The following is a 60948-nucleotide window of genomic DNA, read 5'->3' as shown; positions in this document are numbered from 1 at the left end:
TTCTTTTACTGTGTGTTATAATTGGAGAAAAGGTACAAACACCTCTAGTTATGTTTTTCACATCTCAGCATTTCCATTATTAAAGTAGCTAGGAGTGAAAATTAATTAACATGAGGTCAAATGTGGATGATTTGTAGCCACCAGAGAGAGCTGTTCTATCTAGCCAGACAGAGTGACACCTGCAGAGTCTTAGCTCATTCTTAGACATCCTTGAGCTGCTCCTTTGAGGCATGTTTGGGACAGGAGGATGGGTCTAATTGCTGGTTGTGGGTCAGGATGTCTCCATTGTTATGGGAATGGTGCTTAAATGTAGGTCTATCATGATGAGCAAACCTTAGCCTTCTAGCATCCTAAATGTTGCTGGTGTCTAACAGGCCTGGGTGGTGCACTACTTACCTTTGGAGGTAGCGCTCCTTAGCTGAAATCTCCTTTGTGTTATTCAATGCTCCCTGAGCAAATCTATTAGTAAATCCATTCTAGCATCAGTTTTATCACTCCAGGCCTCTTCTATATCAATATAAGTGTTCTATCCCTTAATTTAGACATCTGTCAGTAAATCTGATAAATTAATATGTACTTACAGTTACATCTAAATTATAAGATTAAGTTTATAGAAAATGGAGACTGGAAAATAGTACAGTGATCTCAGCATAAGTATTTATTTTTGCAGAAAATAAAACGTCATTATCAATAGTCATATAGATTATGAGCAATACAATTATTATTTATAATGGATTAACAGAGAACTATCAAAAGCACTTTAAGTTAAAGTTTAAGAAATTGCTAAAATTTTTCAGTATTACTTAGGTTTTGACTTTTTCCAGAAGTAACCTTTCAGATAGTGTTGGCATTGATTAGCTGAGAGAAAATAAACAAACAATGGCTTGGTTCATCCCTTCATTTGTCAGAGACAATGTCTAAAACCTTTCACTGGAGAACATAAAGATATATATTTCAGTGAACAGCAGGAGAATAGACAGACCATCATAATTTTAAGATGCTAACAGTTTTATTTACTTTTCCTATTGTACAGTGCTGTCACAATTCTGAGTTCATCATTTAATGTCCATGACATCAGAGAATCACAAAAGCTGATCGTTATTTAAAAAGAAAAAGATGAATCTTCTCACAGTACACTAATCCCTGTAGTAATGTGACCCTAGTGATCCTTAAATAAAATTCAATATACTCTGTGTGCCTTACCATGGATTCAAAATGCTATCAGTAATCACCTTGTTTATATTTTTTAATGACATCCTGAAAAGAACATATTTAAATCAATAGTGCTAGGACTGTCACTGAAATATCAAGGGAGAGATGATGCACTTTCAGGAGAATGATTGGATTGCATACTAGAATTTACCTGCAGGTTAGGTTAGGAGATGCTTGAAAATGGGATGGGGATGGGTGATGGGCAGCTCCAGGTGCCTCTAAGTACTAGGACTACTCCATTCAGTTCTTTAGCAAACTCGGAGACCTTTGTTGTCTTTACCTTGATCTAGTCCCTTTTTTTCTTTTTTCCCATCTTAACAAACTTTTGAAATACAAACAAAAAAGATTTTGCAACCAAGAATATAGCAGATGCCACACAAGCCAACAGGAACCCAATCACATCCAGCGAGTGGTACTGAAACCAACTGAGGTCGTGTGCTGCCACACGCAGGTGTTTGGCTCCTTTGTGGCGCATGACAAACTCAATCCAGAAGACGGCTCGGTCCAGGGGCTTCACTGGCTGATCATGGTGAATTCTTGATAGTCTCATGGCATTTTCTTTATAACTTGAAGAAATGCACAAACGGACATTTTTAAAAAAGTGATACATGTTTAACTAATAGATTTTTTTATTGTAAGAACAGTTTCTAGAGACGTAACAGTTTTAACTTTTCTCCAGAGCCAGGCGGGCCAGCCAGGGATATGTATGTATGCATGTATGTATGTATATATGTATTATCTAAAAACAACAAATAACTCCCCCTTAAAAAAATAGAATATCAAGTAGAGAACTAATTATATGGAACACAACATACTTTTTCTCATGGAGTTTCTCAGTAATGAGTCAAGAATTAATAAATTTCACTTATGTTTGATCATAGCATGAACTTCCAGAGTATGTTCATGGAGATGAGGAAAGTAATGTGGTTTGGAAAGGGATGTCCTGTCGCTTCGAAGACATCCATTGTGCTTGGGAAATGTGAGTGGAGTTGGGTGTCCAAGAGCCCCTGTAAGGGCTTATTCACATACGTTCTTTGTGCTCAATAGTGGAGGAGCTGTGAGCAGATGTTGGCTGGTAGGCAAGGACAGATCAGTTCTCTTTAAAGGTTTGGCTCCTCGAGTGTTAACAATGATCCAGTGGGTAAACCCAAACACAGGAGTATGTGCACAGTGCAAATTGAACTCAGTAGGTTATTAAAAAAAATCAGATAAGAATTGGGAAGGGGTGGATCTGGGAAGAGTTTGGGTAGGAATACGAGATGGGTATCATCAAAATATAAAATTCTCAAGGAATAAAAATATGATATTAAAATATTGACTCGTTTTATATTGCATTGAACTACAGTCACTTAAATATAGTAGTTTACATGTTTATTCCAACGGATTTTAAGTAAATGTTTTTTTATTCATAAATCAAATTTTTGGATAATATTTTCAATAGACACTTTAAGTATAAAAATTGCATATGTTTGAGTAAAAACATTTTTATTAATTCCAAAAAACTGTAATTTTTATTATAAATAAGGCAGAATAGTTAAAGACCATATTCACATACTATTTCACATTGTAGTAGCAATGTAGTACGACTGTCAAAATATTCTAAATAATTAACATCACTATCATTCAAACATTAATATATAATCTTTCATACTTTAAAAAAAATTGAAATTAGAGAGTAGGATGTAATCCACAGTGCTTGTGATTTTAGGTAATGTAAGTAGTGGCATTAGGCTTAGAGTTCATGTGATGTTTCAAATAACATGTATTTTAGTATTTAGGTAGATTTTTCTGACAGTAGTTGTGATTCTATTTTCTTGTATAAGTGGCTTTATTATTTGTTCATTAATTTTTATTTATTATTTTCTTATTTTACATATTGATCCAAGTTCTCTCTCCCTCCCATTCTCCCATGACCCCTCCCCCTCCCATTCCCTACCTACTCCCCAGGGAGGGTGAGGCCTTCCAGGAGGGATCATCAAAATCTATCAAGTCATTTTGGGTAGGTTCTAGGCCCTCCCTCGTGTTTCTAGGCTAAGGGAGTATCTCTCCATGGGGCATGTGCTCCCAAAGTCCTTTCCTGCACAGGGGGTACATCCTGGTTCCGCTGTTGGAAGTCTGATAGAGTACCCAGGCCTTTTAACTGAGACCCACCTTCATGGGGTCTGGGTGGGTCCTATGCTGGTTTCCCAGCTATCAGACTGGGGTCCCCTTGTTCAGATAAGCTGCCTTTGTGGATTTCTGCAGCCTGGTCTTGATCCCCCCCCTTTTTTTTTTTAAATCACTCCTCCCTCTCTGCAACAGGATTTCAGGAGTTTGGCTCAGTGATTAGCTGGCATAAGTGGTTTTTAAAATCCAGCATAAAGTATAGTGACCATTCTGTGCAGTTGAGCTGAAAAGAATCATAGACTTTCCCACTTTAACATTTAATAAAATGAGCCAAGTTACCAGCAATTAAAATGGTGTAGTTGAATAGACTGGAAGGTCAACATTTATGAAAGATAAAAGCTCTTACTAAGAATTACTGATATTTCTAACCCAAATTCTGTTCCTGAATTAAGAGTTTTATAGTGTTTAGGCAATTACAAAATACTCAGAAGTAAATGTTAATATTAATGATTGGTCATACTGTGTTAATTGTTATGCTTGCATGATTAATACTGAGCACATTATCACTTCCATTTTATATATGCTGAATGGTTTATAATGCACAACATCTTATTTATACCTATAAGATAAATATTACATAGAAATACATGCTAATAATATTATATTTGGAAGAGATAGTGACTAAATATTTAAAGCAGATTTATTTTCAACTTTTAGGATAGTTGAAAATTAAAGAAGCTGTGTTTACATTTGTCTCTGGTTACTTGAGGTTAAATCAAATTTAAAAGTCTGAAATTTTGGACATATTCCAAAATCATGGACATTGTGACCATGACAGACAGTGCTTTCCAACCTTCAACACTTACGATGGGTCGTTGATGACTGTTCTCAGAGCATTGAGGAGATCTTCACTTGCCATTGTGTTCAGGTTCACTTCCAGGGCAGCTCCCTTGGCCTTCATGTGAGCGATGTTGTCAGGCTGATCGGCAAACATGGGGAGTCCCACCATAGGGATCCCGTGGTAAATGGCTTCATAGATACCATTTGTTCCACCATGAGTGATAAAGGCTCTGGTTTTGGGATGTCCTATTTTGAGGACAAAGGAAGGAATGAGTATAGATTTCAGGCTAATTAGTTGACAGAAATTCAGAAGTAGAAGGGACAAAGTGTTAGAGTATAAACCAATATTTTGTATAAATATTGAGCGTATGAGACATTGCTACTCCAGAAAACTATACTCCCAGAGAAAGGGGAAATTAACTCTCCTTCACTGTCTGTGAAAGTGTTACTGAGGTGGTAATGTCTTGCATCTGATGCAAACTTGAGGACTGATGAGATTCTTTAGATTTAGATTCTTTAGAAACTGTGGATCCATACAATTTAATTACACCTGTCTTACATCTGGAGATGAAGGGCTGCACCGTGTAGCCCAGCAGTGGAGTATTTGCTTTGTATGTATTCTGTCCTAAGAGTCAATACTCAGTACTACCACAAAGAAAAAATTGAAGTGATATTTGAAAGTTTAAAATTATCAGATACTTTCAACTGACTCGATGCTAAGCAATTGCTTAATTTGTTTCTTGTCTACAAGGACTTAATCTGGTCCCAGAATCTTACCAAGAAGATCATTTTGGGGAATCCAGTCAAATAGCCTTGTATTGGATCCTAATGTGGCTGGTGTCTTCCCCTTGTATCGCCACAAAACCTGTGAAAGACAATGTGTGGTAGAACATTATTTTAACGTGTGTTGCTTTTGTTTATGTTATGAAACATTTGTTTAATGATACAAAGATATGTGACTCTTGTTTCTGTTGCATTTGTTTAACTCTGTGAAGCTGTGTTACTGTGCCTGTCTTAAACACCTGGTGGTCCTAATAAAAAGTTGAACAACCGGCCAATAGTAAGGCAGGGGCAAGGATAGGCAGGGTTAGCAGGTAGGTGCTTCCCAATGACCGATCTTAGCTTCTGGTTTGGAGGCCAGCGTTTGTTTACCATCATCACTTCTTTCTTTCCCTTCATAGTTTTTCATTTTTTTCCTTCTTCTCTTCTTCTATGTTTTCTTTTTACCATTTTATATCTATCTCAATGCCTATACCATTCTTTCACTTTTTGTTTGATTTGATCTGATATTTTTGAGAGAGAGCTAGATAGGTCTTGCCTATAAATCACTTTTTAAAAACCTGTATTTGGAGTAATGAGACAAGTTTTTAATTTCAAAATGAGAAAGACTGAAAGAGACAAGTATACACACAAAAGTCACAAACTTTGAGATGCCTATCATCATAATACCTTTATACAATCATATGGATACTAATCAGTACATGACTTGTTCTAGATTATTCTCTGAATAGGAATGAATAGCAACTTGATTTGAAGAATTAAAATTATAAATTATAAAGTTAACTGAGTACCATAAAGTATAAAAAGCATCATATTTTAAAATAATATTTGAATTTGGTTTTACAACTATAGAATATTTGATTTAGAAAGAACAATGGACTTTAGACTTATAGTTGTAACACCTATATTTTCATGTGGTCTTCATGAGATTCAGAAACTTGGAGTATAGTTTTTAGTACAATTTTTTCAAAGGGTGTATACGCTCTTTTCAAAATCATGCTAGTAAATCAAATTTCAAAAATTCTGTGGCAGTCATCCCAGGCCAAATGACTTTAGAAGAGGCCTAATGTTTTCTTCTCTATCATGTTAGTAGAATATGACTATATAAATCAATATTTTCACAGTAACTGGATAGTAAGGCAAATGACAAATATGTCTAAAAACATCATTTTTATGTTCCATCCCTAATTATTGAAAGCTGACATTAGCTGTGTTCAGTAGCTGACAGGTTTCAACTTCTAACTGCAAGTACCACTACCAGTTGCACTCAACAGTCAGTCAGAAGCAGTTCTGGTCTCCAGGATCGAGGGCTGTACTGACCTTCTGAGGAATCTGGGCAAGGGCTGAGGCAATGAGACAGGCCTTTTCTTCTGTCAGGTTTTTGACCATTGACCCCAGAGAAAACACCACAACACCATGTTCTCCTGAGCTCTGGACAAATTCTTCCATTTCCTGCAAATATAACATTCTATTGACAATGTGTAAAATCATTAGGTGAGATTTTGTTCACTTGCAATTCTAGGTGTAAAACATGGAACTAATGGTCAAAGAAATTTTTATGTTTGTCTGTCCCATTCTATGTGAAACCAGATAGTAACTGTATGAGGAAATATGTTTCTGAAAAAGGCATAAAGTATATACAAGAACAAATACAAGTCTAGACGAGAGCAGGAAATAGGGGCAGCACCTCTCTTTCTAAGTTAACATGTAATTTACAAAGCTTAACTTAAAGAAAATAAATGTTTATTGAATTGGATAAACATAATTAATGCCAGAGGGCCAGGATTTTAAAATTATTATCATGTATGATGAACAAAATAATCCTAATATACTGATCATATAACTATTATAATATTTGTATCTGTCTTTCTATTTTAGTATTTTTACTTGATATAGAGTCTCAATCTGTAGTGAATGCTCTTTGTTGATCAAACACAATGTTTTCTAAAAGTCATTTAAAATATCCCTTTATCTCCTTAATGAGATTATGCTAAAACCTAAAATCAACATCATCATCATTATCACCATCATCAATCATCATCATCTTTAGTTCCTGGAGTTTTCATACTTGTCACTAATATGACAGTACAAGTCACCACAAAACTAAAGCCTGAGAACCCTGTCTCATTCTGCACAACCTCCACATGTGCCTTATCTTATTGATCAAACTCTAAACAATTCATCAGGATTTCTCATGAAGGCATCTTTCTCTATTAAGCAGCTGGGAAAGGGTCCCTGTACACAGTTGTATCTGGTACACAAGGACACTTCAGTAGTCCTCTTGGTTGTCCTTCTATAGTTACACTTTCCCATTCTCCTTTACAGTATCCACACTATAGAAACAAAGACATTTTCACACACCTTTACTCTCTTTTTAATCTTTATTGAAAATAGATTCTTCTTTCATACATATGTACCACAGTTTTCCTTCCCTCTATTCCTCCCAGCTCCCCATTGACTCCCTCTCCCCAAGATACACTCTAAGATTAAATTCTCACATCCAAATGATCAGAGCAACTGTGATGAGAGCAATAAATACACCTAACAGAGAGTAAAGCTACTCAGCAATATATCCCTGTTATTAAAGTTGTTGACCTTGAAGGAAAATGCAACTGTTGTATCATGCAACACCTAAGCTCTTACCCTTCACAGACTTACCTTGGGTAAAGGTTTTGCAGGTTTGCAGTGCAGTCCTCCCACAAACTCAAAATTAGGTAAATATGGACGAGGAAATTCAAAATCCCAATATGTTCGCATCAGCCAAATCTCAGCTTTCCCCATAGTCTCACATAATGTGGTGGGTCTTCCTGGAGAGTACATATAATATTGCATGGAGGAAATTAGAACTCAAGTTTGCTAAGTAAAAAGGTATCATACATTTCCTTATAAACTATCGGGAGAAAACTTATGTCATCTAGGATGCTTATCATGGCTATATTTTAAAAGAAAAGGACAGTGTGGAAAAGAGACACCCTTTAAAATAGCCACAAACAACATAAAGTATCTTGGGGTGATGCTTACCAAACAAGTGAAAGACCTATATAACAAGAACTTTGTGTCTTTAAAGAAAGAAATTAAAGAAGATACCAGAAAATGGAAAGATCTCCCATGCTCTTGCATGGTGTGTAGAAGACTGCAGATAGACTCATGTCTATCGCCATGCACAAAACTCAAGTCTAAATGGATCAAAGACATCAATATAAATCCAGCCACACTGAACCCCTTAGAAAAGAAAGTGGGTTGTACCCTTGAACAAATTGGTACAGGAGACTGCTTCCTGAACATAACTCCAATAGCTCAGAAACTGAGATTGACAATTAATAAATGGGACCTCCTAAAACTGAGAAGTTTCTGTAAGGCAAAGGACACAGTGGACAAGACCAAATGGCAGCTCACAGACTGGGAAAAGAGCTTCACCAATTCTACGTCTGACAGAGGGCTGATCTCCAAAATATACAGATAACTCAAGAGACTAGTCACCAAAACACCAAAAACAAACAAACAAACAAACAAAACAAAACAAAACAAAAAAACCTATTTAAAAATGGGGTACAGACCTGAAGAGAGAATTCCCAACAGAGGAAATAAAAAAGACTGAAAGACACTTAAGAAAGTGCTCAACATCCTTAACTATCAGAAAAATGCAAATCAAAACAACTCTGAGATACAATCTTACTCCTACCAGAATGGCTAAAATTAGAAACACCAATGATGTTTCTATGTTGGAGAGGATGTGGAGAGAGGGGAACACTCCTCCACTGCTGGTGGGAGTGTAAACTTGTATAGCCATTTTGGAGATCAGTATGGCAGTTCCTCAGGAAAATGGGAATCAGTCTACCACAGGAGCCAGCAATCCAACTCTTAGGCATATACCCAAATGATCCACATCCATGCAACAAAGTTATGTGCTCAACCATGTTCATAGCAGCATTACTTGTTATAGCAAATACCTGGAAGCAACCTAGATGCCTCTCAACTGAAGAATGGATAAAGAACATGTGGCACATTTACACAATGGAATACTACTCAGCAGAAAAAAAACAATGGAATCTTGAAGTTTGCAGGCAAATGGATGGAATTTGAGGAAACCATCCTGAATGAGGTAACCAAGTCATAAAAAGAGGAACATGGCTTTTAAACATAAAGTCTTTAGGCATAAATCATCAGCCTATAATTTACACTGCCAGAGAAACTAGGACATAAGGAGGATTCTAAGAGATTCATATAAGCTCCCTCACAGAAGGGGAAACGGACAAGATTTCCTGAGCATATTGAGAGTTTTGGGGGGCAGTGAGTGGAGAGGGAGCTAGGAGAAAGCGAAGGGGAGGAGAGTAAAGCACATGAAACTATGAAGATTGAGTCAGGGAAGGAATAGATGGGAGAAGAGAGAGAGAGACAGAGAGACAGAGACAGAGAGAGACCATAAAAGAGGGAGCCATTATAGGTTTGAAGAGAAAACTCACTCTAGAGAAATGTCCAGAGACCTAAAAGACTGACCCCACCTAACAATTTGAGCAATACTGGAAAGGCAACCATAAATGCCCTTCCCTGATAATGAGACTAACTTATCCACCATCATTGAGCCCTCATCTAGTAGCAGATGGGAACAGAAGCAAACACCTACAACTAAACACTGAGCTTAACTGGAATACAGATGTAGAGAGGGAGGACTTCAGAAACACAAGAGACTGCTGATCTGAACATGGAGGAGCCAATGGGCCCCCAGACTGATAGCTGGGAATCCAGCATTGGACCGACTTAGAACCCCTGAACATGGGTCTCAGCTAGAAGGCCTGGGCAGTCTAAGGAACTTCTGACAGTGGAACCAGGATGTATCCCTGGTGCACAAAAGGACTTTGGGGGCACATTCCCCATGGAGGGATACTCCCTTAACCTAGAGGCAGGAGGGAGGGCCTAGTCCCTACTTTAAATGACTTGACAGATTTAGATGCCCCTTCCTGGAAGGCATTACCCTACATGTGGAGTGTGGGTGTTGGTGGTGTGGGAGGAATGGAGGGAGGGAGGGAGAGGGAACTGGGATCGATATGTAAAATAAGAAAAATAAATAATATAAAAGAAAAATTAAATAAAAAAGAAAGGTAATACACAAGTGCCATTTCCTAACAATAAAGTAATAAAAATGTAAGTGTAGCTGCAACTGCAGATAAAATCCACAATGATTTCTTCTCCCTAATTAGTAACAAATGGTAAATTATTTATATTCTGTTAAGTACTTGTTACCTATCAGTTGTTCTCTAATCTCTATTATGCGCAATGTTATAATCTCATTTTCAGCATGATGTTAGAAGACTCTCATTCTGCAAATGATTTGTCACTGCTTTCTCAGTCTGAATGCCCTGATTAATTCTCTTTCAATATAATACACTTTGAAACATGAAATACAAATATAGGGATCACCAATATTTCTTTTTACACTTACTGTTTAGAAAAGTAGAGGAAATAAAAAAATATTAAATACTACTCTCAAGAGCTGTTTAGAGATGACTATGTTAAAATCTTAATAATAGGCAATTCTACACAAAGAAATCATTGCTGCAAGTGAGAAAAGAAACACTCAATGAAATTTTTTTTATATAAACCCACTGATCTTGTGCAGGAAGGGTAGGTATAATTTTAATGGTCATACTTTAATATTGTTTGGACACATGCAAGAATTCACACAGTCTGATGGCATTGTTAGGTAGCAAAGAATTAGTGGTCAAGGGTACTGAAATTAGAGTTTGCAGGCAGTGCATGAAAACTACCTCACACTTCCCACCAAAGTGTTTATATCCCTTTCTTACTTTATGCTATGTGTGCTTCTCCCAGCCCTCAGGACAAATTCAGTAGGTAACTTTCTTGTGCCTAGATTTAACAAGCAATTACAATAGTTGCTGAATTCTAAGTTAAATCAGCCATACATTGATCTTGGAGATGATACAGTTGGCAATGTATTTGTCTGTCAACAAGAGGCCCTGAACTTGTATTCTTTTTCTTTTCTTTTCTTTTTTAATTATTTATTTCTTTTTAATTTAAATTAGAAATAAACTTGTTTTACATGTCAATCCCAGTTCCTTCTCCCTCCATCCCTCCCTTGCTCTCCACTGGCACCCAACTCCATCCCCTTTCTGCTCCCCCAGGGAGGGTGTGGCTTTCCATGGGGGATCTTCAAAGTCTTTCACATCATTTGGAGCAGGATCTAGGTACTCCCCCAAGTGTCTAGGCTGAGGGAGTATCTCTTCTATATACAATGGGTTCCCAAAGTTCATTTGTATATTAGGGATAAATACTGATTCACTACCAGAGGCTCCATAGACCTCCCAGTCTTCCTAACTGACACCCACATTCAGGGGTCTGGGTCGGTCCTATTATGGTTTCCCAGCTATCAGTCAGGGTTCCATGAGCTACCTCTTGCTGAACTTGTATTCTTAAGCATTCTATAAAAAGCTGTCAGTAGTATTTATGTATTTAGGAATATTGTGGGTACAAACATATACATATATGTATGTTGTAATTAATGAAAAATAGGTCATGATTTTAAAAGAGATTAGAAAGGCATATATGGAAGGGATTTGAGGGGAAAAGGGGAAGCATGGAAATGATATAATAATATATTATTACAAAATAAGAGAAATATATTTGTAAAAGTCATAAACTATGCTAAGGTGAATTTAACAAGATATATAAAAATAGTTTACCACATAAAATCAATAATCAAACTATACCAAATTGACAAAATGAAGAATTGAAATATTGTGATATAAAAAGCGTTTTCTATTAAATTGATATTCACTTGTAGCTTTTATGCATTTTGATGATGTCTATTATATTTTGAGGTATCACAAGCATTCTGGTGAGAACTTCATATGTCCCAGTTGCTAGGAGAATAATATGTTGCATTTGTCCTGCTGCTTGCCAAAGTGGAAATGTTGGCATTGCACTCACAGCTAGTTCTGGAAGCTCACATAGTGAATCCTCAGTGACCTTGCTCTCATAGGGCACAGGGATTCTTTTGAACTTCAGTTCAGAACATTTGATGTGCTGTGATATGTGAAGATACTCTGGTAAGTCAGATCTGTCATCATTGCCTTCTATCAGTGAGCTCCTAGAGGAGAGGCTTTTAGTTTGAGCCAATGGCTCATATCCTAAATGCATTCCAGGACCTTGTCATAGAAACCATCATCAATACTACAAAACCAGAGCAGAAGGACAGCTGAGCCACAGAGGAGCCACAGCAGAGCCACAGCAGAAGGACAGATCAGACATAGCAGAGCCATAACAGACCCACAAAAACAGAATTGTCATGGTCACTTTTGAGAAATTATGTTGTGTCTGCAGAAGTTGAGTGTTTATTCACTTGAAGTGGCAATTTAAATGTCAAGCAAGTGAAATATTAACTTTCGGAGTTATAAAACCACAAAAAGGAGAGGAATATGTTAATTATTTGTGGCACAATAAACAAATGACACAGAGACAGATACTGAGGTTCAAGCTTCAAGCTGAAGATCAGAAAAGCAAAGCATCCAGCCATTATCTTACCTCTACCTCAGCTCAGATCAAAGGTGAGATCCTCAAACAGCTCCTCAAATTCACTCAGACTAGAGACTTCAATGTCTTTGTATCCTCAATGCGACTGGAGAATGAATGCTTTCTCTGAAACCCTGTTCCTGTCTTAAATGCTTCTCATGAGTCTGGATTAAAGGCCTGTGATCCCAGTGTTGAGATCATCTTTGTGTGAGCTGTTTGTATTTAGGACTGGGTACATTTCTTTCTTTTTTTTTTTTTTTTTTTTTCATGTAATATATAATTTTGAAATAAGCTTGTTTCACATATCAATTCCAGTTCCCATACCCTCCCGTCCTCCCCTGTTCCCTCCACTATTCCCCATCCCATCCCCTTTCTGCTCCTCAGGGAGGGTGGGGCCTTCCATTGGGGATTTTCAAAGTTTGTTATATCATTTGGAGCATGGCCCAGGCCCTCCCCCATGTGTCTAGGCAGAGGGAGTATCACTATATGTGTAATGGGCTCCCAAAGTCCATTTCTATACTAAGGATAAATACTGATTCACTACCAGAGGCCCCATAGACTGCCCAGGCCTCCCAACTAACACCACATTCAGGGACTCCAGTTTGATATCTGGGGAACCAGCATAGAACCGACCCAGATTGCCTGAATGTGAGTACATTTCTTATAGCTCAGCATGTCCTTGAACTAACAGAGATCTATCAGTCTCTACCTTCAAAGTGGTGGGATCTGCCTGATCTTTATAGCTTGAGGCTGAATTCACTTTCTGAATCCTCAGGCAAGCTTTAATAAATCAAAAATAATATATCCCCCAGTTATTGTCTATGTATATAGCATTTATGTCCCTTTGCTCATAAAATTGGACCATTTAAATGTGCCTATTGGTTAAAATAGATATGAATTGGTTAGTATTAAATGCTAGTAATAATGTTTCATGCCAAATAAGTAAGGATAAATTTAATTTTGTTGTTGCTATTGTAATTATTAATGGGAATTTAGTGGAAGCTTGGTTATTCAATTATTTGTGTCTGTTTCTATTATCTCATTTTCTATTCTATTCAGTTATTACAATTATATAAATTTATATTCAACATTTTGCTTTTTCACATTATTTCCTCCTTTATTTGACATTGTTCCCCTCATTGTAAAATTCCAGATGATATTTTATCTTACCTTCTACTTTCAGAGCTTAAGCATTAAAATTGATATTTAGTCATGGACCAGCATTTCTTTTTATTAGGGGATAGAATATAAAACTAAGTATTACATACTGGGCATTTTCACTTTTTGTGGAATTTTCACATCTTTGCAGGAAAAATCAAGGATTGGGTGCACACATAAACATGTTTATCCTATTCTCATGTCTAAATAGTTTCTTCAATAGTGAGAAACTTATGTCACCACAAAGTGATGCATATTTGCTCCTTCAATCCTAGTGGACAAATGGGCCTGTAAAAATACATATTTGCTGATTAGAGTAAATTTATCATAAAATTCAAGAACATTGAAACAATGATCCAAACCTTTCACCAAGAAAGTATTACACAAATGTGCTTCCATTCATACATTTTTTTTCTAACAGAATTATAAATAATGAATCTTGTTTTTTTTTTTTTTAACCAGGCTGAATAAAAAAAGAAACATCTTGTAACAGGTGTAAAACTTTAGCTACAAATGGAGCAGTAAGCCTAACATATTTAATATTCTACATACTCAAATTCTATAATCACTTATGGATATAAATATCTATGCAAACATAAATAAATAAAACCAGAAATGTTGAATGATAAGAAGTATCTGTATATCACTGAAATCAACTCAAGATTAGAAGGAGGGCTTCATATAGAAATACTGCTTTGTAAACCAATGCTACTAAGCTTAAGGAAAGTATATCCGGCATAGCTATTATATCTCATAATGGCTAAAACCATTTGATAAAACTTACTTTAAGATTTAACACTTAGTTTTTGTGAAATGTTTTACATACAAAAAGACTTCAATGCATATCCAGTTTGAAGGGTTTGAAGCCATGCAACCATTATAGTAATCTGAGTCAGAATATAATCACTACTTCTGAAAGTTTCCTCTGCCTTTTTTATTGTTTTGTGACTATTAGCATTGTCTGTATGGAAGGAAACCTTAAGATAGATGTGTTTAGCAAAATATTATGGTGTATAATAGATTACAACAACTGACTGCTGTACAATGGTATGAACATCCCAAAGACTCATTCCCTTTTGTAATTGGACCTTTGTACTTTTCCTGATACCTTCCAATTCCTATCTGTGTCTAGCTCCCAGAAATCATTATTTTTCATTATCTACACATGGTATCCTATAAGATCATCCTTCTGTGTGAAGCCTAGTGCACAAACTGTAACAAGCTCCAATTTCACCCACTGAGTTACAATAACAGACTTTTCCTTTTCAGTGTGGTTGATATTCTACCCGGGACATAAACCATAATTTTCTTTGCCTATGATTTCCCAAAAGACATTTAAATTGCTTCTGTGTTCTGGGTGGCTCCATGGATCCAATTGTCTCTACCTCTAGAGCTCTGGTATTAGACGTGCATGCTACTGTGTTCTGCATTTTCATGTAGATCCTGAGGAGCAGTACCAATCTCTAATACTTGTAAAGGTAGCCCATCACTGACTAACCACTTTTACGAGCCCTATTGTGGTTCTTCATTTGAAGAAGTATTTGTTAAGGTAATAAGCATGTCTAAGTATTTATCTGAATAAACTAACTAGCTGTCTCAAAAAATGCAAAGACAATGCACAAAGAATTGAAAGATGGGACTTAAGGACAAGATAAATGTTTAGATAATAAAATTTAAAAGAAGACTGGATTACTTACCAAAAGCAAAATCCTTCCCTTGTAATTTGTTGCAATGGCTGAATTCATTTGGCTAAGTAATATATGAAGTCAATCAGTTTAGTTAGCTTACTTTGAGAGACTAAAATCTGATGCTGGGAAATCACAAAGTTTCTGGGGCAAGGGGTTTCTGACTATGTCAAAACACAATAGTGCCATATAAAGACTCTGGAGGATAAGAAGCAAAGGGAAACATAATGAAGAATTGCTACATTCACTCCTGGAAATGAACGATAAAGATTGTCATCATCCTGATACTCCTGTTCCATTGGCTGTTAGGTGTATGGTGGTGATTAGCTACTTCATCCATGAGATTTACAACCTTGCTGATACAGAATATAGGCCTTTGTATGATTTCACATGGATACATCCTTGTGCTCATCTCTGCCCCTTTAAAACATGTGTGGAGTTTCTAACCACAGTCCAACTTTTCTGCTCTACTTTTCCCCTAAAGAGTAAAAGGATAACAATATAATGGAAAATCTGAAGGAAACACTTTATAAAATCTCTTATGTTCATAATAGTAATGCACTTATCTATTTTAATACCAATTTATTAACACACATAATTGCTAAGAGAAGTCATTGCATAACACTACTTTTGGAGTTTGTACTCCTACTTAAAATATTTCTTGTTCAGAGATGCTTAGAGAGATAGCTCAGTGGGTAAAAAACACTTGCAGCTAAGCTTTAGGACCTGGATTCAATCCCCAGGACTCACTTGGCAAAGGTAGAGAACTGATCCCCAACCCAAACTATTGGGTTACAACCTCCACCTGAGCACCATGGCACAGGTACACACACTAAATAGAAAAGGAAGTTTGGCAACATGAGGAAAACAATGGTCTCAGGTATTTAAAAAACAATTTCTTGAATGGTAGGATTTGTAACTCTATATTGTTATCCTGTAAAATAAGAAGTTGGGAAGGAAGGAAGTAAAGTAAGAAGTTACACAGGCTTTCATGGGCATTATACCATTGCTATAGCTTACTTTAAGGGGAAAGACAGTACATACTAGAGGTCACACGTTTGCAATTTTTACTTCATTATTTTATTTTATTGCTTGCTTTTTAAGTTTAACTCTTACCACACAGCAAAAAATTTTAAAATTATTTTCAACTAATCCCATAATGTTCATCAATAAAACAACCAGTTATTCAAGAAAGGCTAGAACTTACCATTTACTGTTTATGTCTTTATCCAAAGACATAAAAGCTCACAGTTAACCTTCTTGAGCTCCACTGTGAACCTCCCCCACATCCTGTGTGTATTCTTTGAGAGTTTCATACAGTTTGGCTTGATCATTTTTATCCCTTAACCAGGTCTTCCCAGATCCCCCCTCTTCTGTACTCACCCAACTATTTGTCCTGTCTTTTAAATCCTTCAAGATAAATATGTGCTGCCTTTATGTTCTTAAATAAAGTTATTTCAGAATGCTCAAGTTCAGTTACCAGCCTCTATGCCAGGTAGTTCACACTCACATATAATTCCAAACCCAGGAACACACTACTCCTCTAGTCTTCACGGTGAAGTGCACACATGTGCACATACACAAATGCTCACACAATACTTCCATATACTCATATACAGACACACGCATACCCATAACTTAGAAAATGAAAAAAATCTAAAAAAGTGATTTTGAGACATAAACTAAAATGCCTCCAATAGAATTCTAAGTTATATTGTATAGAATATAAAAATAAATCATTTTAACTTACCAGTTTCTAGTTACCAGACCTTCAGAGAGCACATAAAATTTTAAATTAACTTTCATACTTTATCTTATTTTCATAACATGTAGAATATCTTTATGAAATTGTATGAAGAAGCTAAAAAACTTACTGTGGAAATTTGGCTAAAGAACATCCAACACACATTAAAAAGCAAAACATAAATGATTTTATCTGTGATAGAAAAAGGTAAAGTCAAATAGAAATTCATTATTCAAGGACTTGTACCATCCAGTGGCCAATAATTCCTTTTAAGCCTGAAATTCTTTTGACACAGGAAAAGCACTCAGCATCTTTGAAGACTTATTCAAATGCCACTCTTGCTTTGGATACCCTCCATGGTCTCTCTTTGTAAGTACAATTTCAATTTCAGTTCTACTCCAAAACATATGTTTTCTTATTCTACCATATATCACATATCACAGGCTAACATATACATTACATTTATATATGGTACTATATATAATACATTCCAAACTTAGAATGTAAGCTCTAAACCTACTATACTTTTTATACATAGGAAATTACTTAGCACCTATTTTATGTTCAGTAAATATTTATACACAGAAAACATGTGAGAATAAAGAGAAGAGAATAGAGAGAGGTCAAAGGAGCAAACTGTGCATGAGAGGAGAACCTTTTGTACCTAACTTCTGAAAGCAGGTGCCACATGCAGCATCCAGCATCAATCTGTGAACTAATTAATCTAACATATCTGGAGGAAATCCATTCAGGAAATCTCATGAGCATTAGAAAGAGCAGTACTATAAACAACTATCCAGAACTGGATTTTTCAGTTGACAATATTTTACTTGATTGATTCTCATAAGGATTCAGTAAGGTCAAAAGACTTTAAGCACGCAGAAGATATAGGTACATCATGATGAGAAGGGCTAACGCCTCCTGAGATGTCTGGGACAAATAGCTTATACCAGGCCAGGATGTAAACATGGGTTTTCCAATGATATTTTATGTTTCCAATGTTTTTTTTTTTTCAGATAAAGAAAGGCTGGAAAAAGAAGGGATTATATAATTATTACAATATTTTCCATTTTGTTTGTGTGGTTATGTCATAATTTACCTTATAAGGGGGATTTCATTGATATGTAATGGTTTATTTAAACATTGGAAAGCTACTGACTAAAAGCATTCTCTTTCCGGTGAATGAGAACTGCATACAAATTAATACCACCACAACGTTTTTTGAAGAATTTACTGAAACAAAAACAGCAATTAAAGACTCATAAAGACTACCAAGTACCTTCACTCGCTGTGGCTCATCTAGAGGGGTGAATAAGTTAAGAATGAAAGCATCTGGCTCATCAACAGGAGGATGTTGAGACTCACCTAGAACTCTGCTGTAGTATGCATTCCATCTTCCCCAGTAGGACTGAAATATATAGTCTTGCAGATAGTAAGACATGGTGTTTTTAACCCTTTCACCAAAGGACATCTGGTCAGTGAGCTCTGACAAAGCTGCAGGTACGTAAGAGACTGGTGCAGGGATTTTCCCACAGTGCCTCTCCACTGTAAAGGCTGGAGAGAAACGCAATGTGTACACGAATGGAATTCCCAATTTCAGAGCCACCAGATCACCACAGATCGTTACTGGGTCAACTATTAACACATCGAAGCCATGGTTCTGAAGTCTTGCCATCAGTGTAGGATTGTTTAATACACCATCACAGAGCTCAATATTAATTTGATAGAAATTCTCAAGTAGTTTTCCTAGTTCTTTGTAGAAAGTCCACATGGTGAGGGGTGTTGGCCTATGGTCCAGCCACAGGGCTATCATGTGTTCAATCATTTCATCTATGTTACTTTTCGTGAAGGAAACAGGAATCTCTTCAAAATGCACAAAGGCATCAGGACTGGGGTTGATAAAGAGAGTTTCTGATGAAGCCAATACAGTCACACTGTGATTTCTTCCGATTAACTCTTCAAGAAGGGTTTTGATATTTAACCAATGACTGCCATCTGTAGGCCAAATTAGCACATTCCCGCTGAGGACAATTTCAGTCAGAGCCAAATGAAAAACAAGCAGCTGGGAAAACTTCTTAGTCATGGTGGCATCCACTGTGGGAAACTGTCTACTGTGGCTCTTTTAAGATGAAAAGAAAAACTCAATATATATAGGTAGATTTCAGGTAAAATAATATTGAATATGATAGTTTAGTTACACCCATTCATTGGCCAAGTGTTATATAAGTTAAGAAGTATTTTTACATAATAGAATTTAGTGTGCACCCACATAATTATAGTTTGGATAGAAAAGAAATCTAGTCCAAGTGTGCTACGGAGTGCAGAATTATGCAGCGAGAGTTTAGAACATACTTCCGGTGTCATCCCATCAGAGATGCATATCTCATGGAGATGTAAACCTCCGTTAGCAGGGCTAATGAGGAATATGGTCACCAGAGATACACATTGATGGAGATACCTTATTCAGCAAGGTGATAAGGTATAATGCCTTCTGAATGTGTTAAGCTGTCCTCAGTGCAGGCTTCTCATGTGAAGAAAAGAGCTCTTTCCCTCACATTACAGATTGGGGATTCTTCCCACAGCACTCCAGTGTATTAATTGTTTACTGGGCACATAGTCTGTGGATGGTCTGGAAGATGACTTTTCATTTAGTTATATTGTTTTGATATAAAAAATATATACTGGGACATACTCCATAACTGATATATTTGTCCCACAAGGATTCTGGACTCTTAACTCTTGCTCAAACTACTACACTTTCACCTCAGAAGAGGTCAAATTTTACTAAAGGCTTTTTTTGTAAAATGAAAACTTTACAACTTGTACAAGGTCAGAGTCACAGATGTCTACCAAGATTACGGAGAAAAACATGTTAATTCTTCATTTGCCAGTCTACTAACAATGTATCTGTGCGTTAAAGTTATCATAGGACACTGTGCCTTCCCTGTCTGGCTGAGGGTTTGGGCCTATGGCCTTGGACTCTTGTGTTGCCATAGTAAACAGCTCAGCTCCTTATCTCTTCCTATAGTAATGTGCTTTTGACCAATGAGAGAAACGTCTTTATCACTTCAAAGCTCCGGAAGGAGAAGAGTCTTTATATAGAATCGTGGAGAAGTTAGAAGTAGGACAGGATTATTAGAGTAGAAACAGAACAATAAAGAGCACAGGAAATAAAAAGCATGACCCTCAGATTGTGTGTGAAGTTACTATAGAAATCTTTTACCCCTCATTTACTCCTGAGAAGCCTTTCACCTTTGGAACCCTGGGTAGGGGCTGGAATAGGTCTCTTAGTGCCTAATGAAAAGAAGTTATGAATTGTATGTCTGTATGTTCAGTGATGCCAGAGCATCATTCACACTTAGGAATAAAACCTTAAAACCTCTGTTTATTGGGTAGTTTCCTCTGACAACTATTTTTAGAAGTTTTATATTGATTGGGTGGTGGAGTACATTAGTAAAAAATGTATGGAAGATGACCCTTTTACTGAGTGATTAGTTGTTGCTCCCCACTTCCTTGTTATAGACAATTCTCTTATTCCTTCTTTTCTTAAAATTAACTTTATTTAAATTAAAAACAATCTTATTTTACATATCAATTCCAGTTCCCTCTCCCTCCTGTCCTTTCATTCCCCACACCATCCCCCTGTGCCACCCTCATCCATTCCTCAGGAAGGTGAGGCCTCCCATGGGGGTATCATCAAAGTCCATCACATTATTTGGGGCAGGACCTAGGCCCTCCCCCATGTGTCTAGGCTGAGAGAGCATCCCTCCATGGGGAACAAACTCCAAATCCCATTTGTGTAATAGGGATAAATACTGGTTTTACTGCCAGAGGCCCTATAGACTGCTCAGGCCCCCCAGCTGGCACTCACATTAGGGAGGCCTAGTTGAGTGTTATGCTCATTCCCCAACTGTTGGTCTGGGGGGGGGGGTCTGTGAGTCCCACTTGCTCTTTTTCCTTTTAAAGGTGCTATTTAACACAATACAAAACAGTTCCATGAAGGCTTTTAAAATAGCCTTACATGATCTATATAGAAGACTAAATAACAGGAAGCCCCAACCAAAAATATTATATCCTGCCAAGGTTTTGTGATATTGAATTGTCTGGACCCTCTCGGCTTAACTTTTCTTGGGTGTAAATGAAAGACAGCAGAATTAATTTGTTAGATTGCTTTGCAAGTTAGCAGTCTTTGCAGAGCTACCTTGAAGACTGCTTCCCTCAGAGGAATGACATAATATTCTTAAGAGGTCTATAAATTTTCTCACAGCAGATTAAAGAATCTGATGACTAAATTAGTAATCTAGCTTTTGACATGGGTAAGTAAGGGGTTAGAGGTACCACTTGAAATTCTGAACAACTTTGAACCAAGCATAGGCAGTTACATGGTGTTAGCATGTTAGACTCATCATAATGCCATTAAATAGAGTCATGAGAACAAATAAGATTATCGAAAGGATAAAAAGAAAAGTTGAAGAATGGACATTAAGCATCAGACTTCAGTTCATAATCAGTTACTCTTGAATCCTGAAATTCCAAGTTCTTCAGTAACTAAAGGACCAAAAGGACAGAAAAAGAAAAACTTGGGGAAGATGTGCTGTCAGAATTGTTAGTTTTATAATTTCTGAGGGGACAGATTCAATTTGGAGATTGCTGTAGTATTTTGCATCCAATTCAAATTTGAAACACAGAAGCCAAAGGATAGAGTGAAATATCTCATATTGGAGGCCATAAAGAGTGCCATTGGCAGTACCACTAAATTACTTGGGAGTTTAAAATGGGAAATTTTCAGTTTTTTTTTCTTTTAAAGGGCCCTTGCTGAGCAATAAAGTAACTTTATTACTCTGTGATAAATGATGCTTGTATTTCTTTGTTTAGAAATTATACATGGATAGTAAAAAGTTTATCTCATTAGAATTGCTTTAGGCATCTGATGTATTTTGTTCTCTAATTTCATATGCTACCTAAATATTTCATAATTGCAAATTCAAAATATGAAAGTGCATTTTATTTATGGATATTTGTAGGTATTATCTTGTGGAGTTAAATTTCCATATATAGAAAAAAGCATAACTCATATGAAATAGGTCTGATTTAAAAATGAAAGTGGCATTGCTGGATAAAATTACTTATTAATTTCTAAATCTTTATTTTACATTAATCATTTAATCCCCATGAGTAACTAGTTCAAATAAATATCTGAATATGACATTTAGTTAAAATAGTTTATTGTTATTTCAAAGTTCTGTTAAATTTCATATGTAATACTGTATTATATAGTTATATATACTATCCTAAATATGTAAAAGATGCTTCCTCAAGTCTTGCTTATTTTGTAGTGGTCAGAACATAAAACTTAAATACATAATAGATTTTTACATGTCCCATTGTTATGCAATATTTACATTATTTTCTCTTTAAAATATTACAAAATGTTGGTGGTTTGGGAAAATATTATAAAAATGAATGTAAAATTTACCTGTTTCAAGTTTAAGCAATCATATTTGAAATATGTAGACTCTTTTTCTTATTTTCAGCTACAGACTGTTTACAGCAGTGCTTTAGAGCTGGGAAATATATACCTGACTACAGATCTCAGACTTCAGAGAGCCACAGAGAATTACTCCTTAAGGAATAATGAATAGCATAGTAACAACACAGGTAATTAAACTTCATGCATCAAATTAAGAATAGATAAAAGACAGAATTACAAATTCTTAAAAAAGTAAAAGGAAAGTATCCAAGAATGTTCAAATAAAACAATGTTAAATACTTGAATGATTTCTATCTTAAATTTAAATTGGAAGAAAAAAATTGGAGACTGTTATGGTAATCCCTCAACATAGTGCTTTTTGTGTAGGATCATTTTAGCTATTCGGGGTCTTTTGTGATTTCATATGAGTTTTAGTTTAGTTTTGGTTTGGTTTGTCTTTTCTGTTTCTGAGAGAACCTCATGGGGATTTTGATTAGGATTGCACTGCTCCTGGTAGCATGGTCTTTTTCACAATATTAATTCTACTGTTCCATGGTATGGGGAATCAGCCTTTTCTTCTTCTAGTGTCTTCTTTGATCTCTTCCGTCAGATATTCACATCTTTCACCACAGAATTCTTTCATCTCCCAGGTCAAGTTTCTTTGATATATATTTGATGCTACTATGAATGGCAGGTTTTCGTGATTTCTTTCTCAGCATGCCTTTTATCAGTATATACTATATATTACATAAGACTACTGATTTTCATAAGTACTTATTTTTTATGCTGAAGCTATTTATCATTTTTATGTTTTCTGATGGAATTTTTCAGATCTCTTATAATAGCATCTGTAAATAGGAATAACTTGACTTGTTTTCCTATTTGCAGTGTTTTAATTTCCTATCTTTGTCTCATTATATATCTTAGAGCTTTAAGCACAGCATTGAAAAGACGCGGACAGATCTGTATCTATCCTGATTTTAGTGGGTTTTGTTTTGTGTTTTTCTCCATTTAGGATGATGTTGTCCATGGGTTTATTATGTTGATATAGTTCAACCTCAAGTGATACAAGTGCAATACACTCTACAGCTCAGCCTCAGTGAAAATTAAAAAAAAAAAAAAAAAAAGAGGGCATGGGAAGGTTGTAAGAGCAGGTGATCAAGGACATCTGCTGCTAGATATTGTCCCCTAGACACAAAGGAGAAACCAGCCCATGAAATCTCAACAATATGGTTGCCAAAACAAGAACAGAATAATGACATCAGTTGACATGCCAGTATAGACAGGGTGAATTCAATATGGTCTCACCCCTAGATGAATATCCACAGGTGACTAACCGCTCTCAAGAGAGGCTCCTGCCTTGCTTTGCAAATCCCAAGTAGTAAGCTCTGAAGACATGCACACATAAGCGATGCTACGTGGACTCAGTGAACTTTAGACATATGTAAATACATATATGTGCATATACATGTAACAGTGATAATTGACCAATACTATGACTGGGAAGTAGAGGGGTAAGTCAGGAGGAGTTGGAAGATAAGGGAGAGGTGGGGATGAGACAGGTGCATCAATCATGTATGAAGTTACCAAAAAAGAAAACTGCAACAAAAGTCTAAAAGTGAGAAGGCATGGGACACTTTAATTTGAACACTATTTCTTTAAGTTATTATTTTTTATTTTACTTTAACCTGCCTGGCAGCTTTAAACTTTAATTCCTTCATCTGCAACAATGGTTTTCCTTGCTCAGAATTGGAATAATACAAAGTTATGTGGCAAAACACAAACCCAGGAACACAGCACCTAGGAACTGGGTACACTAATTATTGCTATAGATGCATGAGAGTTAATGAAATAGTCATGAGTCGGAAGAAATGTGCAATTTTGATATTAGATATAATTCCTAGTAATTATCAGAGATTAAGAACCTGCTCTGTGGTTGTCATTGCATTTTTCCACAGAGAAGTAATCTCTGGGAAAATTGGCTCAAGTATTTTCTCAGCTGTGACAATTTGAGACGTGAATGTCTTTGGAGCCATTATAAAAACGTATATTAGAACGCGGGTTAGACGATAAATTAACATGACCCTTTGGAAGGAAATCCAAATCTATTGCCTGCATCATTCTCACCACTATTCTACACCAATAATAATATTGCACTAAAATGAATTACTTACTCCAGCATATCAATATTTTTTATTCTTACCTGATTTTTTATCATGTCCCTCAGATCACCAGATTACTTTGTCTTGGAAAGAAACAAACTTATATAGGCGTTCTAAGTCAGAAGAAAGTAATTCAATTAACAACATGATGCTGTTTATCAAGATAGTATGTAAGAACATTTACATAAATCCTCATTATTTTCTCAACAACAAATTGTTAAGAAAGATTAGTCTTTCCTGCCCTGAGCCTAGAATAGTGTGATTCTATAATCAGCATTAACTTAAAGGCAAAGAACAATGGGCTTTGTGATTCTGAAACTTCATCCTGGGGAAGTTTAAGTGACAAAGAATCTCACAGGTATCATACGTAGCACAGTAATCATGAGAACTATGAATATAAAGTTGATAATAGGTAAGAAGAGATAAAGGAGATTTGACCAACAATAGAGCTTCATTTTTTCATGAAATCTCTCATCTTCCTCACCTCCATCTTTTTAAAGGACTTGTTTGTTTGACTATTCATACCTTCCCATTTAGTCAACAGATCTATGTGTTGTCTCTGATGGGCAGAAGGACTAAGTTGCCATTTACATGTTAAAATAGATCATCAGTTTGTGAATCACGGAACAAGGGTTAAAATTAAAATGTAGTTCACACAGAATAAAAAGATGAAATTGGCATCCCAGATTTTACTCATATTATCTAACTATGGTATCCTCTACTTACATTCAAGCCTCATTTGTGAATATTTATTCTGATTAATAGGTATAAACTTAAAATTATTTTAGACTGGACATTTGAAAGAAGTCATGGTTCAAGGTATTATTACAAAAAAAACCTCTAGGTTTTTTTTTTTTTTTTTTCAATTCTTGTGAACCTTTCGTTTGCACTCTTCTATCATTTTTAAAGACCACTTGATGTCATTCAATATTTTCACTCATTAGCTAATGAGTATTGCTAGGTCATTCAAATACTTACTTGAAAACACTGTAATTTCTCCACAATAGTTTTCACTGATTCAAACTAAATCTGAATATCACCAGCTCTATTAATGAAGATGTTTGGAAGCACAATCTCAAATTTGATGTTTCAAAAGACATAATAAACCTCAGAACTTAGCAACAAGACATGTATTTCATCAAATGTGAGATTGATTCCTTGTTTGTCTCATTCTGAATGAGAATAGTTCAGTTGTATGAGGTCAATAAAATACAATGCTGATATTTAGCATGTACCATCATATAAAATGCATCGTTATCACTATGCATCTCAAAATATTATAAGTACATCTCCATTGATTAACTTTAAACCATTTGTTTCTTGGAATATCCAGACATATGTTAAGTAAGGAAACGAAAATAGCAAGCAACCTTTATGTGATGGTAAGCAGGAAGCATGGAAAAAGAGATAGTGTCTGAAAACAAATGCTCTCTTCATATAGATGGAATACCAACCTCCAATGAATCTATTGCCTTCTTTCTGAAATAGCATTCTATTTGACTCTTATTAGGTATTGGACCTTGCCAGATCTTCTACAAAGTAGCACCTATACAAAAATGCAGAATATTATTCACACTACTGATTTTTTTCTTTTATAATCACTACCTCAGTTAATCATGCCATTTAAAATTACTGAAATAACAAATACCGAAATTAATTGTATATGTATATGTGTGTGTGTGTGTGAGAATATATATATATATGTATATATATATATATATATATATTCTTATTTTACATATCGATCCCAGAGCCCTCTCCCTTCCTCCCTCCCATGGCCCCGCCCCTCCTCCAATCCTACCCTCCCCACTCCATAGGGAGGGTGATGCCTTCCAGGAGGGATCATCACAATCTGTCAAGTCATTTGGAGTAGGGACTAGGCCCTTCCTCTTGCCTCTAGGAGAGGGAGTTAGGAGAAAGAGAAGGGGAGGAAAGGAGAACATGTGGGACTAGGAAGATTGAGTCGGGGGACAAATACACGAGAGAAAAAAAACAAGAAAAAAAAAAAGAGAGAGATACCATAATAGAGGGAGCCATTATAGGTTTGAAGAGAAACTGACTGTAGAGCAATATTCAGAGACTTACAAGGATGACCCCAACTAACAATCTGAGCAACAGTAGAAAGGGTACCTTAAATGCCTTTCCCTAATAATGAGATTGATAACTAACTTATATGCCATCCTAGAGCCCTCATTTAGTAGCTGATGGAAACAGAAGCAGTCACCCACAGCTAAACCCTGAGCTGACCTCCTGGAATCCATTTGCAGAGATGGAGGAGTGACAAGAAAATGGGGTCAAGACCAGGCTACAGAAACCCATAGAGACAGCTGACCTGAACAAGGGGGAGATCATGGACCCCTAGACTGATAGCTGAGAAACCAGCATTGGACCGACTCAGAGCCCCTGAACATGGGTCTTAGTTAGAAGGCCTGGGCAGTCTAAGGGACCACTGACAATGGAACCATGATGTATCCCTGGTGCAAGAAAGGACTTTGGGAGCACATACTGAAACTATTTTAATCTTACATTTTTTTTAAATCAGTCTTCACAAAGAGTCCATCAGCCTTAAGTAACTGTATTTAATAAGCTAATACAAATTGGGTGTGTAGTATCTCTCAGTTTTTAATGTAACTCTACATATTCATGAATTTTGTTACTTATTTAAACATTCCTGTTAGAAATAAGATAAACCAAATGTGAGTGAAAAGATGTGCCAACAAACTGTTTAACTGGCATGAACAGGAACCCACTGTCACACATGTACATATGCCAACACATACACACACACACACACACACACACACACACACACACACACTGAATTAACAATCCTGACATCACTATCATTTTTCCTGTATCTTTCATCCCTCATACTGACCTACACTAACAGTAAACCATACTTGATACCCAAAATATGTTATGCTAAGCTTGGTTCCCCACTTGAACATAATTTCTAGCCCAACGATTGCTTTTCATGGAGACTAATATTTGATATCTCTTGTTTTCCTGATGAAATCTAAAGACTTTTCATATACCACTCACTTTTGAACATTCAAGCAAAGGCAATATCCTCTACCCTATAACTGTATTTTCCTGAACAATTAATACATAATTTGCTTCATAAACATAATGCCTCCAGCTTTACATCATTCCGATGGCAATCTCTTATCTAAGCCAGTGCCTGGTGAATATTAGGAAATCCATTGTTAGTGAAGAATAAATAACAAATCTCAGAAAAATATAAGAAAGGGGCAAGGTCTATTTGACTTTTAGAATAACTATAGACACACTGATGCCAACAATATACATGTTTTATAATATTAGATGCTATAATTATTTGCCAAATAAAACTATGTTGCATTTAAGGAACTCAATTAAAATAATTAGGTATTTTGTTTTGTGATTTTACTTGTTAGCTGGGTATAAATACAACAAATAAAGCCTCCAATTTCATTTGACCTTTATCTTAGTCTTTATTAAGCATTAGTTGGAGACTATGTGTATATAAGAAAATTTTTATAGATGATGGTCTATATAACAAAAGACTTGTTAAAAATGTAATTTCTTCCATACGTATTTACACAAAACTGAAATTTCTAGGCAAATATTATTCTTATGTAAGATCTAAATAAGGTTTATGTAATTAAAGAAGAATTTTAGGAGGTCCCATTTATTGATTGTTACTCTTAGTGCCTGTGCTGCTGGTATTATATTTAGGAAGTGGTCTCCTGTGCCAATGTGTTCAATGTTACCTCCCACTTTTCTCTTCTATCAGGTCCAGTGTACCTGGATTTATGTTAAGGTCTTTGATTTGAATGTTACCCATGGTGATAGATACAGGTATATTTGCAATCTTCTACATGTTGACATCCAGTTATGCCAGCACCATTTGTTGAAGATGCTTTTTTCCCATTGTAGTTTTGTCTTCTTTGTCAAAAATGAGGTATTCATAGGTGTGTGGGTCAATTAGATTTCATTGCTTCGTGTGTCTGTTTTTATGCCAGCACCAAGCTGTTTTTATTATGATAGCTCTAAAGTACAGCTTGAAGTCAGGGATTGTGATGCTTCCTGAAGTCCCTTGATTATACAGGATTGTTTTAGCTAGCATAGGTTTTTGTTTTTTCATTTGAAGCTGATTATTTTTCTTTCAAGGTCTGTGAAGAATTATGTTGAGATTTTGATGGCTGCATTGAATTTATAGGTTGCTTTTGGTAAGTTTGCCATTTTTGCCTCAAGACCTAGCATTACCACTCTGGGCATATACCCAAAGGATGATCAATCATAGCACAAGGACACTTGCTCAACTATATTTCTAGCAGCATTATTCATAATAGCAAGAGCTTGGAAACAACCTATATGACCAAAACTGAAGAACAGAAAAAGAAAATATGGTACATTTACACAATGGAATACCACTCAACTGGAAAAGACAATGACATCATGAATTTTGCAGGCAAATGCATAGAACTCAAAAAATTAATATTGAGTGGGGAAACAATCATGGTATGTACATTGTAGCGAGACATCTACTGCAGCAGCACCTGTTGCACTGACCATGTCCACTGTGGCATGGACACAGGTGCAAATGTGACCTGTGGGTTATGGACTCCAGCTCACTTTCTTGCTTCCTGGTCGGGTTGTAGAGAGCAGGAACCATGGCGGTCACCTGTTTCAGGTGATTTCTCCCTGAATAAACACCAATCACCCTATATTATGTCCCAGTGAATTTTATTTAACATGCAATATATGGTGTCAGTGCATACTAGATGTAAAGCAAAGGACAACCAGACCACAATCCACTGCTCCGGAGAAGCTAGGTAACAAGGAGGACCCTAAGAGGGACACATGGATCGCCCTGAGAAGGGGAAATAGATGAGAACTCCTGGGTAAAATGGGAGTGTGGGAGCAGTAAAGGTGATGAGATGGAGGATGAGAACATGAGGGAATGGAATGGTGGAATAGGGGAGGGATAGGGTGGGAGAGAAAGACATCTCCAAAGAGGGGGCCATTACCAAGCTAGGGAGAAACATGATGCTAGGGAAATTCCTAGGAATCCACAAGTATGACCCCAGCTAAGGCCCCTAGCAATAGTGGAGAAGGTGCCTAAACTGGCTTTTCTATGTAATCAGATTGGTGACTACACTAACTGTCACTATGGAACCTACATCCAGTGACTGCTGGAAGCAAATGCAAAGATCCACATCCAAACACCAGACCAAGCTATGGAAGTCCAGTTGAAGAGAGGGAGGAGGGGTTATAAGAGCAAGAGGTGAGTGTCAAGATCATGATGGAAAACCCCACAGAGATAGTTCACTCAAACTTGAGGGAGCTCACAGGCTCTAGACTGACAACTGAGGAGCCTGCATAGGCTGAACCATGCCCTCTGAATGTAGATGACAATTTTGTAGCCTGGTCTGTTTGTGGGACCAGGCAGTGGGACCAGGATTTATCCCTGGTGCATGAGCTGACTTTTTGAAGCCCATTTCGTATGGTGGGATGCCTTGCTCAGCCTTGATGGGGGTTGGGGTTGGTCCTGCCTCAAATGAATGTGCCAGGCTTTGTTGACTTCCCATGGAAGGCCTTACTCTTTCTGAGGAGTGAACCGGGTAGGTTTGGGGGACATGGGGTAGTTTGTATGTAAAATGAATGTAAAAAAAAAAAAGAAGAATGGCTACATACCTAAAGCTTCACTATAATAGGAATCCCATGGCTTCCACAGAGTTTCAAACATATAATCCTGCATTTGGTAGGAGATGAAGTTTCTCACACGGTCGGTGAAAGACATCTGGTCTGTGAGCTCTGACAAAATTGCAGGAACATAGGAAGGAGGGAATGGAACCTTTCCACAGTGCTTTTCTACTGTAGAGGCGGGAGAGAACCGTAAAGAGTACATGAACGGAATTCCCAGTTTTAAAGCTACGATGTCACCACAAGGAAATACTGGATCTGATAACAGTACTTCAAACTTTCCTTTCTCCAGCTTTGCCATCAGCTTTTCATTTTTAAGAACACCATCACAGATCCCTCTGGACACTATGTGGAACTCCTCAATGACTTTGGCCATCTCCGTATAGAACTTCCAGATAGTCGAAGGAGATGGCCTATTTTCCAGCCATGTCAGAACAAAGTCCTTGATCACACTATCTATTTTTTCCTTGTCAAAGGGCACTGGATAGATTTCGAATGTCAGAGATGGGCTAATTGACGGTGTGATGTAAAGTGCACCAGAGGCAAGGAGGACAGTCACATTGTGCTCTTTTCTTAGGAGTTCGTCTATTATTGTCTTAATATTTAACCAGTGACTGCCTTCCATTGGCCAGATGAGAACATTCCCGCCGAGACTGATCCCTAGGAGACTTATGTGAAGAGACCACAGCAAAACATTACTCAACATGATGTGGTTTGTTGAAGACTTTTGAAGATGCTGAACAAACAAATTTCTGCACTTTTCTAGAAAAAAAAAAAAGAAATACAAACATATGGCTCCATTTTAATTTAAATAATGGTTATATTTTAATGTTTCAATAATCCTCTATCATCCAAGTGATATTAGCAGGAACATTTTCTGGATTCAGGCTTTAAGTAAGGTGTCCTGGCTTTCAACGTGATTCCAACATTTTGACCCTTTCAAATTTTTTCAAATTTGATCTTTTTGGCTCTTGCTTATATATCCTGCTTGTTGATAATTTTCTCCTTAAACCCATCAACTCCATGTACTCAACTCTGCATTCAAGTCTAGATATCAGGAAAGGTCTAGAATCTACTCAGAAAGGTAAGAACACTAACATTAAGTTTTATTTATTTATTTTTGCTGTAGTACATTCGTACAATTACATTGCTGATGCTAAAACTTTCATTTTAATTGTATAATTATGTTTATGACAAAAGAATAATAATATGAAAGACAAATAAACACATCTAGTTCATCTATAAATACTTTCCCCACACATTTGAGAAAAAAATTTGTCAACTACTGGGAGAAATTTCATAAGTAGGTGAACAAAGTGTGTACTAAAAGATACATAATGAATGGTGAATGATGGTGCTCTTGGAAAAAGTTATATTTGAAGGGGTTTGCTTATTCAAGAACATCCTGAAAAAGCTATGATAACCTAGGGCAGAGATAGCTGTCATACATCACACTCAGCCTTTAATACATGCTATCACTTCAATATGAAAGACATTGGAGAGCACATCAAGTATATTAATCTCATTGTTTTCTTTTCACATTTTCAAAATATTTTACTTTATGCCCTTATTTCTGTCTGCTTTTACTAGAGGCATCCATAGTTACATACATGCAATCCTTAAAATAGCTATGATGGTTCATTAGAATGAAAAATTACTCAGGAGTTACCTTATTCATGTTATTTATTTTTAGCAAGTAATCAGTTCCAGTTTTATATAATAACTTAACGTTACCTTTTTTTTTTTCTACTGTTAACATTTTATTTATGGGTAAAATCCTTTATTAGTTGAAAAGTTAATGCAATGTAGGTTTTTCACATCTATTATGTAGTAAATAAAAAACTTAAAGTGTACATAAAATGTGTTACTACATAAAAGTATAATTATGTAATATATAATTGAACTTACACAATTATATGCATAGCACAAATGAATGCATATAAAATGTAATCATATTTATTAATCAACAAATACAGAGTCAGAATAAGTAATAGGTTTAGAATGAAATATGTTCCTCCTATGACACGTCACCCTTTTCTTACCTAGAGCAGGTGAGAAATCTGAGGTAGAATGACATGTAATCTTTTTGTACTCACTCAGGATAGGGATTGCACCCAGAATATTGTTTTCTAGGAGGGATTGTCAGAGGAGTAGAGGATAGGCATATGATGGCTTAATGAGAGACCTGATTTTCAGACTTTATTTTGTGTTCTGGAAAACTTGGATGTGTGAAATTAGCAGGGTATACAAATGAGACCAGTGTCATTCCATAACATAAACCTTGGTCTTCACATAAACATCCCAGCAATATGGTAAATATGAAAAATTTCTCAAACTATGCAGTTTGAAGTTTAGATTACTTTTTCCCAGAATTAAACTGGAGACTAAACTAGATATTGTGCTGATAAATATATAGATTGAAAGTAAATATTGCCACAAACAAGGAGAGAACCTTTTATTTTATTTTATTTATTCTGACATGAAGTACATTACAAACCCAAGTTTCTCTTTCAGGGAAAACTTTGAAAGAGGGTACAACCAAGGGAATGATTGGGGACTCTAGTGCAAGCCTACAACTAGCGCTGAGGAGATTGGGGTGGGAGGATCCTAGATCAAGGTCAGCCTTGACGCTATCTTAAATATATATATATAAAAGAATAGAAACCACAAGCATACCCCCAGAAAAACACATGGTTGCTGAGCTTATATTATCTGGCAAGTGCAAGAAGGAAGTTAACATAATTGAAAAGAAACTACATATTCAAATTTTTATCATAGGCAATGACAGTAAATAAAGCACTTGCTAACTTGTTCACAAAATGGTTACGCTTAGCATTTACTGGATTAGGTGACTCCTTTTACACATGAGATTTCTATACAGAAATTGCATTTACTTTCTCATTTTTAATTATTCTGCATGAAATGAATTCCATTTATAACTGAAAGACACAGAAATAAAATTAAGTGCATAATTTAAAAAATAAAAAGTGCCACATCATGCCTTCCAGGTTTGTGTAGGTGTCTCATAGGGACTGCAGCGGGACTTTGTGAGGCTCGCCCTTTCTTCTGCCATAACATAATGTGAATCTTACTTATGAATGACATTATGCTTCCCTAACAAAAAAACAAGTTACCATTCTACTGCACAGAGTTAGGGATCTGAGATAATTCTTCAACCAAACAAGCTAAGGAACTTACTAGCAGACCAAATTAAATCAACTTTCCTCTTATACATCTCCTTAAAGCTATAAATCAATATGAAAGCCACAGATTCAACAGACAAAACAAACAAACAAGCATGCTTCCCCCAAATTCAACTTATTTCTGAAAATATTTCCAAGAGGAAAAAAGTTATAAAACATACACATCAGTTTCAACCCAAAATCTTGTCATTGGTTTCTCTTTTTAAAAACTATGAAGCCCAAAGATGCATTCCACAGTATAATAGAATGATTTAATTTAACTTCAAAAGGAAGACCAACAAAAAATTTCAGATTACAAAACTCCTCCCCACAAGACAAATTTTTGAAAAATCTCTTTCTTTAACAGGTCATTACATATTGAGTATCTTTATGTTTATAAATCTCTTACCTGGTCTTCACAGCAGTGTCAGCATCATTCATTTGCCAATAAGAGCATGTTGAATGTAAATGAAGTATAGCTAGGCATGGTGATATAATGAGGAACATGATCTTAAGGTAGAAAGATTAAATAGATTTGCTTACACTTACCCACGCCATCCAGTACACCTTGTGTTAAAGGTATACCACTCAATTGGTTTCTTTATAACTATGAACATTGAATGCTGCCTCTGCCATCTATTATTAGTATATCTTGAATAATGACAATGATTACTAATCTTAGAATTATTATTAAGAATAACAGAATATCAACATCCTCTAATTCATGTAACATAATATCACAGTTCTTATGATTAGTTATAAGAATATTTCAATTGAAATATCCTTACTGTCTCAACTAATTAATTTTCTTAAACTTTTTAATGACAGTAAATGATCTTATTAGTCTTCCCTGTATATGAAAAAGATTAGTATTTAAATTACTAACTGTGCACTTAAGGTTACATGTTTTCAGAATACAACACATAGAGAATAAAATTCCCATTACATTTCGTTATGCTTATATTTTGATTTAGAAAAACATAACATATTTAATGTGCTGTAGGCATGGTTTTCTATTTATGTTATACTTATTAATATTAAGTGAAGTTGATAATTTCATCATTCACTGTTTTAGTTGATATGCAAAGGTTATAACAAAATTCATACAGATTTAGTTGGAGACAACTTTCTTTCTGAGACACACTCTTCTGTGATGATATGTAAAGGGAGACTAAGAAAAGCAACACACTTCAAGCTCAAGTATGCATGGCTTACACACACCTTCTGAAAAATATTGCCAAGACATGGAACAAATTCAAGCTAGAAATAGTGCACGGTTTATAGAAATGTTTCTTCACTGTTGAAATGCTAGTACACACTGCTTTTCAACCAATTAGTATAAGCCCAAGAAGACATTTCCATGAGATGTCAGACAAAAATTCCCTCACCTTACACATCTGGGAATAGAAGATGGCTTGAAGAAGAATCAATTTCTATAATCCATATCTTCTTCATGGAGACACTATTAAGGCATATTCTGCCTTCTTTTTACATTACCTGTCACTAAATATAACAGAAGTCAATACCCCACTTATTCCAAAAACGTGAGCATTTGAATTACATTATTTCTTGTGATCATTTTCCCATATATACATACATACATACATATATACATATGCATATATATATGTATATATATATGTCATTCAGTGCATATACATTCTTTTATATCAAGAAAATCAATAATTTTGATTTCAAATGTTACTCTTTTTTAAACCTTGATGATCTAGAGAATGGCTTAGCAGGTAAGAATACTTGCTTCTCTTGCAGATCATGTAGGGTGGTCACCCAGCAACATGTGGCAAAACACAACTTTCTGTAACTCCAGTTCATGAAATTCAGATGTCTACTCTGGCTTCAACACATACATGCACATACATAAACACAGCAAAACACTCATATTAATATAATAAATATTTGGTTTTTTAAAAATAGTTTGGGTATCTCCACATTAATTTTCAACTCAACAATACTTTATATATCACATGTTGTAGTATGGTTCACCAGTGTTTAATTTACTAACTACTTCATATAGACAGTTTGAATATTATTTTTATATGATTGGTTTCTTTTTTGATTATTAGTTGTCATGAAAAATTATCCCAACATTAAATGTGCTGGAGCAAAAAGAATCATTTCACCCACTTTCAATTTTGTATGTGAGGGTGCTGTGCTTGGTTGGGCAATTCTGCTCATCTCTTAGATGTAATCCTTGTGGTTTAGAGCCACCTTTGTCCCTGTCTTTCTGTGTTAGAACCCTGACTAATATCTCCAGTGAGATCGTCTGAAGTGCTCTCACCTTACCCAGTGAAGCTGCAATCCCCTTTCTCCTACTTATTGATACTATGATGTGAAGAGGAAGAGAGAGAGGCTTGGATGTACCTCAAAGAACCCTTGTCAATCAAAGTAATCAATGGCCTCTCCCTACTCAGGTGCTTCTAATTTGTGGCAAGTTGCCATTAAAACCCAACTGAGCTGTCTGACAAGAGGCATGTGGGTTCATCAGCAGAAATTTATGAAAATTCACTTCTGAATATGGTGGGAGTAAGGGGAACAGGTTATTTATTTGAGCAAGGCAACTTAGCATTGATTGTACTATTGAGGGCTATGACTCTTGCTTCCTCAGCAAGTACTAAATTCCCTTAGATCCTTAAACAGGGCAGGGGTGCATGAGTCTCTCTCACTATGATCAATCTTTGAAGGATTTATTGTAATTTACAATGACTATGTATATTGGAACTATCTGTCAGCATTTTTAGAAAGTTGTATTAATTATGGGACAAATAGTACTTTTTAGAATTAGTCATATGAATTCTATCTGAGGCTTATTTTTCTGCTACTAGATATGGTAATAAAGCATCAAGAAACTTGTTATTCTGAGTCAGACAACAAGTATCTTCTTAATTAACTCCAAAATACTAGGGAGAGCTTTGCATTTTAGTTTGCTGAAGTGGAAGTGACAGTACCAAACCATCTACAAATAGAGAAGAGCAGTCTTACTGCTGCAGGATGCAGGATGGTGCAGAACCGTGTGTCTGTCAATTCCTTCATTCAAGAAAAGGAGGAAGTGTTCTCTTTTAGATAAGCCCTATGTTGAAAACAACTGACTCCAAAGTTCTGTATACTTTCCAAGTCTACAGGTAGCAACCTTGCTTTGCCATCCTCTATTGTTACAAAGGGACATTCGATTTTATTGATAAAACTTGAATTTATCAGTAAAGCTTTAGTGTATGATTTGTTAAGCTTAGCCTCAGCATTTTCTAGAAAAAGAAATTATTTACAAAGACCCATATTTAAGATATTCAATTTTTTTCTCAAAACAAGCCATTATCAGTTATGGCAGCTAAGAGTTCTGAGCATTATGTCTGATAATTCTATCGGCAACAGAAGGTTCCTTGAGCTCAGAGGTGTCCAACCATCTTAATGCCAATGTCCTGCTTTTATACTCCATTCTTTTATTAATTTCTTCATATAAATTAGTTATAATTAAATAATACTATTTTAATAACAATGATTAAAGAGATAAGTTTGATATTTTTGTCTAACTCAGTACAACTGATGGTTTTAAAGTTGATAGTCAAGAAATTTATTTGAACATCACATGTCGAATGTATTTTCTAATTATACCTGCCTCATAATTCTCACTCATTTCTAAGCAAAATTAATACAAAAAATGTTACCTAGTACTAATGAACTCCATAAAGCGCTGTACTTGAGGTGTCCTGTGTCCCCTAAGAACAATATTTCTTTGGAATGTGAACTCAGAGTTCCAATCTATGTTCCAAGAATATTAAGAACTCCTCATGGTCACTGTACACCACGTACCATCTACTCAGGCTTATGTTAGCACACAGAGGCTAAAATAAATTAATCTTCCCATCCCTAATATCTCATCTGCCAGGAAGCAAAATTTGTAATTCACTAGGGAAATGAGGAATAAGAATGTTTTATAACATGATCTTTAAAAATATTTTTTATAAAATAAGTGGCCTACATTTGACCCACTCCTAAAAAGAACAAGTGGAAACTTTAGCTCAAAGTCCAGTCCATCCCCATTCACCACTCAAAAAATTTCTCACTTAATATTGGGATCCTTTATGGGTTACCAGCCCCTCTCTTAAGATCCCTTACAGAGTCCAGTCAAGACTCCATAATTAGTAAAGGAAAAATAGCTAAGGGGGTCTAAGGGAAAGAATTGACTCACACACAATTGCCCCTTTGCGTGTTTCTTTATTCTTCTATCTCTTCTTCCTCTTCTTCCCCAATTCTTGGGCGGTATTGGTATATATACACATTTGCAACAGTAATAACTGTAATCCTTTTTGCAATACAGTGTAAAGCTTGACTTTCTCATGGCCAGTGAGACAGATAATATTTATACATAGAGCAATAAACTAAAACTGCTAGGAGAAACTTTTAGCACCAAATGCTTAGGGCTATAGGTCAAGGAGAGGATGCAAGTTTAATTTGCACAAGAAATAGAACCTGGCATCTTTCAGTGCTCTGGCCTCAGTGGCAGCACAGGCCTTCAGGAAAGTTTACTTTTCCTTGAGGATGAGCAAATGGGCTGATTATCTTTGTTTTTATCTTCTTAGGGGAAACAGGAAGGAGTGGTAAATCTCTGAGTTAAAATCTTGAGTTAATAAATGGGAAGTTTGAGAATCTTTTAGTGTGGGGTTAGTTTAGGTTATTATTTTTTAGCTGCCAGTGAGGTAAAACCAGGGCATGCTTATTTTTTTCTATCTGTCTGGGCAGCTATAAATCAACAGCTTTGGATGTGTAGTAATTCTATGCCCTTGGATATCTGGGAATGTTTTAGAAGAAATGCTTTTTTCCTGGGCCCTAAACATTGACCAAATACCTGTCAATTATGATAATTGCAGGAAGGCAGATCTCTGCAATTACATTGAAGAGGGGAACAGGGACCTGGTAGTGGGAGGCATGTCTCACACATAGCTAAGGAATGTAATCAGTAAACTAGGATCTGGTAATGGAGAACAGGTTTCACACATAGCTAGGGAATATAATCAGTGAACTCAAGATGTACTGGGAGAAAGTTTTCCCAGTAAATAATCAGATAGTGTTGAATTGTGGGAAATAAATCCCTAGTTTGTTACAGAGAAGAACAAGATACAGGAAGACTCTATAGTAAGAAACAGCCAATTCATCCACAAGACTATAACACCAAATACAAACTTCATATTGTTTTAATCCATCAGAAGAATAGGGTTTTATTTATGAGATGATGGTTATATAATACTGCTACAATCTTGCAGCTTGTAGCAACTTAAAAAAGTCTACAAACAGATCAGTTGCTGTTATTTAGTGAATTTTAAAAGGCAAGAGCGAATATGCCTGCACACAAGCCCTGAGCCTGGGAAGATGAGAATAAAACTTTTTTTGACTCCAGGTTTTGTGTCACCTAAAAATTGTTCAGATAGTCAGGAGGTAGCTGGCTCTCCAACTCTTTATACCAATGTGAGAAGTACAGCAAGAGACATGCCAAAGTTGACCTCCTGAAGCTATGGCTCTTAGCATATGGTGGCCAAGTACACAATCCTTACAATTCAAACCAAGGTAACTCACAGGATAAAAATATTGGAGAGTAAACAACATGTAAAGACCTGCATCATCCATATGAAGCAGCAGATCAGCATCTTAGCAGCATTTACACTTGTGAAATTCTGTGATGAATTTTAAGTTTTTCTCTCTGGACTGTAGAGAGCTGAGTCTTTTTGCTTCTACTTTCACACTTAATACTTTTCACAAAATGATGATGTTTCATACTACCAAGAAAAAAAAAGTCATATCAATACAATTTAAAAATACATTGAAGGAGGAGGGTTTGGAGAAGCAACTCAATAGGCAAGTGCACCTATTGCTCTCACAGAAGATCTGAGTTCAATGCCCAGAACTCATGAGGAGTGGCTCACAAACAATCACTTATGTAACATTAGTTACTGGGGGGGGGGTTCCATTCTTCTGGCCTCCTGGATATCTGCACTTGCATGCAGACACACCCACACACCATCTATGGTAGTTTGAAATTAATTAGCACCCACCCATAATCTCATAGGTAGTGGCACTATTAGGAGGTCTGGCTTTGTTGGAATAGGTATGTCCTTGTTGGAGTAAGTGTATCACTGTAGGGGTGGAATTTGAGGTTTCCTATGATCAGGATACTGCACAATGTGTCAGTAAACCTCCTGTTGCCTGTAAGCCATGATGTAGTCAGCAGCACAGTGTCTGCCTGCATGCCACCATGCTGTCTACAATGGTGATAATGGACTGAACTCTGAAACTGTGAGTCAACACAATTAAATGTTTTCTTTATAAGAAGAGCCATGGTCATGGTCTCTGTTTGCTGCAATAGAAAATCCTAACTAAGATATCATCATAAGTAAAATAAATTTTTTAAAAATACATCAGTATAAATATTAGGTGGGTTAAAGCAAAGTGAGAATACTTTGCTATAACCTCAGATGTTGTCTGATCACATCTTTAGCTTTTTGGTTGATAGAAGCTATGGTTTATTAACTTAATGCAGTCTAAAAGGTTTTACCTATTAATCACAAGAATGTTAGATCAGGCAAAGAATTTGGAAAGGAATGACTACAAAGGGAACAAAAGATAACCTCAGATAAACTATTATTGGACTCTGAGCCTACATCAGTCCACCCTCTCCACAGTTGTTGAAATTCTAATCAGCCTACCCAAATTCTTCCAAGATCCATCCTAATTCCTTATCCCCACAACTTCATGCTCTGTGTATGTCTCTCTGTCTCTGTTTCCCTCCTTCTCTCTTTGTCTCTGACTATTATCTATCTATCTTCTATCTTTATTTACAATCTATCTATTATCTACTTATCTATCCATGTATCATCTATCTCTTTAATCTATCATCTATCTATCTATCTATCTATCTATCTATCTATCTATTTATCTATCTCTTACCATGTTGTATTCGTCAACAACTCTTGAGACATGCCCTGGATCACTCCCTCTCCCAGAAACTACCAAATGCCAATAGCTCTTCAGGTAGGAGGAGATTTCATGCCCCCATGTCCCCTTCCATGCTGGAATTTTGTTTGGCCTAAGTTTGAACAAGATCTTGTGCACAAATCAAATCTTTTCTCTTTGAGTTCAAGCTTTATCACTTATCTTGAGACTTATGGCTTTTTTAATAAGAATATTATACCAGAAATGGCTACTTGACTTCTGATCCTAGATCATGAAATTGAATGCAATAGTCACTTTTTCCACAAAATTTTCAGCCTGCACCCTGAGCTTCTACGTAACAGATCACATGCTATACAAAACTCTCAGTCATAAAGAGACAACAAAAGTAGCACTCTTTTCTCCTTTACCAGCTAATCACAACCTTCAAGCCACAACAGATCAAGCTTCAATGTTTTGCTGAAGGAAAGTCTTCTAACATCACTGAACAAAAACAATCTTTTTTTTCCCCTTTGTGTAGATGATCTCAGGTCCATTGTAACTTTGAGCTTAATAATACAGTTTCCATTTTTTATGATACCCTTTGTTACATAGCCTTAGAGAACCCGAAACATTAACAATTGTATATAACTATGTGATCTTCATATTTATAGGTACACATCAGAAAAGACAGACATTACAATATATGATAAAAAAAATCTGTGATTTCAATATAGAATTCATGAAATGCAACCTCATCTATCTATCTATCTATCTATCTATCTATCTATCTATCTATCTATCTATCTATTGCATGTATTGGCTGGTTTTGTTTCAATTTGACACAAGCTAGAGAGTCATCAAAGAGAAAGGAGACTCCTTTGAGGAAATGACTCCATAAAATCCAGCTGCAAGGCATTTTCTCAATTAGTGATCAGTTGGGGAGGACACAGATCATGGCAGGTGGTGCCATCCCTGGGCTGGTGATCCTGAATTTTGTAAGAAAACACATAGAGCAAGCCATGTGAAGTAAGCCAGTAGGTAGCACCCATCCATGGCCTCTGCATCAGCTCCTGCCTCTAGGCTCCTGCCCTGTTTATGTTGCTGTCCTGACTTCCTTTGATGATGAACAGCAATGAGGAAAGGTAAGCCTAATAAATCCTTTCCTCCCTAACTTGCCTTTTGGTCATGGTGTTTCTTTGTAGCAATAGAAACTCTAACTAGGGCAATGTGTTTGAGTGTTTTGCCTGCATATATGTATATTTTTAACCAAAATAAATTTCATGGCATTTTATGAAACAATTCCTTAAGAATTTCATGCACTGTATTTTGATACCTCTGGTACTTCACTATTTCTTCCTCAAGCTGCTACCATCTCCCACCTTTCCTACTTTGCATCCTTGTTAAAAAAAGAAAAAGTAAAATGACTTTTGAGTCCACTTTATGCAGACCCTGTACAATGAAGCATGGTCAATCTCCAAGACTCCACACCTGCCCACTATCAATCATCAGTAGCTCCTTTGCAAGAGATAGGACTTCGTGATTCTCCTCAGTTCATGCTGAGACTTCACCTGGTTTGTATCACACAGGTCTTATTAATGCTTTTTACAAATACTGTGAATTCATGTCTGCAACACCCTGGCTTTTTCTTGAAAACTGTTTTGTTGTAGTCATACACTTCCATCGATTCTTACAGTCCTTTAGCTCTGTCTTCGGTAATGATGTCTGAGCTATGGGGGGGGGGGTGAGATATAGAGATCTCACATATAAAAATTATTTATTTTTAGGTTTAGTGTATTTTGTGTGTATGGCTGTTTGGCCTGCATGTAAGTCTATGCACTATGTATATGTGTGGTATACATCAAGGTCAGAAGAAGGCATGGGATCCATTGGAACTAGATTTACAGATGGTTGTGACTCACCATGTAGGTGCTGGGAAAGGAACCCAATCCTCTGGAAGAGCAGCTGTTGCTCTTAACTGAAGAATTACCTTCTCAGCCCCTATGAAATTAGTTTAAATTGAATTACTCTATAATGAGGGTATAATACCTCTCCTAGACATCTCAGGTTTGAATAACCTTCGGAATGATGGGAGTAAGACAAGATGCCATTAACCACATGTGAAGAAAAAGAAACTACCCACAGAGGAAAGTGAATTTCTATCCTCTTATAGTGACTTCATCAGCATAAAAAGTGGATTCTAAGTTTTAAATGCTTCTGTGTAATTTGTTCTGCTCACTTTTCATCACTTAGGAGCTCTTTCTTAACAATATCCAAGAATTTTGTGATTATGTCAAAATAAAGCTTGAGTTGGTAACTTAATAGAAATGTGTTTGTTTAAAGAAAACTATTTTTTCCAACACATTGCCTATGATGTTGTCATGTGTTAATATTAATTAAAAATTATCTGAAAAATATGGTAACATGTCAGGGAGTATGAAGTATGTAGTAGGAAGAAGTAGCAATAATATATAGTTGAAAAAAAAAGAGCAAAAATGCTTTTGAGTTATAGCCTAGTAACCTACTTTACATGATGTTTATATATCAAGACAAAATAAGAAGATACAGATTCAGTTTTAAAACTGTTTCTACTTATTTGATGACTTTTGCTAAGTAGTTCTGTAAAAGAAATATCCCATTGTCTTCAAAATTGCTTCAACTTCTTCCGATTCAGTGACTCATTATGGGAATCTGTGTGAGAGCCTTTAAAGCTGGTTTGTATGGGTTGTTGTTGTTGTTGTCTAGTATTACTCAAGTCAGAATGTTCTGACAATAGAATTTCATGGTATAAATCTTTGGAGCTAAGCACACCTGTGGGAGCTGAATGGGACTGATAAACAGTCATGAAAAAGATTGGTGTGTTGTTAATTATCTGCAGGCTTGAGACATGCCCCAGTTTGTTCCACTTTCTGAAAGTTTCTTTTTTTTTTTTTTTGTATTCTATACTTCTTTGTATTTTTATTTTTATTTTTTAAATTTTACAAGTCGATCCCAGTTCCCTCTCCCTCCCTCCCTTCCTCCCTCACTCTTACCCTCTCTGCCCTCACATGCACCCTGACCACCATTCCCTCCCATCCCCCATCCTAATTCTACATGTAGGGCAATGCCATCCAGGTGGGGTCATCTAAATCTGTCAAGTCATTTGAAGTAGGGACTAGGGCTTCTCTCCTGTCTCTAGGTTAAGGGACTATCCCATTGGGGATGTGTCCACAAGGTTCTTTTGTGCACCAGGAATACATCCTGGCTCCACTGTCTGACTCCCTTAGACTGCTCAGTCCTTCTGGCTGAGACCCATATTCAGGGGGTCTGAGTCAGTCCCATGCTGGATTCCCAGCTATCAGTCTGGGGGCCTGTTAGCTCCTCCTTGTTCAGGTCAGCTGTCTCTATGTGTTTCTGCAACCTGGTCTTGTCCTCTCCCTTTGCATCTGGATTCTAGTTCAACTCAGTGTTTACTTATGGGTGTTTGTTTCTATTTCCAACAGGTACTAGATGAGGCTCCATGAAATTGGATAAGTTAGTTGTTGATCTCAATATCCGGGAAGGTCATTTTTGATAGCCTTTCCGCGGTTGCTCAAATTGTTAGTTGGAGTCAGTCTTGTGGGTCTCTAGACCTTATTTAGGTTCAGTTTTTTCTTCAAACCATTAATGGCTCCCTTCTTTTGGTCTTTCTCTCTCTCTCTCTCTCTCTCTCTCTCTCTCTTTCTGTCTTCTTCTATTCCTACACTGGCTCAATCTCCCTAGTCACATGTGCTTTCCTCTCCTCCCCTACTCTTTCTCCTACTATTCTTCATTTCCTGCTCCCCCCCCCACTTCCCATGTGCTCTAGGGGACTAGTCCCTTCCCCCTTCTGTAAGGGATTTTATATAAATCTCTTAAAATCCACCTTGTATCCTAGTTCCTCTGGTGCTGTGAATTATAGGCTAGTGATCCTTTCTCTATGCCTAAAATCCATACATGATTGAGTACATACCATGTTGCTCTTTTTGTGACTGGGTTACCTCATTCAGGATAGTTTTTTCTAGTGCCATCCCCTTGCCTACAAATTTCAAGATTCCATTATTTTTTAATCTGCAGAGTAGTATTCCATTGTGTAGATGTGCCACAACTTCTTTAATCATTCTTCAGATGACTGGCATTTAGGTTGCTTCCAGATTCTTGCTATTACAAATAATGCTGCTATGAACATAGTTGAGCACATGTTTTTGTTGCATGGATGTGGATCATTTGGGTGTATGCCTAAGAAGGGGATTGCAGGGTCCTGTGGTAAACTAATTCCCATTTTCCTGAGGAACCACCATACTGATTTCCAAAAAGGCTGTATGAGTTTGCACTCCCACCAGCAGTGAAGGAGTGTTCCCCTTTCTCCACATCCTCTCCAGGATAAATTGTCATTGATGTTTCTAATTTTAACCATTCTGGCAGGAATAAGATAGTATCTCAAAGATGTTTTGATTTGCTAAGGATGTTGAGCACTTACTTAAGTGTCTTCCAGCCTTTTTGATTTCCTCTTTTGAGAATTCTCTCTTCAGTTCTGTGCCCCATTTTTTTATTTTATATAACCAAGTCCATTTAAATGAAAACAAACATTTATAGACAATATTTGGGAATTTGGGCGTTGTCCTTTCCAAACTACTTCCTGCTGGTAAGGGGCACTGTCATGGGGGATTCTAGGAAGATGAAGAAATCCTTGCTGTAGTCTGTAAGGCTGCTATGTCCAACTGTTTTGAATGTAGGATCACCTGGTACTCTGTTTCAGGTGGACTGGCTTGATCCAACCACATTAGTCTGGAAGGAATCCACAGCTTTTCATTTACTGTGGAAACACAAATAGAAATCCTGTTCTTGTCCTTGTCCTTGACCTTAAATTTTGGAGTCAAAGCATTTTTTTTTTTTAATTTAACTTGTTATTTTACATGTCGATCCCAGTTCTCTCCCCCTCCCTCCCTTCTTCCTTTCCTCCCTCCCTCCCTTCCTTCCATCCTCCCTCCCTCCGTCCCTCCCTTTAACCCTCTCTGTCCTCTCACATGCACCCTAACCACCCTCCCCTCCCATCCCCCCACCCCAATCCCAGATCCCTCTCCCTCCCTCTGTCCTTCCCTCCTTCCCTCCCCTTTACCCTCTCTGCCCTCTAACATGCACTCTAACCACCGTCCCCTCCCCTCACCCCAAGTCCATATGTAGGGGAATGCCATCCAGTTGGGGTCATGTAGGTATGACAGGTCATGTGAAGTAGGGAATAGAGCTTCTCTCCTGTCTCTAGATTAAGGCAGTTATCCCTCCATGGGGGATGTGTTACCAAAGTCCTTTTGTGCACCAGGGATACATCCTAGCTCTACTGTCTGAGGTCCCTTAGACTGATCAGTCCTTCTGGCTGAGACCCATATTCAGGGGGGCCTGAGTCAGTCCCATGCTGGCTTCCCAGCTATCAGTCTGGTGGCCTGTTAGCTCGTCCTTGTTCAGGTCAGCTGTCTCTATGTGTTTCTGCAGCCTGGTCTTGTCCTCTCCATCTATATCTGGGTTCTACTTCAACTCAGTGTTTATGTATGGGTATTTGCTCCTGTTTCCAACAGGCATTAGTTGAGGGCTCCATGGATAAGTTAGTTGTTGATCTCACTCTCTGGGAAGGGCATTTACGGTAGCCTTTCCACGGAAGCTCAAATTGTTATTTGGCAGCAGTTTTGTAGTTTTCTAGACCTTTCTTTGTGTTCAATTTTATCTTCAAACCAATATTGGCTCCCTCTTTATGTTCTCTCTCTCTCTCTTTCTCTCTCTCTCTCTCTCTCTCTCTCTCTCTCTCTCTCTCTCTCTCTCTCTCTCTCTCTTTCCTGTCTTCTATTCCTAACCAGGCTCAATCTTCCTGGTCACACATGTTTTCCTTTCCTCCCCCTCGTTTTCTCCTACTTCTCTCTCCATTCGCTGCCCCCCCACTTCTCCTGAGCTCTGGAGGGACTTGACCCTCACCAGTTCTGTGAGGGACTTTATATGACTCTCTTATAATACACCTTGTATCTTAGTTCCTCTGGTGGTGTGAAATATAGGCTGATGATCCTTTGATCTTGGTCTAAAATCCATATATGAGTGAGTACATATTGTGTTCCTCTTTTTGTGACTGGGTTACCTCATTCAGGATGGTTTCTTCAAGTGCCATCCACTTGTCTGTGAATTTCAAGATACCATTATTTTTTTTCTGCAGAGTAGTATTCCATTGTGTAGATGTGCCACATCTTCATTAACCATTCTTCAATTGAGGGTTGTGCCCCATTTTTAATAGGGGTATTTGGTGTTTTGTTTACTAGTTTCTTGAGTTCTTTGTATATTTTAGGGATGAGACCTTTGTTGGATGTAGGATTGGTGAAAACCTTTTCCCAGTCTGTGGGAGGCCGTTTGGTCTTGTCCAGTGTGCCCTTTGCCTTACAGAAGCTTGTAAGTTTGAGGAGATCCCATTTATTGTTGATCTCAACGTCTGTGTTCCTGGAGTTATGTTCAGGAAGCAGTCTCCATTCTCATCTAAGAAGTTCAGTGTGGCTGGATTGATGTTGAAGTATTTGATCCATTTGGACTTGATTTTTGTGAATGGTGTAGACATGGGTGTATCTGCAGTCTTCTACACACCCTCATTCAATTGTGCCAGCACCATTTGTTGAAGATGCTTTCCTTGCTCCATTGTATTCTTTTAGCTGTTTTGTCGAAAATCACGCATTCAAAGGTGTGTAGGTTTATATCAGGATTTTCAATTCAATTCTATTGGTCTACCTGTCTACTTTTGTACCATTATCAGGCTGTTTTCAGAACTATAGCTCTGTAGTAGATCTTAAAGTCAGGGATGGTGATGCCTCCTGAAGTTCTTTTATTGTACAGGATTTTATTGGCTATCCTAGGTCTTTTGTTTTTCCATATAAAGTTGATTATTATCCTTTCAAGATCAGAGAAAAATTGTGGTGGGATTTTAATGGGGATTGCATTGAATCTGTAGATTGTTTTTGGCAAGATTGCCATCTTTACTATATTTATCGTACCTATCCAAGGGCATGGGAGATCTTTCCGTTTTCTGGATTATTCTTTAATTTCTTTCTTTATAGCCACAAAGTTTTCACTTGTTTGGTAAGTGTTACCCCAAGATACTTTATGTTGTTTGTGGCTATTGTCAAGGGTGATGTTTCTCTGATTTCATTCTCAGCTTCTTTGTCGTCTGAATAATGTAGGACTACTGATTTTTTTGAGTTTATCTTGGATCCTACTAGTTTGATGAAGGTGTTTATCAGCTGTAGGAGGTCCCTGGTAGAGTTTATTGTGTTGCTTATGTAAACTATCATATAATCTGCAACTAGTGACAGATTGACTTCTTCCCTTCCAATTTGTATCCCCTTGATCTCCTTTTGTTTTCTTGTAGCTTTAGCTAGAAATACAATGTTGAAGAGATGTGGACAGAAAGGGCAGTCTTGTCTTATTTCTGATTTTAGGGGAATCACCTTAAGCTTCTCTCCATTCAGTTTGATGTTTGATGTTGGTTGGTTTTGTATTGCTGTTATTATGTTTAGGTATATTTCTGTTATCACTGATATCCCCAAGACCTTTATCATGAAAGAGTGTTGAATTTTGTCCTAAGGCTTTTTCAGCATCTAGGGAGATGATCTTATGGTTTTTCTTTTTCAGTTTATTTATATGGTGGATCATGTTGATAGATTTTTGTATGTTAAACCATCCCTGCAATCCAGGGATGAAGCCTGCTTGTTCATGGTGGATGATTTCTCTGATGTATTCTTGGATCCAGTTTGCCAATAATTTATTGAATATTTTTGCATCGATGAACATCAGGGATATTGCTGTGTAGTTTTCTTTTTTAATTGTGTCAAATTGAGGCTTGGGTACCAAGCTTATTGTGGCCTCGTAGAAAGAGGTTGACAATGATCCTTCTGTTTTATGGTGTGTAACAATTTGAGGAAAGTTGGTATTAGTTCTTCCTTGAATTTCTGATTGAATTCTGCAATGAAGCCATCTGGCCCTGGGCTTTCAATGACTGCTTCTATTTCTTTGGTCTTTCTATAGGTCTATTTAAGTTGTTTTTTCTGTTCTTTATTTAATGTTGGTAAGTGATAGTTATCCAGAAATTCGTTCATTTTCTTTGAATTTTCAATTTTTGTGGAATACAGATTTTCAAAGTATGACTGGAAAATTGTCTGGATTTCCTCTGTGTCCATTGTTATGTCCCCCTTTTGTTTCCGATTTTGTTGATTTTCATGTTCTCTCTGCTTTTTTGTTAATTTGAAAAGAGGTATGTCTATCTAGTTGATTTTCTCAAAAACCAACTCTTTGTTGCATTGATTTTTTTTTTTTTTTTTTGTATTGTTTTCTTCGTTTCTATTTTGTTGATTTCAGCCCTCAAATTGATTATTTCCTGGAGTCTACTCCTCAGGGGTGACTTTGCTTCTTTTTTTTTTTTTTTCTTTTTTTCCTAAGGCTTTCAGTTGTGCTGTCAATTCTCTTATGTGACTATCCTCTGTTTTTTTCACATGGGCCCTTCGTGAAATGAACTTCCCTCATAACACTGTTTTCAAGGTGTCCCATAAGTTAGGGTATGTTGTGTCCTCATTCTTGTTGAATTTTAGGAAGTCCTTAATTTCTTTCATTATTTCTTTTTGACCCAAGTGTGGTGCAATTACACATCATTCAGTTTCCATGAGTTTGTGAGTTTTCTGGGATGTGTTTTGTTGTTGAATTCCAATTTGTTGTTGGATTATCCAATTGGTAAGATACAGGGGACTATTCTAATTCTCTTGTATCTGTGGAGGTTTGTTATGCCATCTAGTATGTGGTTGATTTTAGAGAAGGTTCCACGTGGAGCAGAGAAGAAGGTATATTTTTTTGTGTTTGAATGGTTTATTCTATAGATGTCTGTTAAAACCAGTTGAGACATAACATCTGTTAGTTCTTTGGTTTCTTTGTGGAGTTTCTGATTGGTTATCCTGTCTAGTGTTGAGCGTGTTGTGTTGAAGTCTCCCAGTGTAAGTGTGTAAGGTTTTGTGTGAGGTTTGAGTTTTAGTAGCATTTGTTTTATGAATGTGGTTGCCTTTGTATTTGGGGCATAGATGTTCAGAATTGAGACTTTGTGTTGATGGATTTCTCCTGCAATGAATACGAAATGACTGTATTTATCTCTTTTGAATAATTTTGGTTTGAAGTCTAACTCGTTAGATTTTAGGGTAGCCACACCTGTTTGCTTCTTGGGTTCATTTGATTGGAAAATCTTTTCCCAACCCTTTACCCTGAGGTAATATCTATCTTTGAAGCTTAGATGTGTTTCTTGTATGCAGCAGAAGGATGGATTCTGTCTTCATATCCATTCTGTTAGCCTGTGTCTTTTAATAGGTGAGTTAAGACCATTAATGTTGAGGGTGAGTAAGAACCATTGATTGTTGATGCTTGTTTGTTTTAGATTTGTTGTTGGCAGTGGTATTGAGAATATATTTGATCTGCTTTACCTTTGGTTTCTGGTGTAGTTAGATTATCTGTGGCCTACATCTTTGTGGGCATAGTTAACTTCCTTGGGTTGGAGTTTGCCTTACAAAACTTTCTATAGTGCTGGATTTGTGGATAAGTATTGGGATTGTCTGGCATTGTCATTAAATACCTTGTTTTCTCCATCTATAGTGATTGAGAGTTTTGCTGGGTATAGTATCCTGGGCTGGCATCTGTGGACTCTTAGTACTTGTAGAACATCTATCTGGCCTTGAGGGTTTCCATGGAGAAGTCAGATGTAATTTTGATAGGTCTGCCTTTATATGTTACCTGTCCTTTTCCTTTGCTGCTCTTAACATTCTCTCTTTATTCTGTATTTTAGGTGTTTTGATTATTATATGTGGAGGGGTCTTTTTTCTTTGGTCCAGTCTATTTGATGTTCCGTATGTTTCTTGTACTTTCATGAGCTTGTCCTTCTTCAGATTTGGAAAGTTTTCCTCGATGATTTTGTTGAATATGTTTTTGGCACTTTTGAGCTGGGCTTCCTCACCTTCCTCTATGCCTATTATTCTTAGGTTTGGCTTTTATGGTGTCCTACATTTCCTGGATGTTTTGTGTTAAGGATTTGTTGGATTTATAATTTTCTTTGGTCGATGAATCTATTTCCTCTAGTTTATCTTCCACGCCTGAGATTCTCTCTTCCTCTCTTGAATTCTGTTGGTTATGCTTGCATCTGTAGTTCCTGATTCGCCCTGTTTTTCTATTTCCAGCATTCCTTTGTTTTGTGTTGTCTTTATTTTTTCTATTTCAGTTTCAAGTCTTGAACCATTTCCTTAACCTACTTAATTGTTTTTTCTTGGTTTTCTGTATTTTCTTTACTTTCTTTAAGAAATTTGTTCATTTCTTCTGCTTTTTTGTTTCTTTTTCTTCCACTTCTTTAAGTGATTTTTCTCACATCTTCTTTGAGGGCCTCTATCATTTTTATGATGATAATTTTTAAGTCGTTTTCTTCTGCTTCATCTGCTTTGTTGTGTTCCGGTCTAGTTAGTGTAGATTCCCTAGGTTCTGGTGGTGTCATGCTTGTCTTTCTGTTGTTAGGTGTTTTCTTGTATTGCCATCTTCCCATAGTTTCTTCCAGTAGGTGTTGGTGGGGTCTCCCCCTCTCTCTATGGTACTTCCCCTGTGGGCTTAGGTTGGTCAGAGGTTCCATGTCTGTAGCTCTGCGTGGTCCAAGCTCTTTAGGAGGTCTCTCCACAGGCAGAGGCCCAGCGATGGTGGTCAGAAATCAGGTTTCAGCAGAAGACTGGCGATGAGGGTCAAAGTTCTAGAAGGCTGGGACTCAGGATGTTCCTTGTGCCTATAGGCAGATCTAGCCTGGGCCTGGTTCTCTCCAGCTGAGGCCTCTTTAGCAGAGGCCCGCAATGGGGGTCAAGGATCCTTCAGGCAGGAAATCAGAGTGGTCCTGCAGAGATAGGGGGATCTCTGGTAGGGGCCAAGAGCTCCAGTGGAGGACCTGGGGTGGGGGTCGGAGACCAGGCAGGTGGAAATTACTTGTGGTCCTGCATGGACATGCAGGTCTAGTGTGCTGAGTGCCACTCCTGGAAGTTCTCCGAAGGTGTCTGAAAATTTTTTCATTTGTGTTTCTCTTTCTGATGTATTTTTTGAACACCAGGTAGATGTTATTGAATTTCACATTCTACTGTATACACAGCATAGATGAATTTGAAGAAAACAACTACAAGTCAATAGTGTATTTATTCAATAACACCCAGGTTTTCCTAATTATGTTTCAAAATAAAAGTTCTGAACATTTTGTGGTCAGAATTTTAACATTCTCACTCGTACATTAAATTTAAACATTGAAAATATGCATCTGTCTATTAAACTCTTGTAAGACTTTACTGATTCAACGGGCATTGGGGCATTGATTCATGGAGGCATTGAGGCATATGGAGAGCCCTTCCCCTGTCCTTGCTGGAATTTTTAACTCTCTTGATCTTGGTGAGTGTTTGTGTGAATTCTAACAGCTTCTACATCTTATGCATATTATCCTCTTCCTATTGTCTCTTCTACAATGCCCCGTCAATCTTGTAGAGGCTGACATTATTGTCTCACTTACATCGAGCACACAAGTGTCCATTATGAGCACTTCAAATCATGATTCCCTTCATTAACTGCTACCCACTGCACAAAAACACCTCTTTGATCCCAGCTGAGATCTGCACTAAACTATGGATATAATTTCAGAAATATTTGAAAGGCTGTTTGACATTATGTTCATTCAGCACAATAGCTGTTACTCCATGATCTTGCCAGGCTTTTAGCTGAGTTTACAACAGCACTCATGATTTCCTTCTATTGAAGCTGGCTTCTATCAGAACACAGTCCAAGAATTAAGTTGTATGAGGAGAATTTTGAATGTTTGTGAGAAAACTCCAGGAAAACAAGACAAGAGTCTTGTGACCTCAGTTTCTTCAAAACACAGAATTGTTGTGGGAATGTTTGTTCCTCCTGGATGTAGCATACATGAGTGAGTTTACCTTAGGTTACTCATTATTGCTTGTTGCTGTCCTTATATGCCTCTATTTTTTTTTTTTTTGCCAGATGTGGCTTGCCCTTACTGTTGTATACAGCTTGAACTCATGGTAACTTTACTTATGTGATTTTGCTTAACCCTCAGAGTATAAATTGTCTGATGCTCTGATTGAATTTTGCTATCTCATGAGACTTTAGTCTAGCTCACTATTTGCTTCATTCCCCCTGGTCCCGCCATCTCTAGGATGGTGGCAAGCTCCAAGTTTATAACTTGACTGACTACTCCTATAACAGAAAATAAAATCAAGAACACAGCATAAATACCATAAACATATTATGTTCTTATATAAGTATTTGAAATAAATGAAAACTATGTAATTTCAGTCTCAATAATATAAAGTTGTTATATTTCTTCAAAACTATAAATATGCCTCTAGATATGCATGTGTATGTTCTTGACACGTTACATCATGATGGAGTTGTTAAAACAATGAGATGATCTAATTGATAACAGATTTTTGAGATAGATAATTAACCAGCCTTGCGACTGTCATAAATCTCCTGTATGAGAAATATAGATAATTCTGTTACAAAAGAAGACAGTAGCAGATGTGGGGAATAGAATACAGTGGTTATTTATGTCCAACAGTTTAAAACTACAATGTAACGATGAAAACCAGATGGTATGGTCTCTGAGTAGAGTAATAAAAATAACGCTTCTCCTCCAACATTTGGAATGATTTGTGAAGGGACATCAGAGATAAAGAAAGAAACCTAAATGCCTTTACTTTTGTTTGAAACTAAGTTAGAAGGCAAACTTTTGGAAATTGTAGACAAATGGATTTATTTAGAGTGGCCTTACAATTAGGTCAGTTTTCTTGCTAGAATTGTAACCTGGAGCAAGTCCACAGATTCATGTGGAGGGTTACCACAACAGTTTCTGATCTGTCTTTTATAAAAAAGTTTAACAATATGATACATTTTTATGCACACATATATATGCAGTGTGTGTGTGTGTGAGTGTGTATGTGGTATAAGCATGTAGACAGATGTGTGTGTACAGATGTTTGTTGCTCTGTGAACATGTGCATGTGAAGTGTCAGATGTCTTCCAGATGTCTTCCTCAATTACTTTCTATTTCTACCTTACTTTTTGAGGCAAGGTCTCTCACTAAATGTGAAACTTACTGTTTTCACCAGAATGGCTGTCCAGCATGGCCCAGAGATCCACCTGGCTCAGTCCTCCAAGTGCAGGGTTTGCAGATGAGCTCTGTCATGCCCACCTTTTTTAAATGTGGATTCTTGGTAACTGAACGCTGATCCTCATGTCTGTGCAACAGAAGCTTACCCCCTAAGATATTTCTCTCCAGCCCTTAATAAGATATTTGTTACCATATAAAGATAATAGACACATAAGGCACAAAACAGGGTATGTTTTAGCTAAGGTGACTGTTGCTGTGAAGAGACACTATGATCAAAAGTGATTTATGAAGAAAAAGGGTTTATTTAGCTGTATATATACAGAACCACACAGTCCATTAAAAGAAGCCAAGACTGGAACTCAGTTCAGTCAGGCTTGGAGACAGGAAGTGAGGCAGAGGCCATGGATGAGTGTTGCTTACTGACTTGCTCCTTATGGCTTTCTCAACACTATTCTATGATCTTTCCACAATACAGCTGTCATTTTTCGTCATTTTCATGCATTTAAGGAAACTATGCATCAGAGATAGTGTTCCATATAAAATCAGATAACTGGCATAAATTGGAGATAGGTTCAAACCCTGGTGTATATGATATGAGAGCTTTTGTTTTTCCTCCATGACATATTGCCCCCTGTACCATTTTTCCCACTGACAATTCTGCTGCAACCCTGGCTCTCAGCCCTGAATGTAAGGTCAAGTTGTCTTTGACTCAGGGCCATGCTGGAAGAATAGGACTCCACAAAAGTTCTGGTGACCTGCCAGAACACTGCAAGGATCCCTGCTATCAGCAGGAGTATCCTTGGCTGTAGTCAGCAGAACACTGGCTTCTTCGTAGATATTGAGAGAATTTTGACAACCAGAGCCAAACATGGAAACCCTGTCAGAGTAAGATGGGTGGATCAGATTAATAATTAGCAAGTTAGGAGGCAGGTCTAACATGAACTTGGGCTAACATAGTGTTCTGAAATATTGTTATTAATTTAACTACATCCATAATCATATGAAAACAGTTGGGACCTCCTGAAGGAAATTTGTTTTCTGAAGCTATGTACCTGTGTCATTATAGAGAAGCATGTATAAAGAGAGCTGGATTTATCTCTGTTTTGGCTCTCATACTTGACTAGTGAATCAATTTTCTAAAGGTAAAAAGAAGTAAAAATGGACTAACTAAGGTCTGGGCAATGGTTATAGAAAAGACTCTGGCTGCCCAGAGGCCTGAGAACTGAATGAGACATCTAGGAACTAAAGGCTAGAGACATGGTTTCTGATTATTTTTATAAATGAGTAAAATTGAATACTAAACTATATTAATACAAAATGTTGGTGCCAATATGAGAATAGACATGGAATAAGAAAACTAAAGATCGAAAACAGACCTACAAGTACTTTTCAGTAAAGGAACAGAACTGATATATATGTATGTATATATATATATATATATATATATATGTGTGTGTGTGTGTGTGTGTGTGTGTGTGTGTGTGTGTGTGTGTGTGTGTGCTGGAGTTATTAGATGGGCTTACAAGTTGTGGTTCATGTGATCCAACAGTGGCTGTCTCACATAGAAAAGCTCCAAATTGCTAGATGTCCAGTAGTTCCGATCTGCCACCCAAATCCTGGAGGAACCTGCCAGTTTTCAGTCTTTGTTGGAATTCTGAAGTTTCAATATCAATTAAGGAATGCCACAACTTCAGGATAGATGGACTTGCTAGTAAGTTTGATGGCAAGCAGGCAAAGTCATCTTATCAGTGCTACAATCAGAAGGTGCAGCCCATATTCAGAGTGAGTGTTTCTACTTCAAGTTCTTTAAGCTGATCCATCACAGGACTGCTTAGCAGTTGAAATTTGGTTGATACCAGATGCAGTCAAGTTAGCAACCTCCAAGATTAGCCAACCCAAGTTCACAACTTGTCAATTTGACACAGCGATAACATCTGCTCATGCCATGTTTAATTTCCAAGTGAAAACAATATGCAGGTCATAATTTCCCCTAGCATACAACCTCAAACACACTTTATATTTTAGAGTAGGTGTCAAAGTCATTAAGGAATGATGAGTCTTGATGTCTCCTAAGTTCAATATGACATTATAGATGCATAGTAGTTAGCCACCAATATGTCAACTGGTGTTGCATTACATGATGAAGAAATTAAGGAAAGAAAATGCAAATATTCCTTAATAGAAGTGCACAAACAAGCCCTTAACAAAGTAGGACAAAAATGTTCATGTCAATTGAAGTCCTCATTCTAAACTGGGTCATGTGGCCTTGGGTATTACCATTAATAGCCTTTCTCTACTACCCGTCCTTTATTTCCAATAAGCACCATGGACATGTTCTTCACAGCAACAGCTCATTCTGAGGCATCAAATTCTGTCCTACTCTGATTGCTATTGCACTCACAAGCACAATGAACACAGTAACTTGCAGAACTAACGGTTTATTTTGATTTATGGTTCCAGAAGGATGTATCCATTATGGTGGGAAGGCAGGAGCAGAAAGTTGAGAACTCAGATCTTTAATCACAAGGAAGAGGCAGAAGGAGTGAACTGGAAATTCTCAGAGTTCATGCCCAATGATATACTTCCTCCATCAAGGCTGTACAACAAACATTTTTCCAAACAATACCACCAACTGGGGACCAAGAATTCAAATGCTGGAGACTGTGGGGTACATGTCTCACTGAAACCACTGAACCACACATATAAGGAAAATTAATCTATGGCACAGGTAAAGAAAGACAGTGTTGTTAGTAAGTTGTACGGGATCATTGCATATCCCTCCAGTGAAGAAACATAGCTTTAGTCATTTCATGTAAATAATTTATTACAGATTCAGATGAAACAAAAACTAGAAATTTAGTATGAATAGGTACATGCCTTAATGACATAAGTAGCAATCAAGTATGCCTTACATATGATTCAAATGTATACAATAAAGTAACATGATGAGTTAGATAATAATTAGGATGAAAAAAATTTTTAAGCTATTGTGTGACCAAAAACTCAAATCATGGAGCCAGGAATATATTTGAAATGCCTATAATAAACAAAGGAGCAACAACCAGAATATATTCACGTAAACTATGTAATTTTATAAGTTTTTAAAGGCCTGAAAAACAAGATATTATACTTATATTATTCCTTTAGTATATCTTTATCACTTTATTCAATGTATATTGGTACTTTGGCTATATGTTTGTGTACCATGGGTATTTATTTTAATTGAATCCTCATCTTCTGGAAGGAGTCACCAGTTCTCTTAACTGTTGAACTTCCTACAACATCATTCATGAATTTTTCAAGATAAACTAACCTCCACTGCTACAAATCACAATTGTGGTTTCCATTCACAGGATTATTGACTGAAAGAACAGGAAGCTTAAATGCAATCCTGTTAGCATACTAAATATTCCCCTGATACTTGCACATGATTACCCAACAGTATTTATTTGGGTGTATGTAAGCCATACATGCAGGCAGGCAAATGAAGACTCTGGCTGGCAAAGAACTTTGGTGCCTCTCAAATTATATTCAGTGAGCATGAGGATGCTTTGATTATGCTTTATCTATAAACTAATTTAGGTACTTATGCTTCCCTCTTTGCATTTCTTATATATTTTTTATAACAGAAAACCCACTACACTTCAACCTTACAGCCTAAATTATGACTGTAAAGAAAAAAAAAAGAAAGAAAGAAAGACAAAAGAAAAAATTCAAGGTAAACATCTTGGAGGTATAGGTTTCATGTACACTAATCCCATCAGAAGCTTAGTTTTTGTACAGTGAAAGGATTGATTTATAGGAAAAAAATAAAGGAAAACTTTAAAGAAAACCAATCTGTAGTAATTATCTAAGCTAATGAATGGGTCCTACAGTGATCATGTTGTACTTGGAAACTCACCCATGTGTTTGATTTTGAAACATATTGTACTTTTGTCAAAAGACCCAGTGTAGAGCTTTAATTTGTCAAGATCTTTTATCTTTATACTAAATAATTAGTTACATGTTTTTGCCTGATTTTCTCATTTTACTTTCTGTGCTTACAAATACGAACAAAGCATGTTGTCTTTGTAGCTATTTTCATTTATCTATCAACCATGGGGAAAACAAAAAGCAGTTTGCATTTGTCACTTGGAAACAGCACTCGGTATTATTGCCACAAAGCCACTTGAAGTGGTTATATGAATCACAGAGTACATGGTCTCATTCTAGAGTTTCTTACTCAGAACCTCTAGGGAGAAGCATGTGAATTTCACTTGCTTTGAAGAGCTTCTAAAATATATAGCTGTTTTGATCTGAAGAAATGAATATAGAAATATAAAGCATAAGGAAATATTTCACTTCTTTACTCTTTTTTGGTTTTCCTTATTGCAAGAGAAGATTCTCCATAATATTTATGACAGCATGAATAAATGAGTACAGGGCAGAGGACAGTCAGTGACTACTAAATATGCTTTGTTTCAAAATCACTAATCTTTTGTTGGGATAGTGTGAATTTCACCAGAGATATTCCTTTGTAATGAGTAAGCTTTCAGATCAAAGTAGAAACTTGAAGTAGCTTACACAAGTTTAAATAATGCTATCATCACTGTTTTTTTTTTTTTCAATTTTAAGAAGCACCAATTGTTGATAAAGAAATCACATTCTTCCCATTCAAGTACTAACCAGGCCCAACCCTGCTTAGCTTCTGAGATCAGGCTATTCAGGTTGATATGGCTGAATGCCCTTCCTCTAAGAGATTGATGATTACCTTAAATACCACCATAGAGCCTTCATCCAGTAGCTGATGGAAGCAGAAGCAGAGATTTACAGTTAAGTACTGAGCTGAACTCCTGAAATCCAGTTGTATGTAGAGAGAGGAGTGATGAGCAAAGGATCAAGACCATGCTGGGGAAACCCACAGAAACAACTTAATTGGAGCTCACGGACCTAGTTGGACAGTTGGGGAAGTAACATTAAGACTGAACCAGTACCCCTGCACATGAGTGTCAATTGGGGGGGCCTGGGAAGTCTATGGGGCTTCTCTGGCAATGGAACCAATACCCCTTTTGCACGAATGGCCTTTAGGAGTCCAGTTTCTATGGAGGAATGCTCTCTCAGCCTAGATACAAGGGAGAAGGCCTAGGTCTTGACCCAGATGACTTTGATGATTCCCCATGGGAAGCCTCAAGCTTCCTGGGGAGTATATGGTAAGTGGGATGGAAAGTTAGTGAGGGGAATGGAAGGACAGGAGTGAGAGGGAACTGGGATTGGTATGTAAAATAAGATTGTTTTTAATTTAAGTAAAAATTAATTATAAAGGAAATTACATTCTTAAATGTAATTATAGTTTCTCAGGCAATTTCCCTAAAGCTATAGAGATTTTATGCTGGCTATAGCTCAGAACATTTCTATTGTCATTTGGGGAACCATCACTTTATTTTTGTTATGATTTTATTTATTGTATTTATATATAATTTTATGTACCATAATGAAACAGCTAAGAGTGGTTTTGTGAAGGCAGATTTAAATCTTTAAGTCACACTTTAGTCACTGTAAAATGAATAAGATATTTTTTCTGTATGATAGTCTAGGATGATTTATAATATGAACAAAATAGCAATAAAATATGAAAATTCATATCATTCTGTAGCTAAAGAATGACAAAGAAAATCAGAGAGCTAGCTGTTCTTCCAGCAATTATGAGTATTGGCCCTACCATTCATATATGGTGACTTACAGATGCCTGTGATTCCAGCTCCAGGGCATTTTTTAACACTCCCATAATAAATTGCTAAGTTTTGAATTAGAATATATTCTATTTTATTATCCCACTCCAATAGTAATTAATGCAAATTATTTCATTTTGTAAACCGATGAAGAAAGGTTATGTTTAGTAAGAATATTACTATTTCTTGTAGAAAGGTTATGTTTAATAAGAACATTACTATTTCTTGTAGAAAGGTTATGTTAAGAAGAACATTACTATTTCTTGTAGATATGATTGTTTCAAAATTAGAAACATAGCTCTTACATTAAAGGGAACAAGAGATAGTTTATTTTACAGACAAACATGAATAACTGTAGGATAAAAACACAGATCTAGATCATGTTGATAATTATATGACATAGTAGTCAGGCGTCAAAATATTTCTAAGCATTAGAACACAGACTTGAAAAAAAATTTATAAAGCATGCTATGAAGCAACTATCTCCCTAACCAGAGATATGAAGTAATTCTTCCAGTCACCAACAACACCTAAAGTAATAAGAACACATGAAAGAATAAAGTATGAATTACAAAGAGAATATTCACCAAGAGAAAGGGGGGTTACTTAAAGAATGAATTTGCAAAATACTGCATTTGGCTCCAATATAATTTTAATGTAAAAGAACAAAGAAAAGTTTTATTAGTTTTATTCTAGTTTGGAACTAAAGTTACTGGTATATACATTTACTATGATATAAATTTTGTTGGATGGAGCTTTAAAAATAATCTAATATTGAGTAAATATGACTGTTTTAAAGCATCATTTAAATTTTAAATATTATCATTGGTAAAACAGGCTTATAACTAAGCATGAAGTTCATATTTCAAGGCTTATTTTGATAGAGATGACTTTCTAATCTAATCTAAATTCTCAGAGAGTGTGCTGTTTCATAAGGGAGAACTTATACTTCTCCTGACTGTTCTTGGTCATGGAGTTAGAGATCAATTTTCATCATAAGTGCATATTTCATTTACTCACAAGTCTATACAAGGAACTGCTCATCATTCAAAAGAACACTCAAATGGGAAGCATGTGAGTTTAATTTCCTGGAATTTGCAAATGAAAATTCTGTGATCATTGGAAGACACTTGTCCCCTAATTCACAAAATCTATACTTCATTTTTATTTTAGGTGAGAGTAATATTAAAGCCAAACATATAACACTCCTGTCTTGAGACAAACATATGACTTTGAATGTTTGAAGGAACAAGTTCCTCAGGCAGGTATTCATGAGGAGCCTTACTATGTGAGTTATTGAATAAACATGTGCCCAGTATATTGAAGGAGTGAATTGAATGAATGAATGAATGAATCTAGGAGATCACCACCAATATTTCACATATATGAATAATTTCTGGTTGGAAAGTAATCTGAATTGTTATGTATCATGTTTCATGTAGTGTTTTCCCAAATTTTATTCCATAGAGGTTATTTTTATTTTTTTTTTTTACTTATTTTGTCAATGATGCATGTAAAACTTTGGCTTGCTGGTTAATGTAGTTGATATCATAGATTT

At 36.6% G+C, this 60948-nt stretch overlaps 2 protein-coding genes across 2 annotated transcripts in view; both read right to left on the bottom strand.

The window, feature by feature from the left end:
* Window positions 1-1498: 1498 nt before the first annotated feature.
* LOC127232295 (UDP-glucuronosyltransferase 2A2) lies at window positions 1499-31078 on the bottom strand. Its single transcript, XM_051198336.1, has 7 exons — window positions 30364-31078; window positions 18418-19047; window positions 7597-7745; window positions 6259-6390; window positions 4936-5023; window positions 4185-4404; window positions 1499-1778 (listed from the first exon to the last, which is right to left on the bottom strand). The coding sequence occupies exons 1-7, from the start codon at window positions 31076-31078 to the stop codon at window positions 1499-1501; spliced, it is 2214 nt and encodes a 737-aa protein (XP_051054293.1).
* Window positions 31079-59858: 28780 nt separating this feature from the next.
* Window positions 59859-60948, bottom strand: part of LOC127232464 (sulfotransferase 1B1-like) — a 9719-nt gene continuing 8629 nt past the window's right edge. Inside the window, 1 exon segment of the mRNA XM_051198597.1 lies at window positions 59859-59920. Coding sequence (XP_051054554.1) covers window positions 59859-59920 — 62 coding nt within the window.

This window comes from Phodopus roborovskii, unplaced genomic scaffold (assembly GCF_943737965.1).
Source record: "Phodopus roborovskii unplaced genomic scaffold, PHOROB, whole genome shotgun sequence".
Lineage (NCBI taxonomy): Eukaryota > Metazoa > Chordata > Mammalia > Rodentia > Cricetidae > Phodopus > Phodopus roborovskii.
Note: the sequence above shows the minus strand (reverse complement) of the source record. Positions and strands in the feature narration are given on the sequence as shown.

Coding starts and splice junctions, on each gene's coding strand:
- LOC127232295 (XM_051198336.1), bottom strand. CDS start 31,078: ATGTTGAGTAATGTTTTGCTGTGGTCTCTTCACATAAGTCTCCTAGGG. Junction 19,048..30,363: donor CTATTATAGTGAAGCTTTAG/GTATGTAGCCAT, acceptor TTTGGCCTACAG/ATGGCAGTCATTGGTTAAAT. Junction 4,405..4,935: donor TCCCCAAAATGATCTTCTTG/GTAAGATTCTGG, acceptor TCCTCAAAATAG/GACATCCCAAAACCAGAGCC.